Genomic DNA, 60948 nt, shown 5'->3' on the forward strand with positions numbered 1-60948 from the left:
TTGGAAGCGTCACTATATTATGTCCTTTCTTATATTTAATTCGTTTATGTTTGTTATATGTATACAAATAATAAACAAACAAACAAATTGAATTAATATAACACACATACTGCATATTATGAAAGCTGAGACGAATGATATGACAATTTCGCCTGCCATTGGGCGATATTTTGTCTATTTCACTTCACTTGGTCGCATGTTAGCACTACAGGAAATATAGAAAATCTTTAATCCATAATAAGGTACCATTCTTACTTACCAAACTAAGACTAAGGAGGGTAGACTGACAAACATACTGTTTTCATAAAATGTGGTATGACTTTAAGCAGGCGCGTAGTGCATTCGAATTTTCTTGTTTCTTTCCCTTGTATACAATGGGAATTCCCCTTTGGTCATGTTTAATATGGGTAATAGGGTGTTTGCACAGATTATATTATTATTGAAATCTTGTTCTATTTCCTTTCCTATGCATAATACGTAGTAAAAGATCTGTATTGCATACGACCTTCACCCATCTGTTAAAGTTGGATGAAAAGTTTTTTATATAAAAATATGTTGCGATTAAGTTGCCTAAATAACTCATTGCCAAACTATCATTAATGATGTTTAACAATGTTAAATAATAGTTTGGTCAGGAGTAGGCAACCTACTAGTAATATATACTTTAGCAACCTATTTGGATAAAAAATGCTTTCATATATTAAACAGATGGGTGAAGGTCGTCTTTAAAGATCTTAGACTATGATGAACTTATAACAAAAATTAACTTGTATATTCTTACTTTTCAGTGTACACGAAAGCAACCCGAACCTCGGCCGTGGAAACTTTTGATTTTGAAGGTTAATTACATAAGTTTAGTTGATAAGTTACCACTCACGAACATACATACATCAGATAAACTATTTTCTTGAGGCTCATATTGTTTTGTATGGAGTTTGAAATGAAAAAACATTGATTTACGGGTTTTCCTTATAACCATGTATTAAAATTAATGAAATTTAAGAGAAATATTGCATTTATCATTAATTAACTATTAATATTGAAAAGGTAAACTAAGATTGTGTTTTAAAGGGCAATGATTTAAATTTTAATTTACTGATTTGTTACATCGATATTGTATTTATAAGTAAATAAAGAATAGGAATAAAAGGTTTATTTTGTGAACGCTTTGTATTATTTTTAGGTTAATCCCTGTTTGCTAATATCTGTGATCACAAATAATTGGTTCCCATTCCCGTGGGAATAGGGGAATAATAATAATTATATTGCCTATAGCCTGCTCGATAAATGAGCTATCTAACACTGAAAGAATTTTTCAAATCGGTCAAGTAGTTCCTGAGATTAGCGCGTTCATGCAAACAAACTAACTTCTGTTTCATAATATTTAGTAAGTATACATTTACACAAGAGAAGTAAGACCAAGACGATTATAAAGAAAGTTACAATTTACATACCTATATAGATTGTTATCTACCCATTAGGAACTCATATATTGTATAATTACATTATGTACATTAGAATTCAGGATATTATCATGAAGTCTAATGCCATAAGATCTCTTATTTATAATCAGATATATATACGTAACGACCTGTTTAGCTATGGATTTGGTAATAAAAAAAGTATATTGAGGCTTCTGCAAATAGATTCTAATTTAAGATAGTTAAGATACTATTCCTATCCTCCGCTTGGTGGCACCAGCAAAATTTATAGTCTTAAGGATGTGGTAGCCATAACCAAACCTTAGTCATTTTAAAGAAGCCATAACTAGGTACTACCGCCATTTTAAGTTTTGCCACAAAGTAATGGTGGTTCATGGAACAGTACTGTTTTTATTTGAAGGCTAATGCTTAACATCTATATGCTTTGGTTGAAGGATGACTAAATAAAACATGGTAGCAGTACCTACTCTGCAGCATGCACTTGAGATAATTTTGTTATTTCAAACAAGTGTACCACTGTGAACCAAGTGTGAACTGGGTCCTAACTGAAAATCAGTGCTGCATACTTTTTTTTATTGAAAGTATGCGGCAAAATGCTGAGTTGGGGCCTTTTTCTAGGTTGTGCCACATATTACAGGGCATTCTTTAGTGCTCCACTGTTTGAGTGGACGTTAAGCCATAATGTTATAATTTAGATTTAATGTGATATGTGGCATTACTTAAAAATAAAGATCTTTCTTTCTTTCTTTCTTTACCAGTTCCACTAAATATACAACAGACTGAGACAATAATCTTGGCCATCCATGGATTCACCATGGGTCCCAAGTCCATCATGTAGTAAATGAATGCTCCAAAGAGAACCTGAACTGTTATCAAAGTACTCTCAAGAAACTATCTACTACTGTTTTGGAATTACGTATGACTTGGTTTATTTATGCAACTAGAGCAAAACCTTTGCTTTATGAACTGACTGAAGTGAACATGGAAAAGTTAACTGAAGATAACTTCTTTCCACATGGAGTCATACATAGACATTGTTTCATGTAGGATAAGAAATAAGATAACACAGTCTTGTACGCTTACAACAAGAATCACAACATCCTTTTAATTTCAATAAAATATATAATACATAATCATAAAAATCTCTCAAAATATCATCGCAACTTAAAGCTTTTTGATCCCACCCACATTAAGTTTATCGCAGCGGTGGTACGTCTGAGTGTTCGTGTTTGTCTAAGAAGAATACAATGTATATGATAGGCACGAAAACTCCTAGAATAAGCACAACTCCCAATAGATGGAACCACTTAAGTCCAAAGTCGGCACCTTGTGAGGTCAACTGTTTCACCACAACTGCTTCAACTGGCTCTTTCACTTTGTTGGGTAGTAATTGTGTGTCTTCAGATGCTGCTTCAATTTGATCAGTATCTGTATAAGGAATAACAGATGGCGCTAGTGTGCTGTTCAAAACCACAGCATTGCAGTCAATTGCACAATCTCCCTCATTGGAACTATTTGAATTTACAGTTTTAGTCTGAGGTAATCTGTTTTGGACTGGGTTTTGGAGGATATTTTCTAAATTTAAGCTAGTCGAGGTCTGACTTGTGGAAGGTACAGGTTCTGCGGGTCGTGATGTGGGAATTATTTCAGTGAGCACAGAGTATGGTGTAACTGGCACTTTGATTGTCCGTCTTGCAAATATTTCATTGTCCTTATGTATATGGTTGATCCTCTTCAATTCTGAAATCTAATGTAATATTGAATATGTTAACAATTAGAATTCAATTAGTTTTACATATGTTTTAAACATTGAAATACCAAAATTAATTTGAAATTTTATTAATTTGATAAGATAATTTAAGTACACATTAATACCCTGATAAAACCCATTGGATATCTCTTAACATAATAACTGTTATAATTAGAGATGGGCAATGTCATTATTTTGTAACTGACACACATTGATGTTGTGCAGTTGTTGTTGTGCAGTTGGCAACAACATGGTTGTTGGTTACAACATTGGGCTTTGGGCATCAAATCAAATGCCCATGGTGTTGATGTTGCTTGTGACATTCATCATGACAGCAACATAATTATACTGACATACATGCTCCACAACATCATTATAAAAATGGCATCATTAGTTATAATAGGCATCTAGTGACCTAGGTAGCCACAACCTACTGATCATATAAATGGGTTATTCAGTTTGCCTGGTTGTTGCACTCACTGGTTGTGGTTGAGGCAGCCCAGTATACAAGGTCACTTTACTAGTGGGCTTATCATCTAGAGTGTAAGGGCTTTCAAAATGCCTTGGGCCCTCAATACAAGCCTCTGAGCTTGGAAGTAATCTAACATTAAAAAAATATGTCAAGATTTTAATAGGGCCCCATCCATACCCAATAAATTAATACGGACCTCAGATTGTAAAGTTACGCCATTTCAGATTTCTAAACAAATAATAAAACTATTATAACTTTTCATCAATTTTGATATAACAAGCAGCCCTAGTTCCAGTTCTAATAAAGTGCCCTTGTTCTGCTAGTAAGATGTGTATGTGCGCTAGCAAGGTATGCATGCAATATAAATAAACACTCACAGAACAATGAAACCGAAGTGCAATAGCTTGTAACGTGTCTCCTTCTTGAACTTGAGCCTCGATGAAATGGTCCACTGGTTTTATCCTATACAATTGTATTTCACTGTGAGCATCTCTCTCATCGCTAGAGCCGTTCATATTGCTTGTCAAATCATCTCCACTGTGTGAAACCCGCGTCCTGGACAACAACATCCCTAATAAACAACAAGTAAACACAATTGAATAAACAACTACGTGTCCTATTTGAATCTTACCTTTGTTTCATTTTTGTTAATCCTAAAACTATTAATAACTAAAATGTTGGTATAAAATAGTATGATGCTACCTTTGTTATACTGAAACTTGCAAGAATACCACGTATTCAGCGATTAGGAAATACAATAACAGCTGTTGTATTCCGTATCATCTTTTTGACCACAGACACGTCAATGTTTTTGACAGCTCACAACAAAATATTCAATTCAATTTAGTTTCACAGATTCGATTCGAATAGATTTGACGGGCTGACAGTGGATCTGACTTTACAGACAAAAAATATGTTGTACGCAGCCCTTAGACTAACCCAGACCCACAAAATATTTATAAATGAAATAATAAAGTAGTCCGAACTAGGCCTTAAAGGTTGTACAGACTAATTTGGTATTTTAGTCGAGTACGAGCAATTTTTGAGCGGTAAATCCAAAAAATGTTCGTACTCGACTAAAACACTAAATTAGTCTGAACTAGGCCCAAGCGCGTTAATTAACGGAGTTTCCCAGCATGCGATAAAACCGCCGATTTTGGCGACCTCTCTGGCACAGTTGGTAGTTTTGTGATTCTTAATAGGCAGGTCCTATGTTCGATTCCAGCACGGTCCATTCCAGTTTAAGACTTTATAATGGGGTTGGCAACTGTCAAATTGGCGCTAGCATAGCTTTCACCGAAACAATAATACTTTGTGAAGAATAATTGGTAAAATATTTATTTTCAAGATGCCAAAGATATGTGAAGTGCCCCAATGTAAAGAAATCGGCGCCCACCAATTTCCTGCAGGTGTAGAAATTAGAAAAAAGTGGTTAAAAGCCATAAGGCGACCTAACTTTAAGCCTGAAAATAATTCTAGGTTATGTAGACTTCATTTCCTAGAAACGGATTATCAAAATATTAGTAATTATACAGGTATATCTTGATATAATATTTAAATACAGTCCTAAAATCCATGTCAACTCAGTAATTTTAAACACGATTTGCTTGATTGTGGGTACTGTACATCTGCATCGGTATTTGAAAAAAACTGCTGTTCCATCTGTTTCCTTGGACAACAAAAAGTCTATCTGAAGCAGCTAAATGTCGAGAGGAAAGGTTGTTAGCTCGTAACTCTAGAAAATCACTTTTTCAACAGACCGATACTGTTCAACCATTTAAATTTGAGGTCTTGAGACACTCTGAAAATAGTGGTAATCTTACCCAAGAAAATGACATCAGCATTCTCAATATTGCCAATGAAGTATACATAGAGACGGAAGTAACAGAGGAATCCATACGTGAAACCCCAATACAACAGGCAACAGTTGGAGTACAAACAAGTGCGATCCTTAAAATATTTTCTACCGAATTATTGTTAACTGATGATGAGGCAGTCATGTTTTATACTGGCTTAGAATCATATTCTAAATTTCAACTAGTTCTGAGTACTCTTTTACCAATGGCGAATAATTTGAATTATCATTGGAGCAAAGTCATAGGGCTTTCAGTGGAGGAACAGTTTTTAATATTGTTAATAAAGCTCAGACGCAATAAACCTGATTTTGAGCTTGCTAAAATGTTTAATGTGAGCAAAACAGTAGTATCTAATATAATAGTTACATGGGTTAATTTTATATATGATATGTGGTCAATGATTGATATTTGGCCGCAACGTGATTTAGAGGATTATCATATGCCTCAGATTTTTAAAAATGAAAGTAGCAAAACAAGGGTAATTATTGATGCAACAGAGGTTCCTATTGCAAAGCCAAGTAATCCTATATCACAGAAAGCCACATACAGTGCATATAAAAACACAAACACTTTGAAATTTTTAATTGGATCAACACCAGGTGGCCTTCTAGTTTATTGTTCAGATGGGTATGGTGGAGCTACTAGTGACAGGCAAATGATTGAACTCAGCTCATTAATAAAGATTTGTGATGAAGGTGACAGTATTATGGCTGATAGAGGATTTAATGTACAGGACTTGTTTGCCTCTAAAAATATCACAATCAACATACCAACTTTTTTGAAAGGTTGTTCACAGTTGCCTGGTGTTGTTCTAAAGCGGGATCAGAGACTTGCCAGTCAACGGGTACATATTGAAAGGCTAATTGGTTTGACAAAAACTTATAAGATTCTACAAACGCCAATAATCAATTGTAAATAAAAACAAAAAAGCATAGTTACATGTATAGCATCTGTAGTAGGTGTGTTAAATGCTTTGTTTGTTAATAATAATGAAAGAGTCATCACATAATAATTTTATGAACAAATTAGGCAGTTGTAATATAAAACAAAGTTAAATTTAACTGTTATGTAACAATGTTATAGAAATATGTCATTCATATTTAACTGAACTTTTATAGATAGTATAATTGTATGTTTTAAATTACCTTAAATACTATTAAAATAAAAGACTTAAACCTTATTGACTTCTTTTCTTTATTAAATCATACTCATTATATAATAGTTGTTTTAAAATCTCAGCTTTAAAATAATTATAATAAAAATTATCCAATTTATTTAACACTTTATTTAACCAACCAACACTTTACCAATTTATTTAAAGAAATGGTTGTAAACAAAAATTACAACCATTTCTTTATATGTGTACACAATTAAATTACAATATAATTTTTCAGTGCAATACAACTGGCCTTGAATTTGGTAGTAATATGGACTACTCTTTTTTATCACTAATGTTTTATTAATATTATCGTACACTAGATAGGGTACAGTAACAGGTGAAATCATTTTATTCCTACTAGTGTATGGGCATTTAATTTCTATGATGGTCTCATTACCTAGTAGACCATCAGTAGTAGCTCCTAAATAGGGCCTTTCCTTATTTATAAACAGGCCACATGGTTCAATTTTGACATCATACTTTTTTACATATTCCTTTAATGCAACTGACTCATTCAAAATGCCATGAGTTGTTGCCCTTGATTTGAAATTTCTTTTGTTTAAAATTATTTTACTAAAACCTGGCTTTGAGGAGTCTCTTAAATGGCAAACTGTGTAAAACTTGCTTGCAGTAATCCTATATTTTCTCTCTTCATGCCACAATGAAGATTCTTTTTGTCTTGTATTTTTTTCAATATTATTAATAGTAAAATTGGTGACATGTAACAAATTTAACTTTTCCAGCAATTCATCTTCTGGATTTTTGGATGTATATGCATGATCCCATACAATAGCGTAAGGATTTGCTGGTTCAAACAACTGTTTGAAAGGCATTGTCGAATTTGGAAAATTTAAAATAAGGCTACGAAATTTTGTATTGTAATTTTCTTTACAAATATTTTGAACTGGGTAAGGGGTAAATTTTTTAGCTGGCTTCTTTTTTGGTAACTTATGAGCTACTAATGGAGATGCCGTAAAGGGCCCTTTAGGGACATGAAATGTCTGCAGTTGATGTAGCAATATAATCTTGTCCCTAACCATGTGTGCGATACCATGTAAAAGTACACCAACATGCTTGCACTTTGCCTCAACACCACTTCCTGCAGGATATTCACAGTGAGATTATTGTGGAGTTCCATTTTGGTGTAACTTCACATGGACTTCATACTGTAGAGCTTTCATGGTTTTTTTACAGACTCCTTTAATAATTGTGGCGTCACCTACATTTGAAGCTCTCGCAAAGATGAGGTATCTGGACTCATATAATGTTTTAGCTTCATCCAGTTTTTTATTAATACTGTAATAAGATTAAGCAAATATTAGTTGTTGGTTTTCAAGCATAAATATATTAATATCTAGGTAAGTACAAAAAAATACACTACTCACAAGCAAAAGTATTGCCTTATATGCAATTCATTTAGTGGTGGCAACATAGTATTACTATTAATATCCCAATATGTGTTGGCATCAGGAACTTGCATTGAAGGATCATCGTTTTCTGGAATGGCAGTATTCCCAAAATTAAAATTTTGGTCATACAGTTCCAATCTGCAAGAAAAATATTACAAAATTAGACAACCATGAAATTTAGATAGGTACTTAAACAAACCTTAACATACATACATTTTATACATTAACATACACTTTATTCATTTTTAAACAAATATAAGTCAAAACAGAACGCATATTTCTAACAATAACTACTTGGAATCACATATTTCTTTAATAAACTCGTAGTGAAAAGTTTTAAGGTTATACCTTTCAACAAGATCTGCTTTCTTTCCTTTAAGCGATGCACCTCGTTTTTTCAATTCCGCCTTTAGTTCACATATCCGCCATGTCAAATACGTTTGTTTTAAAGCGTCCATCGTAGTAACTTGTTGAAAAAAAAAAGCTCGAAATAAACACAGGAATTCAAAACAACTTTGACAGGTTAAAGCTATGCTAGCGCCATCTGCTAAAAGTTTTTAGCGGCCAACCCCATTGACTCAGGTGTGGTGTGGTGGTATTATTCCCAATATTTTATTTTATAATTTTCTTTTATTGTAGCACTATTTTTTTGTAAAACCATCTACAGTACAAACCTAACTAATAGGATAATATTTTCAGAAGACCATTGACATTAAGATAACGAGTAATGACCTCATTACAAATGTAAATCTACTTACTATATGGAATTGGAAGTAATAAAGAAAAAAAAACATTGCGTTGTTACAATTTTATTAACTTTTAAGTATTTTACACAACACAACAGATTTAGATACGTGAATAGCATGGCCAGAAAAATAAAAAAATACGCCACGCCAAGATGAAAAAATAAAGGATTTTTCTATACTATAGCTTTATTCTTCTGTAGATAAGAGGTAAAAAATTACTCTTTATTGCAAAGGTATTTAATTTCTTCATAAAGCGTCGTAAGGTACAGACTGATAAAAAGTGCTTGGCGCCTCCAATCCAGTTTTTCACACTTCTGGTCAACCTATAAATGGAATGGACCATAAAATACTTTTGATACTGCGCTCGAGGGAGTAGTTACATTAGATCAAATTGATTTTTTGCATGTCAATAATAATTTGCATGTCAATAATAATTTATTTTATGTACAAAAATACATACGAGGCTGACAAATATTGTTATATTATATTTAAAGTTACGGCCAATCATAGGACTTCATTTTTTAATTAAATAAGTCTACCGCTGACATTTGTTTAATTATTTGTGGAATGTGTATGAAGTCAGAGTTAGGCTAGTAGACTGAAAACGCCCGTCAAATTTTATAAACATGCGTTTTCATGATTTGTTTAATATTTTGTTTTGGTTTGTGAATACATTACTTTACTACCTATATTTTAAGTATTAAACTCGGATAATTGCACTATAATTTTGAGAATTTACACTATGACAAGGTTTCTTATTATAAAAAATAAGAAACCTTGTCATAGTGCATAAACTATGAAGAGACTGCTAAAAAGTAAAAAAGTACCAGTTGAGTCCTCAATTCAGGTTTTTTATTTATTTTTGTCCTGGCTATGCAACCGTTACTGTTTGGTTAAATATTTTGTATAAAACAAGTTTTTTGACACACTAGATGGCGCTGTTTCAATTTCTAAGGAATTGAAACAGCGCCATCTAGTGGCACTAGTGCACAACTGTTTCAATTCCATATAAATTAGCGTTTACGTTTACGCGACCGTTACAATAATTATGAAAACATTGACAACTGCCACTAGGCAGTTATGCACTCTGAAATGTAAAAAGTCCGGGATTGGAGGCACCACAAGTACTTTTTATTAGTCTGTGCCGCATACAGACATACTCGTCAAGGGTCCTTTGTTTGCTAGTGGAAGAAATTAGTTTTATTTCCATTTTAGGGCGTGGTTATTTTTGTCAGGTTATCTTACGTACCAACTTTTTCTCTGTCTCTCATAATCGTTCAATCATTAAATCGTGTTTATGTGAAGATATCATCGACCTCCTATTAAAAAGTGGATGCACAATCAGCGACCAAAAACAGCCTCACTCAATGAATCTCAAACACAACTTCTTGGCACTCAATTCAAGTAATCGCATTTACAAATTCAACCTTAAACCATAGATATTAGATTTCTTAAAGTCATCCTTAAAGTTGAATTTCACTGAATTTGGGTTTTAATTGAATAGGTATAATTAATTAATAATAATAATATAGGTAGGTATAATTTTCTTTACCAATAATTCTAAAACTGTCAAAGTAAAAATGGTCAGTTTTAAGTGATATTAGGTAAGATTTATTTAATATTCGTAGTTAAGGCGGCCAACTTTCTGAAAATTGAATGCGGGACTTTTTGTGGATAGATATGGAGTTTAGTCGGTTCAAGATACTTACCTAACAAAATTACATAAAAACAAAAATCAAAACAATTATATCACCTGCGCGCGCGCCTCTCACTCTTACGCCTAATGAGAAAAAGAGAGAAGGTAGGTGCGCGCGTGCGGGTGTTGTGTATGTGTGTGAGGTAGAAAATGGGGGACATGCGGGACGCATCCAACGTTTTACGGGACTATTTTACTAATTATTTCAAAGCGGGATTACATCTAGCATTACGGGACGGTCCCGCAGAATACGGGAAGATTGGCCGCCTTAAGTTAAGTCTCTATCCTCTGTCTCCCACACCCTGCACGGTCATTGACTCAAGTTAAGTGCCTATGACATTTGGAAGAGGTCATTTAATCTGTGATCAAAAACATAGTATTATTTAAATTAAGTTTTTAATAATTTTATTGAAATACATTTTACATCATAAAGTAGATCCGGTGATCATTGTTATTAAAGATAATAAAATTTATCACAGAAAAAAAATTGAAAATTTTATCATTTATTTTCTCAGACCAATTATAGAAGGGCCTGTATCGCACTCATAGTCACGAACAAAATTGTCTGTCATTTTCTGAAGAAAACGAGCTTGATATATCTTATACTAAACTAGAAGTTTATGCCCGTTTTTTACACAATTCAATTACACAAAAAAGTATTTTTACGGAGCTCTTTAACCGACGAACACGATTACAACTATTTAACATCGATATTATAGAGACAGTTTTTATAATCGCATTAGATCGTTGATCATATACTTTGACAGAAAAGTAAAGTCTAGCGAGGCAGGTCCTATACAATAATTGGTCTGAGTTTATTTTATATACAGAGAAAAATTAATTACATAATATATATGTAGTGGAGTATATATTATAACTTAAGACTGGTATTTCATACATCACATTTCTATTTAAAAAATAATTAACTAATAGTATTTTAATGAAATACATAATAAATTTTAAATATAAATTGAATAACATTATGACAACTAAAAAACATACAATTCAGATTTTACAGATGGATACAGTTTAATTCATGACATAAATACAATAATGATTCTTTTAGCTATTGTCCGTGAAAATCCGGGAAAAAAACATTTACTGAACATTTTAGAGCTATAGGGGATGCTCTGGTTTCAAAGTGTACCCCACAAAGCATAAAGAGGGCCCCAGGCTATAGGGCGTTTTCCCTTCGGTTGTCGGTTATTCGCAGATATAATAGTAATATAGATAACAACCAAGCGAATATTTAATTTAACTATAAATCAATTAAAAACTCAGTCATTAGTTTATAATATGCCAGCATACGAAAAACATTTAGTTAAATACAAATTATTTATAATTTAACAATTCATGATTTGTGCCCCAAAAATAAATGTAGTATTACAAAATAATGTCTTCCTTTTAGATTTCGCCTTTTTCTACATATATAAACGAAAAGACGTCAAAATTACTACAAAAATTGATTTTGATAATAATATTAACTAGCGGACGCCCGCGATTTCATCCGCGTGAAACCCTACCTCCCCTAAGTATCCTATGTCCGTCTCCTGGTTCTAAGCTATCTCTCCACCAATTTTCAGCAAAATGGGTCCAGCCGTTCTTGAGTTATAAATGACTTCTTTTATATATATACACGAGTAGATGGTATGGATTTCACGAAATAAAGTATTCTAATGCTCCATTTATTCTTTTAGTGTAGTGAAATAAGTGAGAATTTTTAAATTACTACTATTTACAGGCACGCTGTCATATCGCTCTTAGGGTCGGTGCATACTTGGCGTCTTGGCGAGGTGATTGGTTACTATCAAACTATTTTATTTGAAACTACTGGCATTGAAATATAGTGGAAAATCAATTGTCGCCTAAGCCCTTGTAATTTCTTAGGGTTTAGTTAGTTGCTTGTGCCCGTAGATATGTGTCGACCCTAACAAACAATCATTATAAAATTTTGTTTTTAAATAGGTAATAAATAATAACATAGTTCATGAAATTGAAACCCCAATTCACCTTACTTCCATAAAAATATGTATTATCAATAATTGTGGTACAGAATATATTATAGTTGTATAGTTTACTAATAATATATTGTATAATACATAGTATATAAGATTACTTGGAGTTTTATATAATAGTTTTCTTCAATAATTATCCAAATAATTATTGATTTAAACATAAATAAATAAAAAACTAAATCATAGTATAAAAAAGAATATTTAAAAAATTCCAATACACAGTTATTTTAAACAAAAAATACGTAAATTAATAACCGTTGGAAAATATAATTGTGAGTAATACAAGTAGGTAATTTTGTCTTATAATTTAAACTATCGTGAATGTTATTCAAATTAATTTATTATGAAACACGGCTAAAACTGATGAAATACAACGTCGGAGTATGCCCGACTAATTTCGAATCCATATGAGGTCCATAGTCAGGTCATGAGCTGGTTCTTGCAACGCGCATCGCGCGCGCGCGTTATTGCAACTAGCTCATGACTAAGGGCCCGGTATGGGTTCGAAACTAATCGGGCATACTTTGAGGTTGTACTACGTGAGTTTTAGCCGAATTTCATAATAAATTAAATACTTTATTTAAATAATCATACATATTCTTTGTATAAAGTATGGTAACTTTTATGACTGACTGACTCACTTACTGAAATCACTAAATAACAGGGATGAGTGCTTCTAATTCGTATCTTAGATTATATTTTAATTTAAAGTTATACTTGTATTGGCCGCAACAAAATGTCTGCCAAACACTGCACTACTCCCATAACAAAAATTATGAAAATATTATATAGAAACTGTACAAAACATAGCAGTTGATAAGGTACAATAACTATTCTAAAACAGACCCCTTGTATTAACAACAATTCGAAACAATTACTTACGGCATACAATAAAGTCATCAGAAATCATTGACCTCTTATAATAATAGGACGCACAATCATGTAGGAAATGTCACTTAAAAACTGGCCAATTTTGCTTTGACAGTTTTAGAATTATTGGTAAAGAAAATTATTAAATTAAAGGCCTTTAAATATAGTCCAATATTAGATAAAATCCCAAATTCAGAGCAAATTCAACCTTAAGGATTGAGTTCAAGGTTGAATTTGCAAATGCGATTACTTGAATTGAGTGCCAAGAAGTTGTGTTTGGCACTCATTGAGTGGGGACGTCTTTTGGTCGCTGATTGTGCATCTACTTTTTAATAGGAGATCGATGTCAGAATTACAAAAAAGAAAATAATAAAAATAACGTAACGAGAAACACTTAGAACAAATATTTGTGTTTTAACTAAAGGAAGGCCAGCACAGCAGAAACTAACTGTTAATTTTTCAAGACATATCAACCTGTCACAGATGAATGATAAACGGCTTTCTATGCCACACGCTCGCTCACATATCATTCTAAATTAAAAAAAAACTCATTTAGTTTAACATACAAAATCTAATCGATTCCTTGAGTCAGTTTAGTATTTTAACAAATAACTTAAGTAAAAGTTTTAATTTCTACACAGTTTGTACAGCTTCTATTGAAATCATACAACTTAATATATTACAATAATAAATTTCATAATAAATAAATCACTTAAATCTTAATCTTAAAGGTAGTTAGTGAATTAAAATGTATGGTTTAATATACTGAGATCCTTAAAAATATACCCTAGTCTTCTTTAATTAAGGTTCATAATTTAATGGCAAAATTAATAACTAGGCGTAAAGAAAACAGACGTACACGCAAATTCATATAAAAGAAAAACTACATACAACATAGCGAGTATTTTGTAGGCATTAGATAACATATTACGAGTATACCTAATTATACACGACAAAACAACTATACATTATATTACGATTATCATGGTAAAAACAATAAATAAATTATTTTAACAAGCGTTTTTTTTTTTTCAAAATTATATTATTATAATTTGACTTCATTCGTACAAATATATTTCAATCGGTGTGATTGAATTTCATTGGACATTCATTCCTTATAAAACTAGGTATATTAAGTTGCGTCTGAACCGATATATGTGTATATTTTTAAAACCCAGGTTCCCGGGAAGTCAAATAATTCAAAGTGAAACAAGCCGTATTTTCAAGATATCTTAGGTAAGGCTCTTTTGCTAACAGTACTCGACTTTTTGTTTGTAATGTATTCTGTCGCCGACATTTGTCTTCCTAATCGTCTCGAAATAGTCTCGCGTATTTTAGGCCTACAGATAAAGAGTCAACAAATAAATATAACCTAACAAAAAAAAAGTAATGATAGTGGTAATTCCAAAAATGGTAATTCGGTGTTCAAGAAGGATAAAGTTAACCAATCTTTTTTTACACCGCAACTTCGGAAACCAAAAAACAAATAACATATCTAAATGACTTCAGATCCAATCATTTCTGAAAGCGACCTATACGATTTGTCGATTAGTTTATTTACATCAACAAATAATTTGTCCGTCAAACAAAACAAGTGTTATTGATACACTTACTTTGACGGGGAGGTCTCTTTCGACATCCAAATCTCTAAGTTACAAATTACGAGTTTCCTGCATTCTTATATCCAGATTCTCCCATTTTTTTTAAGGATGGAAGGTACAACGACTTCCTTTTAAAACATATAAAGGTCTACTTTGAGATTCCATTTAACACACTCAAAATAATTTATATTATAACTATAAAACGAATTCGTCATTTTATCAACTAAAAAATAATTTGTCATATTTAATATTTGATTATTCGATACATCATTCGATTTTTTAAGGAATTGAAATCAATTGATTTTAGGCGCCCAAGGCAGACACATACAAATAAACGTCTATACCCACCGTATATAGAAATATAAACAACTTTAAATAGTTAAAAAAACAAAAAAACACGCTTTAGCACACACTAAAAATTCACGTAACTATTTTTTTCGTATTCCTGACAGCAAACCTTTTCATTTGATATCCATATCATGGGGGTGGTTTTCAAACAGCCAGACCGCCACTTTGGGAAGGCCGCCATATTGGATTTGTAATAATGTTTCTTAGCTAGTCACGTATTGTCATCAGAACTCAGAGCGTGTGCAAAATTTCATCCTACACGAAGACCGGGAAGTGGGTCAAATTATGATTTCATTCTTTTACAAGTGAAGCTAATATAAAGCGTATAATGACAGGAAATACAGTATAAAATACCCGAATTATCAGTTCGGACGCAACGTAACTTATCCGACGGTAACATTACAGGTCCCGGAACGCGAAATCTCCTAAACGACTCTAAAAAAACGTCGTTATCCGTATTAGGTAATATAGAAAATTCCCAAATGACATTACAAGACGAAACGGACTTTAACAGTTCATGTATTATCAAACCCTTGAAAATCCCCCGGCCAGTTCTCTCTCCGAGCGACGCGGTCAGATCCCGTGCAAGCGAAAAACGCATCACCCTCAAAAGGATCGGCTTCCCTAGAGAAAATGTTCACAGAGTCCGACTTTTTAATATGCACGGGAGCGTTTTGGGGTTTCGCCCTTAAAGGGGGCAGGTCACCCTCCTCCTCCTCCGCGATCGACGCCGTTCGCCCTCTAGGGGTAGAGATTGTGGTGAAGTCGTCCTCGAACATAGACCGGGGCGACAACGAATCGGAGTCGAATCGGAATCGTGTCGCAGGAGAGTCCCCGTCGCGCGCTCTCGCCGAACTCCCCGATAGGGGGGACGCTGTTGTGTCCTCCGTTTCAAACACGAATCTATATAGGAGGTAAGAATAGTAAAGTTGAAGTTTAGAAGCTACACTAAGGTCTTCGGAAGGTATTTTGTCCAAATCAATAATATGATAGATCAGTAACAGATATGAGATAAATATCAGAAATAAAGAAAAAAACGTTTATTTAAATCTGTGCCACTCATAACACTATTGTAGTGCCTGGTACCTCAACTACTTTAAGTAATATAAGTATCAGCCACTGCATTCTGTAAGGTTACGGCGATGTGACATCACTCATTTCTTGGGAACTACGTTGTTAGTGATATTTTAGAAATAAAGTTCAAACTCTAATAAAATTTGTTGTAGGCAAAAATTACATCAACGAGAATAAAAAAACGGAATATCATTTATCTGAACTTTGTATGAATTTATATGGAAATCTGCTGATGAAGAAACATGTCAGTGTTTCGGCACGCACAAATAAGGCTACAGTTTCCCGAAAAAAAAGCTTCTGACTTACTTAATAGACAAAGACTTGCAGAGACAAAAAAGTTTATTTTTAACAAAACCTATAATATCTATAGACTAATACCATTGACAATACATGGTGCTCGGGAATATTTCCCATAACTCTAGGGTTGTTCTTTAAGGAAAAAGAATTAAAACATATATTTAATGAACATGTGTTCTGAAATGAATATTTTCGGAGTAAAAAATATTTCTTTTGTAACTTACAAAAGTTTCCTAACTATCCTTATCACGACCTGGCCACACTTATTCATTGATAAATATCATGAAGTAGCTTACTAGTGAAGTGCGGAGTGCCACTTGCAATATCTCGTCGATATCGACAGTCTTACCACTAAGATTATGTATTTTAAAATGCAAGATAAAGGCGTGTGTTGCATGGATAGATTTTTTTAACTAGTTAAAAAAAATTAGTTATGCAGTTCGGCTACTTTAAGTGGACTTGTCTTGAAGTTATGGGAAAAACTCCCGAGCACCCTGTATATGTTATAGTTGCAATTTACTAACATTATTAATTATTTACCTGGTTCCGTCCAAAGTGGAGTATGGCGCTCGTTTCTTCACGTTCAAAGAGGGAGAATCTTGAAAGTCGTTATCGAAGGGAGACGTGTGTTCCCTCTCTCGAGGAGAGAAGTCGTTTGAGAACCGATAATCCCGCGGCCTCGTCCTCGGCTCCTCCCTCCGCCTCCGCCTCGCGTCCCGGGAATCGCGGATGCTATCACGCGGGTCCCGGGAATCGCGTCCCGAATCCCGCCCCGAATCTCGCGGATCGCGGGAATCCCTTCCGGATTCTCGTCCTGAGTCCCGCGCGTCTCGGGAATCGCGGCCCGAGTCTCGTGGATCGCGGGAGTCTCTCCCCGAGTCCCGGCCAGAATCTCGCGCCTCGCGAGAATCCCGGGATTCTCTTAACTCTCTTTCAGCTTCCCGTCGTGATGCGACCGTTGCGGACCGTCGCCCCGGCCAACCGAGTGTTGATCCATATCTGTTTACAAAGGTTTCTCTATCTTACTATATAAATGCGAAAGGTCACTCATCACGAAATCTAGAAAACCACTTGACGCATAGAGATGAAATTTGGCAGGGAGGTAGTTTACAATTAGTAGACGTCCGTTAAGAACGGATTATGCAAGAGAACCGGATTAAGGAGGTCTAAGGGCGGACTTAGCCACGGGCGTCCGCTAGTTTCATATATGTTTACTAAGAATTCTCTGATTTATATATAACAAAGATTTATCTGATTCAAATATGTTTAGAAAGATGTCTGGAATTAAACGAATTCATATTAATTTACACTTACTTTTCCACTTTCTTGGGAGGCAAAAATAGTATTTTCCAAATAATTTTTAATACATCTTGTACGCAGAGTAAACTAAATCTGATTGTATATTTGCCATTTAGAAATTCATCAATCATATCAGTTATCTCGACATACGATTTTTTTTATTTGGTACTGTTTAATTTAAACTTAAGCCTTAAGCTAACCTTAGATCTAAAGCTGCGTTAGGGATCTTGTTATAAAAGTAAACTCAATCTAACAAAGAATTTGTGTAATAACTGTTAACTTCATTATGTTTGTAAAAAGTTGATTGGTTAGATTATAAATATTATAATATCCAACAATATTATAATATCCAATATTTGTGATATAATATAAGTGTACCTCCTTTCGTTCGGATCCTCGCCTTGCCTCAGTTCGTTTCTTCGCCTAGTTTCCCTCCATCCGAGAGATCCGTAATTTCTATCTGGAATATTAAAAACATTTGTTTACTATGATTAGCAATTATCTATCTCATTAAGCAAATAATTTACATTATTCATTATAACAATATAGAAGACTAGCTGACGCCGCGCGATTTCACCCGTGTGGTTCCCGTTCCCGTAGGAAATCGGGGATAATATATAGCCTTCCTCGATAAATGGGCTAACACTGAAAGATTTTTTTAAATCAGTCCAGTAGTTCCTGAGATTAGCGCGTTCAATCAATCAATCAAACAAACAAACTCTTCAGCCTTATTATATTAGTAATACGGAAAATGTCAAATCTCTGGCCTAACATTTAATGCATTATTTTCTGAAATCTTTGCAAGACTTCCATAAGTTAAAGTCTATATTCGAGTCGGTCTAACGAAAATAAACCTAAATAGGTCTCAGACTAATTACATAAAGACCTGCCTCGTTGTTACTTTTCTGTCAAACTATATGATCATCGATCTAATGCGATTATAAAAACTGTCTCTATAGTATCGATGTTTCTTAGTTTCGTCGATTAAAGAGATCCGTAAAAATGCCTTTTAGTGTAGTTGATTGGTCTAAAAACGGTCAACAACTTTTAGTTTACTAAATAATAAATAAATAAATAAATTTTTATTAACCAAAAACAGATACAAAAACCAAGTATTTGATTGCCTGTGGTCTCCCCACTAGATTGATCTGTATCGTGGAGACCAGGTAGGTAGGATTTTCTTATGTTTTCTGTTGGACTAGGACTTAAAAATACATTAGAAAAAAGAAAAGTAAAGTAAAACAGTAAGCAGAGACGTTAGATAGGTGTGCATATTTTAGTTATTTCATATTTGCATTGACTAATTCTTCGGTGTCAGTAAAGTTAAACTTTTAAACCAATTTGTTATTGTTAGACTTGCTTGATTTACTGAGAGGTTGCAAAGATTACAGGACCTCACAACAAACTATAAGACATATTACTAAGCTCGTTTTTCACGAAAAATTACAAACTAATTTGTTTGTGGATTTGAGTGAGATACAGTCCTTATGTAATTAGTCTGAGAAATAGGTATATCTTTAAAGTGAAAGGTACCACATCACGAAATATCGAAAACAGCAAGTTGTTGAGGGTACCTATATGGGGGTAGGTTATATTTAGTAGACGTTAGCTAAGAACAGATTTTGCGATATGGTTCCAAAGGTTTAATGGTGGACGAAATCGTTCGTGTTCGCTTTTCATGCATAAAATGTTTAAACTGTAATTACGGGTGTTTTGAATTTTGAATTTTGACAATCAAAAGTGCACAAAATTTTGGAAAACGATAAATGAATCTCACCGTCTCTCCTCCACCGCTGGTCGGGCCATCGCTCGCGCGGGGACGACCGGCCCGACCCACAGCCGTCACTGTAACTATCAATATATTCCTTTTAATACTAGATTTAAAATTGAAATTTTTAATAGCAGGACGAATTGCGATCATTGAATGAACAATGGGGATGATGACTAGGTTTGAATATATTGATTTTTATGATACATTCGGGTAAAAAAGGTCAATGTTAACTAATTTATACATAAATTGTCTGGATATTTGCAAAATAAATGAGATTGTAAAATTTCAAAATCTATTATTTTTTTTTTATCGTAATTAGATGAAAATTCATACAGTTTTAGCTTCCTTACATTAAATGTGAGATTTTTTAATATAAGAACTATAAACATAAACGCACAAATAACAAAGATATTAGTAATTTTGTTTGAATGCACATATATATCTAACGATCATTACATTAAATACGACGTCATTAGTTCGTGCCATTTTGTATGGGGCGTTTTTTAGGGATCCGCGGCAGCGCCGCAAGTCTGACCCTTTAAATCCCTGTAGCTCCGAAAGTAATGATCGCAGATACCCTGTTACTTTTGAAAAATTGCTTTACTATTAGCATACTTTTAATTTATATACAATTTAAAAACTGTCATCATCCCTATTTTTTAATTGTGATACAAGAAAAATGATTATATTGCACTTTACCAGTAAGTGAAGAGTAACTGACTTGACCAGTGGTCTACGCCGTTTCGAATCGAGGTTCATAGGTGCGTCCTGCGGCTGTAGCCAAGTGGCATGTCGATTGTCTTTCTACAAACGCTAACGCTTCGGAAACTAGAAAAATGTATGGGAATGACAGATACGATCGAAAACGATCTAGTTTTCCATCGTATCTGTCATCCGTGAACTGTCGATAGCAAATGTCATTCCTATACATTTTTGAATTTTCAAGCGTTTGCGATCGTGGAAAGAGATTCGACGTGCCACTTGGCTACAGGCCCAGGGCTGTTCTATGAAATATTAAGATATTTAATAACAGTTGGGAAATTAACGATGTCCCACCACCGTGCATCGGAGAGCTCGTCCCGGTCAATATCATTAATGTTTGTTACAGTGTCAAACATTATCACCCAGGATAAACTTTGAATCTCCTTTCCCAAATATAGAGCACTGTAGCGGGCCGTTATACCTAGGCTGGTAACCATAAAGTCACGAATTCTTACAGTCTCGAAAAAAGAATTTATTAAAACTGTGGTAAACGTAATATTAACTCACTCTTCTTCGTCGTAAGAATGCCGTGGTTTTCTATGGCGATCAATGTCTCTATAATCCTTTGATCTATCTCTACTCCTCGTATCTCTATAATCTCTTTCTCTACTATAATTCCTGTCTCTACTCCATGTATCTTTGTCTCTGTCTCGCCTTCGGTCCCGCCTGTCTCTGCTTTCTCTATGGTCCCTGTGATCTCGCTCTTTGCTGACTTCACGCCTGTCTCTACCGCTGCCGGAGTCTCTTCTGTCTCTAGCCGACTCCCTTCCGTCTCTGTTTAAATCTCTATCTCGACTGCCACGTTTGTCTCTAATTTTCTCCTTCTCTCTTCCACTGCCCGAGTCGAGACATTCTCTAGAGCCCGATGAATTGTGTCTGTAACCAATGAGAGTTTTGTAGAATATCACAAACAAAATTGTCATAGTTTTTGCTGTATTAAGGTTAACTAAATTAAGTAAGTAAGCCTTAATACCTCCACGGAAAATTACCTTGAGTCGCGATCTCGGTGTGAAGGAGGTCGCGCCAGCCTTGCGATTGGTGGCTCCTCATCCCACGGTGACACGTCTCGAGACGATGACGATGTTTGTACTGAATTAAAAAGAAACTTAAGTCAGCTTTCTGAATATGGATATACCTACTCCGTTTCTTCGTACATAAACTAACACTAACCAGAAGGTCCCCTATTGTGCGTGCGTCGACGTCTCTGACGCGGTTCCGATTCTCTTGAATCGGACGACCAGCCTTCGGTCCAGCCGAGTCTAGTCAGCCCGCCCACGGCAAGCACTGGACCTAAAATATATAAAATAGGTGTATTATAAAAACTCATATTATGAGACCGTATTATGGATTCACCGTGCGGGTGCCGGGTCCATCGCGTGGTAGAGAGAAAAACTCCGAGCAGAGTCCTGAACTTGTGACTACAGGATTTAGGAAGGAATTCCTTGACGATCGATCAACACTCCCTTCCTCCGCTCCTGTTGTTCTCCCTGCCTAGCCAAATTTGGTAAGATACTATTAGAGCAGCTTTGGATACTAGTTCTAATATAGAACTTCTAAAGAGACCAAGGTCTTTAAGCAAGTTATGGAGAGATTTTACTGGTAATCCTCTCGCACCTACTTCTACGGCGTAAAGACTGACTATTTAGCCATTTTTAGTTAGTTTATAATATTTTTTCACTTTTAGACTGTGGTCCTTTGGAAAGTTAGTCTCCCACGGTACAGTAAGCTCAACAAGTACTATACGCTTAGTTTGTTTGGAAAAAAGGAAAATGTTTGGTCTAGATCTTGAAATAGCAACATTTTTCATGATTTATTCTACTAATTGTTTATTTGAGGTCTATGATTTAATGGCAACTTCAAGCAATCAAACTCACCTTTAGTGTCAGGAGATGATCCACTAGGCACATCGCTTATGGATCCCGCAGATAGCCGCATCGGAGGCTGCAAATCTCGCGCTGGAATAATTTCTACCGGTATCTCTTTTATCTCCTCAACCTTTTTCTCCTCTTCTTTTTCTTTTACACCTGGACTTTTTCTGAATGCGTCTTCGACATTGAAAGAGAGCGAACTGTTGTCGATACAATCAAAGAAATCCGAATTGTCAAAACCATCAGATTTCTCGTCCGATTTCTTTCGTTCTTTCGGCACTTCGGGTGGTATCGATTCAAACTCTTCTTGAGGGGGCTCCGTTATAGTGATTTCACGTAATGCAGCATATTTATCATTTGAGTCTTCTGATTTTGTCTCAGTGACGCCATTATCGCGCGGCGATACGCTTCGTCTCGCCCTTTCTATTTGTAAATTCTTCATAACAGTCTTTATGTCTTCGATTTTTGCGTCTATCGGTTTAGGGCTGACTGAATTCCTGAACATATTGAAGGAATCTATCGTCAATTCGTCTAAGCTTTTCAACGGGCTTTTGTCTAATTCTTTTCGCTCTTCTATCTTTTGTTCTTCAGTTTTAATTAGATTCTCAATTATGGTTAACTCATTATCGTCTTCGAGTTTAGTGTCCGTTTCTATAGGGTCTAATAGTGATTTAGCTTTCAATTCCTGGTCTTGTATTTCTCGGAAAGCTGCGTATTTGTCGTAGGAGGAGTTTGCCTTTTTATCAAAATCGTCGAAATTCGCCACAAAAGTGTCAGTGTTTTCTGTTGGAGCGAAGTTATCTTCAAACTGAGGTTTAAACTCTGTGGTTATTGGCGCTACTGAGAGTGGTTTCTCTGATAATTTAGGCGTCGGTGTTATGGGGGTAATTTTTTTCTCTGGTCGTAACGTTGGATCCACGTGTACATGCTAAAAGAAGGAATGATAAACAGTTTTAGAATTATTTAGCATACTAACGGACTAAGTCAACCTTTGTTCTGATTTATTCAACTTCACCTCATTGGCTAACACAGTTATGCAAGCAACCAATAAACTATAAGCTCTCGGCGACAAACATAATCTGTAACCGCTTATGATAAGACTAATGGACGCCCACTGCTCAAAACTACGCGTGAAATTATGTTATTTACAAATTCCACGTGCAACTTTGGTCTTTTCCGAGATAAAAGTAGCATATGTTCAGCTCCAAGGTCAAATTTATCTCTATACCAATTATTTCATCCAAATCGGTTGAGTACTTTGGCCGTGAAAAGATAACAGACAGACAGACTTACTTTCGCTATTTTACATGTATGGTACAATACTACATTGGTATAACTTACCGCTTTCTCGTTTTCTGTTGCCACGTAGTTTCTGAGGTAACTGGTTAGTTGTGGTAGGGTCATCGATGACAGCGTGGCTGCAGGTACCCGAAGTCTAAAAAATATGGATCATATAAACAAATAGTAGTCTGTCGTTCGTTGAAACGTCACCTGCGACGACGCTTGAATGTGACATGTTATTTAAAACGACGCAACCTAACTTAAAGCTCTAATGGGGCATTAACTTCCTTACCTGGCGGCGAGTTCGTCCATAGTGAGCGTGAGCAGTTGGCAGAGGGTGATGTCGAACCGTTTGGCGGTGGGCAGGGGAGGCGGGGCGGGGGTGAGGTACTCGTCCTCGCTGCTGGTGGTGGCTAGCGACGACTGGCGGGGCTTCATACTGCGATCCGCCTGAAATACACATGAAATAAAATGGGAAACTGTGGCAGCCCTAATGCTTATGCCAACCAAACGATATTTCAGTGCGTTGGTCAATATATTTTAACTTTAGTCATTCGTTGGTCTCTTAACGCAACGGTTCGGTTCCACAGTCCGCTTAGCACGTGATTAACTATATTTCTTAATTGTATCTCGTTTGTTCAATAAACAGTGTCTTAAATTCAAGATTTTATTTTATCCAAATCCTTAGCAATGGCACGCAATAGATATTATAGCTAATAAAGATTAAACTTCTCTCTTTAAATATATAACTAGTCAAGAGTAGAAAATTAATTTAATAACTAAAAATGACGTTTCCTCCATGTGGCGGAGCCTGCAAGCGCAGGCACTTACGGCGACATGGATGGCGACGAATGCGACGATGCAAATACCGGAAGCGACACCGCCCCTGCGTAGGATAGCGACGACGTCGCAGTCCGCACAGACCCTCGGAATTGACATACCCAACCCTTAGGGCGAGACCTCAACCCCGAAGAATACACATTAAATAAAATGTCTCTCTTCTCTTGACTCCTCAAGTCAAGTTTGTAATTAGTTACACGCTTGACTTGAGTAAGATGGTGGATGCAAGTAAACTAATGATTTGAAAGTAAAACTTCTAAATATTGGATAGAAGCAGGCGTTACTTTGCGAAAGTTCTTCATGATTATATAATGATTTATTTATTTTGCTATCCGCGAAACGCCGACGAACCCATGCGACAACGTCACCCAGATCCGACAAAATACTCTATACGTACGTTTCACCCCGAAACCGAAGCATCCTCATATCTTGACTAGTTGCGGATGATAGCAAAATAAATAAATACAATTAAGTATAACTTCTGTTTAACTTGAAAAAAATATTATTAGTAATTAAATAAAAACTCACTAGCGGTTCCTTCTTCCTTGCAGGCTTAGGAAGCGGTGGGGTCTCCGAGCCTTCAGTTTCCTCGTGATCATGCGGCGGCCGTGGCGGGGGCATCATGGTCACGTCGCTAACCTTCTTGGGGGGTAATGGGGGCGGCGGCGAAGAGTTCTCGGGGTTCAGCTTGGATAGGGGTTGAGGGCGTTGCCTTATTGTGCTCGTGTCTGTGTTCTGGGAAGGAAGTTTGGACAGCGTTCATATATCTTTATACGAGCAATTCTTGTATGCAGGGTATTAGTATTAGTTTCAGGGGTGATAAATCGATCTGGCTAGGATTCATTTTCAGAAAATTTACCAAAAGAAAAATACCGATTAAAGCTTGCCCAGGTTGTAAATACTTGAAGTATTCGTTGTAAAGTCAGCGCCAAACAACTAGTACACTCTGAAGTTGCAACATGGCGAACTGCACAATTGCACATATCATAATAAGACCCCAGGTGTACTGGGGTGCGATTTTATTATTCTACACTCCACCAACTTTTCGTCCCTTTGTTAGAATTTGAACTTTATGTATATAGAAGTTGTCATTGAAACGAGCTAAGTTACAGCACTCTAACTTTACAGAATGCAGAAGCTGATTTTGTACGCCTCGTGTTCAGAGTGTACTAGAGTTTGGCTAGATTTATATTTTATATGATTATCTTTATTGGTTGAAACGCGTAACATTGAAATGTATAAGATATCAAACATTAATGAAATAGAGACTTTACAGACAAACGGTTAACAGAATACTTGTATCGTCGACTATAGAACTTTTTAATTTAGTAGTTTGTTCGTTGCGACTGTACATATACGTCGTTACTGATGAAACTGTTTATGTACCGAAGAATAAGTAAATAAATAAACGTGAATTAATCAGCAATAAGATTGCACTTAATTATTGCTCTGTTACCGCAACACCGGTCTAACAATGTGATGGCAATGGATGATGAATTGCATGTTTTTTTGATTATCTCTCACCTGTCGCGCCAGTCGCGGCGACTTGGGCGCCGGCTCCGGAGGCAACGACACTTGTAACGGACCGTTGAACACATTCTTCCCTATATCCAAGCTGGGCTCTGGCTTGTCCTGCATCAGTTCCCTGCTGATCTTGCTCCTCAAGTCCTCCGTTCGCAACGAGCTGATCTTCGGGAACTCCTGCATACTCGTAAAAGGATCGTCCTTGAAAGTGTCCGAGAACGGGTCGGTGTTGTCGAACGGATCGGTCTCCGCGAACGGGTCGGACGTGAAAAAACTAGACGAAAAGCTCGGTTGGGCCGGCTTAGCGATAGCGACCGAGCCCCCCGAGTGGCGGGACAGGGAGGTCATGGTGGTGGGCGGTCCGTAGGCCTCCGGTTTCGGCGGTTCCGGGGGCATGATCTCCGTTAGGAGGGTATGCGACGGTACGAGGTCTTTGAGCACTTTCTTTGGTGGGTTTTTGAGCTCCTGAAAGAAGAGTTTTTTGTCAACGTAAGGTTTACTCCGGCCGGTGCCGAGCGGGTCGAGCTCCGTGAACACGTCGTAGGCGGCGGGCGCGGGCGGCACCTGCAACAGGCATCAGTACACCATCGTATGCCACCACGTGCGCCAAGCCCCAGTGCACCGGAAAGCGCTGCGTTCTCGAGACGTGTCTTTGATTACAGACATTTTACAGATACTATTTTATTAGTAAGTTCCCTTTTAAACTATAACCGCCCGAAGACGAAGCACTTTAGATGGATTAGATTCTAGACTAGGTTTGGATGATCGAACAAAGTCATTAATACATATAGAATAATTATAGAACTATTAATACAAATAGAGATTTGTACCTAAAAGTTAACTTATGTAACGTTGTACGATCATCTTGAATTAGGCTTAAAGCAAGCTATCCACAAACAAATAAATATGGTACAACTTTTATTTTCGATCGAAATTTGATAAATTAATATTGTTCTTTTATATAATTGTTATTTTAGCGAATTATAACTTTGAATTTATAACATTTCAAGAATCCAAATGGCTATTTTTCTAGCATCTATATGAAACCTATTGGTTAATTGCTCAATGAGTTATCTTTTCATGACTAATTAATGTTTGACTGTGACCACACTGCACGTTAAGAGTAAGCCTGACTGGTTTCTATCCGCTATACGAATGGAACGCAAGGCACTTGTCAGTACGTCACTAAAAGATCTAATAATGACGAGACAAAATAATATTGTTGCATTAACTTAATTGTTGCTTTGATAACAGTAACAAATGGATAGTTTAACAAAAAGACATTAACAAGAAGTCGTAGGAAACCGAAAATGTTTGTGAAAAGCTTAGTTATTTGAAAATGTTATGATTTGCTTATGAATATGTTTTCATGCTATCACCACACCAAGAAGACCAAAAAGTATTCAATGTCGAAAAATGTTAATGAAAATATTATCTAGTGTAAAATTAGCCCGCTACCTAGCGTCGAATACGGATGAGCGATGAGATTGGGTGAGTTAGCGTTAAAATATGAGAAATAGTTGGAAGTCATATTGAAAGCATTCAATTACCTGGGCAACAGATATCCTTACAGTAAAATTGGACTTCTGTCAACAGACCACATTTAAATATCATCTGGGAATGTCAACAGAATGATGGTGGAATATATTATTATGTATTTCATACGAATCAAAGATTTTGTCAATTTACAATTCAGTTCAATACATTGACGACCATTACGTTAACGCATACCTTCAATTTTGTACAGAACAGATAATGTATGTAAGAGTAAGTATTTAATAATGTGTTGAATAACTATTAGGAAAGACCTTGCAATTGAATATTATCGAGCCATCATCCTGTAATAATGCTCCTGTGTCGCAGTAAAACGGAGGTTGCTATATTGCTATCACAATATCACGATTTAATGAAAAATATTTATAATAAAAAGCCATAAAGTAAGTAGTAGTGGAGTTTATAGTATATTCTTGTTTTTAACTCTTTAACTTTTATTTAAAGATCCACACCTCATGAGAACACTTAAACAAGATGGTCTTGCGCTGTTTTTTTGTGTCGTTGAGCCGGAATATGAGAGAATGCACCTGTGTTTGTTTCATGAGGAGACTGATCGCTGTTGTCTAAATACGAACGAGGTTACCATCAGGTCACAATACATCATGAGAACACTTAAACAAGATGGTCTTGCGCTGTTTTTTCGTGTCGTTGTGCCGGACTACGAGAGTGAGGAAATAGAGAATGCACCTGTGTTTGCGCACATACTTGTGCACTTTAATATCGCCCGCGTAGATGCACAGTCTGAAGAGAAGACTGGTCGCTGTGGTCTCAATATGGACGAGGACCATCAGGTCACAATACACCACAACTCACACAACTGTTATTAACTTAATTTTTATCTCAAAGCTATGGGACGATTGTCAAAATCGTGTACCTTTTCAAAAAGTAGTATATCTGTGACTGATCAGTATTACAAAATCAACTTCAGTGAAAACCCTTCATTGCCACAGAATCAGCTTTAACGCAATCACATTTCTGGTAATTAAGCTCTTTCTTTGGTTTAGCAAATACCCAAGTTTAACATCTGAGCCTAATTGTTTGATCCTAAATATAAATAATAAAGAGCCCATTCATTCTGAGGTCATCTATGCTATATTTTTTGTTGTAATGCAACAAAAGGGACAGCGATTTAGATTAAATTATCACATTATCTTTTGGTACACATATTTGGTTTGCTGGCACTGATTTAAATAGGTCATATGCTTATGAGGACATTATAATTGGAGAAACATTTTAGTGACAATTATTTGTGTTTTACTCTATTGAGATAAAAAGTGCAATATAACTTACAGGAGGGTCTGCCAAGTCATCGACCAACGTGGCTGGTTTGGGTTCGAAGTCTCCAGCGACGTTGGTGAGGTCGAAGGTCAAGGCTGGCTTGCTGGGACTGAACGGGGCCCGAGTTGGTGCGGATCTCGCTCTAGCTGCCGGTCCGCTGGGCGGCGGCGGGAGTAGACCCTTCTGTTTTTATCATAAGAATAAATGTTTTGTTTTATAAAGTAATATCAATACATATAAATAGAAAATTGAAGTGTCTTCATCATTAATCATCATCTTAAACAACCCACATTCGACTCATTGCTGAGCTCCAATCTCCTCTCAGAATGTGAGGGGTTAGGCCAATAGTCCACCACGCTGGCCCATTGGCAGACTTCACACACGCAGAGAATTGAGAAAATACTCTGGCAGGTTACCTCACAATGTTTTCCTTCACTGTTTGAGACATGTGATTTTTAATTTTTTACACACATAAAGCTTCACTTTAGTTCATTACATTTGCTAGAAAGCTTTTTAAGAATAGTCAGAAAACTTGCACAATTAATTTAATTAGTGGTCGTCGAGCGATTATTATTATCAATGATATTAATTAACCTTCTATCTTCTAAACAGCATCTTATTATAAGCGGCTAAATTTTACATTTGTCGCCAATAGCTTAGATTGCACAACTGTACTAGCCAATGAAGTTGACACATGTAGAGGTAGGGTAGAATAGGGGTAGTGTAAGGTTAGCTAGGAAAAGCCGTGATAGCCCAGTGGATATGACCTCTGCCGGGTTCGAATCCGGTCCGGGGCATGCACCTCCAACTACTCAATTGTGTGCATTTTAAGAAATTAAATATCACGTGTCTCAAACGGTGAAGGAAAATCATCGTGAGGAAACCTGCATACCAGAGAATTTTCTTAATTCTCTACGTGTATGAAGTCTGCCAATCCGCATTGGACCAGTGTGGTGGACTATTGGCCTGATCCCTCTCATCCTGAGAGGAAACTCGAGCTCATCAGTGAGCCGAATATGGGTTGATAATGAAGAAGGTTAGCTAGTTAAAAATAAAAGTCAGCACGACCAACGAGACAATTAATAAATAGATTAAACTACCAGTGAAGGCACGATGAAGGAGTCCCCGAATGGATCAGTGGAGGGCGTGAGGCCTTCGACCTGAGTGAGGCCTCTCCGCAGCGAGCACAGCTCTTGCTCCAAGTCCACTAACTCCGCGACCCCGCCTTCCGCTTTAGCTTCCGGCTTCGTAATCGTCATACTCGCTTCCCCCAGCGTTGGTATACTCTGTGGACAATGGACATACACACAAAATTCAAATACTTGATACAACAATTCATACTTGATACAAAAAGTTTCGACAGAATAGTCTGTATTGTCGCCAGCATTAGGATTTCCTGTAGAGGAAAAGTCCATATTTCGATCAAACGGGTTATAGCCCTCAATAACGGTGTTAGGAAGTCCTTGCAAGACTGCTATGTATAACAGTGGACGTCCAATGATGATGATGATGAAAATCCTACACTAAGGTCTTGTGATTCTTTACACCCAATATTGTGCGGAAGATATTGCTTTAGAAATGAATCGCCTTTGCAAACGATTACGAGTATAAACTTTTAAATCATTTCTTCTTTCTAATATAACAATTCCTCTACTCTTCTATGTCAGATGTCACTTTGGAAGACACTAACCTTAACCACAAAATACATAATAATTAAAGTTACTATATTGTACGTATAGTTTGTCATGCTCTCAAAATTTAAAAATCTCACTAATAGTCATAAAATTATGCATATTACGTTGTCACAGGTGCAGAAACAGACATTTTATTCATCGGAATTTTCATCTTGAAAAAAGTTTTGTCCTCGAAGAATAACAGAAAAACTTTTATATCTATTTCTGGCATAAAATTGGTAACCTTATAGTGTTTTTCAGATAGAACGGGTACGGTGACAGTCGGCTGTACGACGTTCATAATACGTACTACTATCGTGAATCGCGGCAAACTTTAAAGAGTGAAACGAACTATAATTACAATATAATAATATTAAACTAAACAAATTGCTTCAAGGTCACACAAAAAATATATATATATTATAATATTATATTTTGTTACCAATTGCTCATTGCAAATTGCTATTTCAAATGAACACTAACCGTTCGTAGAAAACTTCGAGGAATGAAGGCTTTTCTTTGACAGGCCGGTGTTTGTGTAGTAGCAATTATGTGTGGCATGTCCTGCGGTTACTACGAGTGTTTGGCTTGCGGTGTTTGTTTGTATTGTTGAACGTAAACTTACTATGTTCACGTATGGTATTTTGCATTTAACTGAGATATGCAACAAAATCTATATTTGTGATAAGAATTGTTTTATATCATTGATCATCAATCCTCATTATCAAGACAGACAATTCAGTAGTTACGGCGATAAGGTAAGGGATTGGTCAATTTTTATCTATTTTCTTAAATAACTTAGCAACCATTTATTTTAAAAATATAAAGGAATATATCTGAGATCCTTTTTACAAGATCTTTCATTTAATTTGTCACTCAATGTAGTTAGTTATTTTTCATCTTGCCCCTTCAAGTTCAGATTTTATCTATTCACGCTTCACCTCAGCGTTTTGGGTCTTAGTAATTAATATCTAAAAATCGCAATTTAAGTCCTTTATTTTAGAAGCAAATTTCCTGTGACAGACGGAACCCTATAGCTACCTTTCGGAGCTTACTGTGGCGTGGAAGACAAACATTCCGAAAGACCACAGTATAAAAGTGAATAAATATTAAGACCTAACAATTGAATTAACTAATGTGGCTATGTGGTTAGTTTATACGCCGTAGAAGTGGGTGTGAGAGGGATACCAGAAAAATCTCAAAGACCTCACTAGAACTGCAGCAAGTCCTATATTAGAATGGGTATCTACTCGTAAAGCTGCTCTAATCTTACCAAATTTGGCTAGACAAGGGACAACACAAGCGGAGGAGTGTAGTCGATTTGAAAGGATATCCTTAACCCTACACTCATTGGTCAAAAGTCCAGGACTCTGCTCAGAGATTTCCTCTCAGCCATGCGATGGACTCGCAATCCACCGGTGAAACCATGGCATGCTAAGATATTTGTGACTTGGTCTTGATATTTGTGTGATGATCTAGTAATATGGTATAGTGTTACCTTGGTTGTTTTGGTGTCTGTGATGACGGTGACATGTCGGCTGGTCGGCAAAATCTTGCCCTCTAGCTGTTGTTTGGCCATCTCCACCTCCTTCTTCTTCAGCTCGAACACCACTTGGAACAAATCTCTCATTGCTATAACTACCTGGAAATGGAAAAACATCATTTTACAACATTAAATACGACATAGCCAAAATTTACTGAAATTAAAAAAAAATCTAAAACCTATAAAAATTCTGCACTGATAAATTTTCTGGACAGTCATACTTAAAATACTTTGCAAGCACAGATACTATTACGCATGTAGCTGGCACCATGTTGTATACAAGCTCCTTACTCTTTATGTAACATGGTGTTGCTTCTAAACGGCACATTAAGCTGCACCATTAGGTACTAAGTATTTATTTTACGTACAAGTATGCTGCATCCGTTGTGAGTAGTTCATTTAAATTGCTTATTTTTCTCAGTATGTATAGGTCTCAGATACGCCATGCATTATCGTGAAGACTGAAGACACAAAATCGACTAATAGCAGCGGCATCAAAAATAGCGATCTCTCTGACGTCCCATCGCATCGAAATCGACAAAAGAGTCAATCAATTCAACAAAAAAAGTAGTAGCCACGACTTCATCATATTGTGCGCGATGCTACCTTCTCGTATAGGAGAAAAGCCTGTGCCCTGTAATAGACTTTTGAAATAGGCTTATGATGGTTCTGACTCACTTGACTAGCTGCTTTATCAGTCTTGATGCCGAAGAACCGGTGTCCAGTGTCGGGCGAGCCGAATATGTAGCCGAAGGCGCGTGAGTCCGTCATATCTTGCGCGATGAACGATATCTTGTGCACTGGGTGGTGGTATAGCGAGTCCTGGGAACATACCACCGCAATGTACTGTAGAGTATAAAGTACGAGAGATAACCCGATACTCGAAGATGATTTTAGTGAGGTTTAACTAGCGGGCGGGGAATTCAGTTTTTTACAGATCCCGCGGGAACCATGGAGTTCTGTTTCCGGGATGAAAAGTAACCAAATCACCGCAAAATTGACAAAGTTCCATCCCCTAGTTTATCCCCTTAGGGTTCGAATTGATCAAAATCCTTTCTTAGCGGATGCCTACATCATAACATCTACTTACATGCCATATTTCAGCCCGCTCCGTTCAGTGGTTTGGGCTGTGTGTTGATAGATTACTATGTCAGTCAGTCAGTCAGTCACCTTTGAGTTACCTATATATTTAGATTATTTGACTAAAGAAGCATGTAGGAATACGTCGCAAACCGAAAGAACGCTGCGTCCCACAATCCTGAAGGCAAAGTGCATCTGTGTGCCTATATATGACACTAGCTGACGCCGCGCGGTTTCAACCGCGTGGTTCCCGTTCCCGTAGAAATACGGGGATAATATATAGCCTATAGCCTTCCTCGATAAATGGGCTATCTAACACTGAAAGAATTTTCCAAATCGGACCAGTAGTTCCTGAGATTAGCGCGTTCAATCAAACAAACAAACAAACAAACTCTTCAGCTTTATAATATTAGTATAGATTATAGCTGGAAGACGGATAGATATGGTGGTCTGCACAAGGTTTTCAACTAGGGGAGGCACTATACCGATTGTTTTACCTATACAATTTCGGTATGAGTTCTCAAGGTCGGCAGTGCATGGTTGCGCCTAGTGTATGTAGTGCTCGGCATTGCAGATAGATCGATTTGGACGATATTTCTCATAGAAAGATGATTTTAGAGATCCTGTGTACAATGAAAATAAGATAATCCAAATTAAGGGATTTTTTTTTAAATGCGAGAAATGCTTTGAGAAAAGGTGGGTAATGCCCAAGCTCTACCGTTTTATACCCACTTGGCAGGGAAACCTCGTGCCCCCGTATATGACCTACTACTACAAGAGAATCCATGCATACGTAAGAAGCAGTAAGAAGGTCCCATGCATATAAGAGTAGTCTTTGTGTCGAGCGAATTCTATTAGACATATTCATAAGTGCATGTCGTAGATACACATTCATTTTAAACGGATTATAATTATGTAGCCTAGGATTAATGCGGGAATTATAGTGCAGTCTTCTGCAGTAACTGATTGTATTGTTAATTGTAATAACGTCAAGTCAGGAAAGAACTAGATTCAGAAGGTTTTCTGGCTGTACATTTGCTGTAGGTTCTTTAATCCGCAGCAGTCTATCCAGCCTCTACATTCTGTAAGGTTACATCGATGTAACATCCTTTGTTTCCATGGCAACTTCGTTGTCAGTCACATTTTAAGCGTCGTCTAAACATAAAGTTCAAATTTGAATAGGCAAAAAGTTCGTCGACGAGTGTAAAATAACGAGCGAGCGCCAATGCTCTCTGATATAGATTTGAACCCTAAGGTTAGCATAATAGTGGTGAAAGTGAGGTCCTATCCATGGGTCCCCGCACACGGGAACTATGCTACAGCTACAAAACCACCGACTTATTTTCTGTTCTTTTCATACATTTTAAATGGACTCACCGCACACGGGCGTTGCTGTCAGTGGTCACCACATAACGCCGCTTCCAGGTTTAGGTGTCGGCGTTTGTGGCTGCGGCGCCCACCGACGTCACTGCCCGTGTGCGGCGACATTAAGGCTAGAGTTCTCGGACTTAGAGTGATGTAGGGACTATGGATATTGTAAGCTGTGTGACATCTCCGTGACTGTAGTTCGTTCTATGTGTGTCACGTATGAAAGAAAAGACCTCTACTTTGCTGTCGAAGCTATTCAGATGTTGTGTTTTAAGGTGAAAGCAGACGGATTCGAGCCGCACGCGTCAAACGAGTCGAACGAAACAAATTTTAGAAGTCCCGTGAAACCTCGAAATCTTCTCCGCGCCGATACGTCCGAATCTACGTCCACCTTTCAGACACATATAAAAGTTCGTTTCATTCGATGCGTTCATCTCAGATAAGTGTGCGTTCATCTTTAAAGATCATCTCTTCCATCAACTAGCATCAAGAGCGTACAATTTCATTTATGCATAAAAAGCACTGCCTGCTCCAAAAGTTTCCTGGTATTGAAGAAGGATTTAATCTATTTTTCGTATTTAGTACACCCCACTGGCTAGTAAAGTAGTCCAACTCACCCCAGTCTTGTCATCGCGCAGCCTCAACCCGTCAATAGCCACATGCACCTGTATCCTCTGCTTGTGCTCTCCCGCCGCCCGTATCGCCATCTTCAAGTCCGCCAACGCTTCCTGGCACATCCTATCCCCCCGCGCCTCGGGCACTTCCAGTACACCGATAAGTTTGGCGCGAAACGACACCCCCTCGCCTAGGAAGCGGCCCGGCTCGTTCTTGTCTGCGAGAGGTTCATAAATGACTATAGAATAACACGGTGAGCATGTTCTCAAGCTAAAAGATGAACGGCGTTAGTACTATGAGCATGTAAGATGTGAAAGCATATTTCACTGTGTTCACATTGGATTTTGTGACTAGACTTTTACTGAAAAACGGTAGTTTTAGTCCAGGATCTGGGAAGCATTTTGCAATTGATTACTAGCAAGTGCATTTTCCGTGAGTTGTTTAATTTTGGTGAGCCTCAACTTTTGGGTAGTAACAAAGTAGGAGCGTGATAAAGTACCACGCAATTTGTAGGACAAAGTGGCTGTTAAAAGTTGAGCAACTATTAATTAAGCAACTGTAAAAAAACAGCTGGTTAGAAACAATTTTGATGACCTCGTTATTGATACAAGTTGGGCGAAGGGGAGTTCCTCAAAAATTGTTTTGTTCGTCTTTTTTAGAGAGTAAATGTAAGAAGGATCATGTGGGTTTTCAGCTTAATTTGTCAGTTTGTACACAATCAATTATAGTTGAAAATCAGACCAGAAAGATCAAGACAGATTAAAAGTTGGACAATTGGAACATACATAGTTGAGTCATCACCTATAATCACTCAATAAACTTTGGTATAAATAAAGTAAGACACACACAATGGTCCAGGATACTACGAAGTAAATTTTCCCTGAGTAACTTCATCTTGATGAGGTGATATTTTTACATATGCTTCATTATGAGATAAACAACTTAACAGCCACATTGTCTTACAAATTGCGTGGTACGTTATCACGTTCCTTCGCTCAGAAGTTTTTATTACCTAGTAACCTTGTTAGCTACCAGAAACAAGAATTTTCATACATAAAAAAGTTGAGCGACTTATTAAGATGATGCTACTCACGGAAAATTTACTTGATAGTAATCAATTGTAAAAATGCTCCTCGGATCCTGGATTACCATAATTAGTTTTGCTATGCTGCAGTACTGTCATCTGCCAATCCGCTACCATTGTGAACACAGTCAGATATGTGATATATCCTAAAGTATATCAAATGCTATAAATAACAGCACACATAAACACTCAACAGAAAAAAAAATAACATGTAAAACGTTGAAATTGTGCAAATCATAATGGAAATACAGTGCTAATTTCTAAAAAATCTACTCTAATATAGATAAAGATGAATAAAAGAAAATTTACTAAAACAACTACCCCTGTAACTAAGTGGCCGGACGATTCTCATTCTACGATCGCAAACGCTTCGAAAACTAGAAAAATGTATGGGAATGACATTTGCTATCGACAGGTCACGTGATCAAGATCTGTAGTTCCCATACATTTTTCTAGTTTTCGAAGCGTTAGAGATCATGGAAAGAGAATTAACATGTCACTTGGCTAGATGGGCTGCTCTACTAGGGATGTAATATTTAACTTTTAAATTCTTCATCCGGACGTCGTTTGGCAGGACATTCGACTGGACGCCAAAATAATAAAGGTCTTTGTCTGGATCGCTTCGGATTCGCATTCGAGAGAGTTGGCACCGAACGGCTATTAAATTTTACGATAAATCTAATGGTCATGCTCGACGATTCCGCAGCAATCTTTGTTGTTGAGATCGTGTAAGTTAATTTTACAATGTTTTTACGAACGTAAATTTTTTTTTCATTTCTTTGTCATCACTGAGCATTGAGGGCAGCTAAGAAATTCACTCGTAAACCTCGCAAGTATTCAAGATCTTTGTGAAATGTCATTGATTAGGCAATCGATAAATTTACCAGAACAACAACATCGATGTAGATGTTACCTCTACGAACAGCAATGTATTTAGAATATAAACAAACGTACCAAATAGGCCATTAGAGCAATACAAAATTTCACTGAAACTTCACTTCAAAAACTGGCAAAAGTTTTAATTAAAACTGCATTGTACCTCGGCTGAGCAGAAATTTCGAATCCGCTTTTTTAAGAGTCATTCTCTGCGTTACAATAAACGCGAAACTTGAAAAGAACGTGAGGATGAAGTTGAGTGCAAAATAAAAATGAACTCTGTTGTCCTATTTCGGTCCCTGTTTACGGCATATCACTGGCTGGCTAATTGAATTTCCTGCTTTTAAATTTAGAATCTCCTCGACCGGGGGCCGGTGCCTACGTCCTGGTCATGAAACCCTAGTACCTCAATGAACAAAACCATGGCTATCTTTATAATAAAGCAATGAAAGTAGGGTGTGCCACAATTATAGAGACCAGTGCCTCCAAAGGATACTTAAGATATACATTTATTTTTATAGAATAGCAAAATCTACATAATATCGAACGTAAGACACAATAAATATTCTCGTAGATAGTTAGTTGAACGTACCGTAACGTCTTTACAAGGATTACGCGTGTTGGTACTCCATTTTATTAACTATCAGCAACCTTCACCTTTATAAATTTTAACCATAACTTAATTAATATCAGTCAAATAAATAGTAGTGTTCTATGACATATCTTTGCCAATTTGTAAAAAATATAGGTATTTTGATAACTTGATTTATTGGCCTACATACCAAATGTGGAAAAACAAATTACTAAGCGATAATTGTCCCAAATTGATTAGAACTTAAAAAACCAAATAAATAAGAAAGTAAACTAGTATATTAAAACACGTAACTAAAACCTAAAGTAGCTACGCTCCGTATTGCGTGTTATTTAGTATTTCCACTATCGAACCGTTTATGAACTCCTGGTACGAGGTCGAGCATTATATCAAAAACGGAATACTGCATTCTGATGATAAAGATAACAAATCAGACAATATTCTAGAAACGTTCGTTATAGAACTATCTCACTATACGTGTACTCCTAGCTCAGACTTGTTTAATATATTCTCAAATTCCATACATTTTACTCTAAGCTCTTAAAGCCCAAAAAGCAATATCCATACAAACACCTACAAAGTTACCTCTTCCCTATCAGGTACTGTTTCATATCGATCTGTTGATAGAGTTTATCGTGCATAAAGCCGGTGTTTTTACAGGTTTCCTAAACAGTATCGTTTAACCGTTTAACCCCCATTATTAGATTACACTAACGTGCCTAATATGCCTACGTTTTACAAATATCTACTTACAAGACTGATTAGTAATCTTCTAAACTTGCTGAATTAAAGTTGAACTTTGACCATATTCTTACCGCGATGTAACTTATTAGCAGTCTAACCGATATGCGTTGAAAAACAAAACGAATATGCGTTGGAAAACATCTATTGTAGCCGTTTAAAAATATTGTAATTACCTATGTCTGACGTATTTAAATGAAAACGTACCTAACGACTTCATGGGCTAATGGTCAAAGTACATATTCCAGAGCGATATGAGATCAGTTTATTAAAAAGCATGGATGCCAATTAATTAGTGGGGTTTATTACGCATATACGCTATGTGGTTGTTGTTACAAAAATACACTGTACAGCACATTGTAGCACCACTATCGGGTCTCTGAAATTATAATGGGAACAACATGTGCCGACAAAATTAACTTCTTTTTTGGAAGTTATATGTTTGTTTAAACTAATAGGTACTTGCATTGTCGTCATTGTCCTTTAGCACAAAACTGGCCTTATTTATAAAATTGTGACTTGACTGTTGTTTTGGAAATTTGGCGTGAAAAAGTGACTTTTTTGCACAAGAGACGGTAAAGGTATGAGAAGGCTCCTAAAGTTGAAAAGTTTGAGAACGAAAGCCTGTGATGGCGACACGTTTTAATTTATAATAAGCTAAAAGTCACTGAGTCCTACCATAGGAAAGAAAAGGCCCCTAAAGTTCAAAGGTTTGAGAGCGAAACCCCATAAGTCAATTAGCCCATGCTCCTATCATATACGAGTAGGTAAGTAGTAGTACAGTTTAAGCAATTTATAGTTTGGAAGGAGGAGATGTATGTAGCATCAAGATAACTTTAAGGGTGACCAATGAACGATTGCCATGAAGTTAAGTTTAATGCGACCACAGACACGATATCTCATAATTATTACACAAATGGGAAAAAGCAAAGACGACAGGTCGATTGATGTAGCTATTGGTGTCTTTGCTCTCTTCCACAAACCTGGCTTAATATATCAAAATGGAATTGTGTTTTACTTGGGCACGACGTTATATCTTCTAGCACTAGATATAGGAGAAAGCCTATCCGAAAAGGTGCAATACTCACCTAACGAGAAAGTTCTAAAGTAATATATGAAATAACTTAGAACCTGACCTCGAACTCTAACGTCTGACAGTTATGTATACCTATAACTTAGATATATCTATATCGATTGGATAATACGTATTCTAGTTTTGTAATAGATATGTAATCTTTGTTATTTTAGTTTAGAGTGACAGACAGCATACGCGAATATTTACTGATAATTGATAAACAAAATGATAAGAACAGAACAAAAGGCAATGTCTTTGTCACGATCAGAATTATTATCTTTACGCTCGAGTTGAGATAAATGAACGTTATGTTCTTGTTCTTTGACTTGCTATTTTAAGGATAGATATAGTTTGTCTACTTCGCTAGTCTGATCAGCTTTGCATGTGGTAGTAGGTAAAGTTGACAGTAGATGATTGACACCGCGTTGAAGTATAACAGAAAAAACGCTCTTAAAAACCGGAGTATCCTCAGATGTACAATCCTTAATGTACAAACTAGGTACAATCATATTGTAAATCACAATTTACTATTCAATATTCCATTGTTTCCTATCTCGACTGTTGTCTCAATTTATCTTAAATAACGATACAGAAGATGGTAGCTGGCTTATAGCAATGACAATAGGTAAAGTTATTGAAAATAATTTTAGCGTACGCCATTCTTCTTGGAATGTCTGATAAAGTCTTAACAGTCCCTTAGTCGCTCTTAGTTCTCCATTTTTTGTGATCGTCCATAAAAAGTACTGGTTTCTAAGTATCCAACTAGAATGCTTAATCTTTTGCCAATTAGACCAGATTAGAAAAAAATGTGATAATACGAATCTTATGATGAGTCATGATATGGGTACGAACTCCAAAAAATATTTAGAGTTTAGAGTTATCAGAGTTTATATTGAAACGGAGTGGATCTATGGTCCTCTATACTCGGTAGTGAAGTTAGACGAATTAGACGACTTTTGGTAGAGAAACAATAATATTCGATTGGGCTAATGATGCTCAAACAACGCACGAGATTCATCGAAAACCTATATGTTTAATCCTAATGCGGTTACACCAGGTACGAGTTAGTAGAATATAGTGTTTAAGCAATTATAGATGTTAAAATAAAAACAAATGTGATTTTTAATTATTGTTTTCTGCATTAATAGATTTTAACAAAAATTCCAATATGAATGCACCGTATTAACAATATTTACATGTTTAATATTTTACCATAAAACAATACCGTAGTCTCAGCAAAATATTCGTGCTGTGACTTTGGTGAATGTCATTTTAAAATGACCATAAAATACAATGTTGCCAGTTATTTTTAGCACATTTTTCCATTCCCCCGCTCATTAGTTAGCCCCACATAGTTATAGATATAGCATACAGACTTTGCACGTAAGTAGGTACATAGTTTATAATAGGATCAAAGAGGGATAAAGGGATCGCTGGCGACTGGGCAAGTGTAATGTATGCAGGGAAGCGTGAAATGCAATATGCAGTACTCACCGAACTGCCGAAGGAGGTGCTGGAAATGACACACCTGCATTATTCCGAACAAACCGACTTTAAAGTTAGTTAGTCCCCCCGCCGCACCGCTCCACCGCCGGGGCCCACAACACACCCTCTGTTCAAAACCAGGGTTCACTAATTATGACATGGGAGTAGCAACAGCACGGGCGTTAGTGGTGAGTTACCCTAGCCGGACCATGCATGTTACAACGGAAAAGAACGCAAAATATACAGCTAAGCGAGGGTGCCCTAACGTGCTGGCCGACATTTAGCACTAACTAAACACATGACCGCAATGATATTGAAAAGAGGAAGTCGTGTAAAACTATCACGCATGACACGGAACTCACATTTGCAAGGGCTGGTTTTCTTACGGAGGGTTTGCATTGGAAAGTCAGACGGCAACTTGTGATTGAACATCGGGAGCCCGCCTCAGCGGCCGTCGGATCCCGCTGGAAGGGAAGTACACTGCGCGGTCACTCGCGGCGTATGCATCTGATACGAGTACTAAACAGTCAATGTCGCATGCAATACGCGAGTTCCACTGGGAGATTTATTGATTTTCACGGTGCCATCGCGGCCGGCACCCGAGTTCCGTCGCGGCGGATCGCCTTACATCTCACTGGAAACGCGTTTGCTCGCCAATTAACTAGATAACGGTGGAAGTGTGCAGTGCACGTAGGTACGTTCCACACAGGACGTCCTGACTCGCCCCGCGGGCACATGACACGCACATTTCGCGCACCGCCCGGCGCCCGCCCGCGAGGGGTGTGCGCACACAAGCGCAGAGCTACCCTTAATCAATATTCGCCCCCGATCTCTACTTCGTACAACTTTCGTCATTCCAGTCAATGAAACTGTTACGAAGACCGTATCACGCCTCTGCATAATTTAACACGCGTTACATTTTTAATTTATAATGCTTCACTATTACATAACAATATCACCGATCGACAAAATTCGCAGCACGAAATATGCTCTATTATATTATTTGTAATTTTTATTGGTACATATTAATGTATATTATATCGACGAGGTTTAAGATTTAAAAGTAGTTTATAATTTAATTTAAATTCGTATTAATATAGAATTTAATAATTACGTTTGCAACCAATAAATAAATCAAAAATACGCTCTAGACGACCACAATGTTTGGATAAGTTTACAAGTATAATTTTTCCGCAAGAAGATAAGTAATAGGTACCTACTAAAAATCATACAAAACAGTTTATAAATAAAACATTAAGGAAGCAGGAAGCGATAATATGAACTTTAACACTCCAGATAAGGATATTATCAGAGAACAATCAATCTTTATTTGTATTGACTAAAGACTTTAATGATGAGTATGTATCTAATTACCCTGAACTTAAGTCGTTACTCATTCCTTCTTAATTGTTTACTCTATGAATATCAAATTGTTGTACTATTTTATAGGAAAAATATACGTTTTTTGGCTTAAAACCAATAAAAAGTTGGCACTCTACTCACAATCGCAAAATTTGTTTAAATATTTACTATACACGTAAACAAATATTTTTATAACAGCTCGCCGAGTTAAGTCGTATTTTTATTAATTGAGTTATTCAATTAATGAAAGTAACATACAACATGAATATCAAAATGCAAAATGGAAAACTGAGCCATTTTCCTATTATATTTAGCTTTTATTATTTCCTCAGTGAGTTTACACACACATGAAAATTATTATTAAAAAAAATGTATTTTATTCCTGAAGGTTAATGAATACAATTTATACCAGATAAAGATTTTTTTTACTAATCATATTCTAGCAGTATTTTTTAAGTGTAAGTGTTTTTTAAGTATAAAGTATGGGTATAAGCTACTTAATTTCGTTTTTATTCATATTTGTTTTGGTGTACATGCATTTAAGTCTATAATTTTTAAAACGCAAGTAAATAAAAGTACCTAAATGTAATGGGAATGTATGAGTAATTAATAGTTATCAGAAAATAATAATGTCAAGAGTACATAACCAGATGGGGTTTACCCAACAAATCCTGTGTGATTCATAAATTATTTAGAATTAAAAAATTTCATTACAATATACTTTTATATAAGTTACACAATACTTTTACTTCTCAAGGTTTTGATTACAGTTTTCTTCACAAATTATCGATAGCAATAAATAGATTTTATTTAATTTATCTACTAAACTGGTGAAAAATTAATAATAATTCATTATTACATGCAAATTAGTATTTTTATTTTTACTAAACTGAAAATATTAAAATATAAAAATAAATACTTCACACATTTATTTCATTTTAATTATTTTTAATTTGTCTGAAACTTGAAAATTCAGTGAATACAAAAATACTTGGTGTATATTTTTGTATTCAAATATACATAATATTTATATCACTGGTTAGCAGTAAAATATACAATATACAGTTAAAATACAGTTAAGTTAATGATCTATTTTTGATAATATATCAAATCATTCTAACACATGCATTGTTTAGAAATAATTAACCATTTTTGACTATTACTTATGCAGTGTTTAAGAAATTATTAGTTTAGAAGTAAAATCATGCTGGTTGCTTTTTTATTAAAGGTATTCAAAGGTTCTTGTATGGGAAGTGGCTAAATTATTACTTTTATAATTTGTCAGGACTTTTTATTTGTCTTTGTGCATAATATTTTTCAATCATGCAATAATATTCTGTGTACATAAATCAAAGGAAATTTAGAGATTGCACAGTATTATTAATCATATACATTTTTCCCTGGGACCTATACAAAAAATGTCTTATTATATTATTTTATCACCTAAATATATTCTATCTAATCAGACATTTCTCCGACTTATTTATTTGTTTCTCAGAATTCAGTAAATCATTTTGTAAAATTTCAAAATGGAAAACAGTCAGTCTTTAAAATCCTTTTGTTTCTTCAAAGTTTCATACATAATCGCTTTTTATTGGTAAAAACTTCATTGGTAAGAAAAAAACTATGCACTAAGAATAAAAACAATTTCAGCACACTAGTGTACCTACTTAATGATTAAAATAATACACATTGAATATTTCGGAAATTGATGTATTCCTAAAAGGCAATGAATATGTCTGACTAAGGTCAAAAAACCTAAAAACATAGTTAACCAGTAATAAAAAGACACATTAATAAAGCTTCTGTATGTTTTAATTATAATCATTAAGCTTTGAACTACTTATTGTTTATATATATTTATTTTAATTTGTTTCTGAACTGATGAGTAATTATAATTAAACAGTTAATTGTATTTTATGCAATTAGGTTAAAGAATACATGCATTTTTACAAACAGACATGCACAAAGACTGGCATGCAATTACCTTGGCATGATCACGTTCAAACAAGTGATGCTCTTGAACCCAAACAGTACAAGGTCTTACTTGATAAGTCAAAAAAACAGTACAAAAAATACAAATAAAGACACTATGGTCTAGAGACTCTATAGAAGAATTCAAGTGTTTTTAATAAGAAATTAAATATAAACATTAAATATTATATGGAGTAGTATATATAAGTAAGTTTGTTTTGCGTTATAAAAGATAGTTAGAATACAATTTAATACTCATACATGGTAAATAATTTAGGGCTTTAATTTAAGAATTATAATTTAACAAATACCAAAAGATACTTACATACTTTTACAGCCATAATAACAGATATCGAAGATATTTGAGATCAATTCAATTTAGGATAAATAAAAAAAACTGCATTTGGCTAGGCATAGTCAATATTCGAATAAAATTGGTGTATTTATGAAACCACGAGCAAATAATATAACTGATAAACGTTTTAAGAACAATATGTATTTAATTTATTAACGGGAATCCGAAGTTATTATAATTAATAATAAACAATGAACGCCGATCATCAGTCTCGATAGGAATTTACGAATTATCAAATAATCTCAAGCTGTCAATGTCAACAAATGTCAATTGATAAACCAAAAATTGTAAATTAATGTCATTTCAACAGAAAAACGTTAAAAAACTTGAATTTTACAAGATAAAAACAACAAGAAATTGAAATTAGTTATTTTTTCAATTAGTTGTACGTTATAAAAAGTTATAGTTTATTACAATTAATGCAGTAATTTGGTAAAACTGGTTATAAAGGGAGGCAACTCCGATATCTATTATAGAATTATAGATCAGAGACAATTATGGTTTAACAGTAGTTTCTAAACTTTATGGAAAACGTCAAAGTCAACCGAGCTTTCTATGTTCTTGTCAAAATTCATTTTTTTGACGTTTGTTTTTGTGATTTGAATTTTGAAATTGTTTAGAGTTTAGACTTTATTTTTATTTATTTTTGCTAAAAAAAATGCGTATAAAACATTTTAAGTGCTAAAATGAGTATTACTTTCAGCTATAAAAATCTACGATTAATAGACCATTGTGACTTTATAGCAAATGCTTTTAAAAATGAAAATAGTGAACGTTTACTTTTTACTATTAACAAAAACTTATTTTGTATAAAAAGTATTAGCAAACATGCGTTAGTTAATAAAAAGAGAACACGCGAATGTGATCAAGTTTTACAAGAAGTAAGTACCTATAGTATGGGGCTGGTGAATTTCGTATTGTTTTTACCATGAAGCCATTCTTGAAGTATATCGAGCAATGATATTAAAAACTGTTAAATGTGTTACTAGCGCATAAAAAACAAGGCGCTCAAAAGAGGAAATTTATATACAACTCAATGTTAGCTGTGGTCTAGAATGAACATTACTTAAACAAATAATACCTAAATATTGTCTACAATGTTGAGTTGTGTGTTCATGAAGTGTAAAGACTATGTATGCTTAAATATATAATGGAATGAAAGACAAAATTGTGCATGTATTGCGCTCAGTGTTGTAGCCTATTATTCAGATCACTTTTTGCAGTGATTTTGTAGGGACATAACCAATCTATAGTATAAAATAATCATTGATATCGAAATTAATTATTATTGTCTGTCTCGATAATATAAATGTTGGGAAAACTTGTGAGCAAATCGAGCCTTTTTCAAGTTTTCATGAGAAAATACCCTCTCCTATAGCAAAGGAGGCCTAGCCGCCTAACCCTCTAGGGGGTTTTTAAAATCACTATATACATACTATCCTGTTTAGTTAAACTAAAGGCATTGTAGTAAGTCTCATTAAAACCGGTTCATTAGCTTAGAAGTTCAATACAAGACTAGAATGTTATTGGAAGTTTTTATTATGATATATAAATAGAATGTTTGTTTCAGACAGCTAAAATAAAGAATATGTACAATGAACTATTAACACAACTACCATCAGATGTTATATTAGATGTAAGAGAAAAATATGATTTACTGGAGACATCAGAAGTGAGGGATTTAGCCCAGAAATACTTTGAATCAACAGTATTTGATCACCATGGGTTGAGTGGTGGCAATAATTCTGATGCAGCACTGAAATGTAAGGTCAAGGATGAATATTATCTGATTCCTCAGAATTCCAGGTTTGTCTGTTTATACATGTATCATTAGCCTATGGGGCTCACAGCTTAATAGCCTCTCTGACATACAGTGGTGTAACACCTCCACCTTCCCAACTATGAGCTGGTAATGAGAATTTCTTGCAAGAAACTTAATATTTTCATATACCAACCTAGAATTCAAACTTAGGATCTCAATTATTAACTAATTAATAAAATAACAAGCCATAGTTAAGATGTTGGATTTACCAACAGAAAATGAAGTGTTGGTTGTACCCCCATTAGGTATCCACTAATTAGCAGCTCCCAAGGACAGACATTCTAAGGAACTGTTGGTTACAGGAAAAGGAGTTTTGTTTTTTCTTTTTAAATTATCCCTTTAGTACAATCTCACCTGATGGTAACCGATGATGCTATCTTAGATAGTAGTGGGTAAACTTGTGGAGCCTGATGAAAATCCACCTTCTTTTCATGACCTTGTACTGGAATGAGAAATCTTTTGGTGGTACTTCTTTGTGAGTAGGGTGGTAACAAGCCACAGTCGAAGCCTCTCACCTGCCAAAACTGGATCAATTAAGAAAATCTCAATCGGCCCAGCCAGGGATGAGACCCAGGACCTCTGTATTGTAAATCATTTGTATATTTGTAATATAGTGGTATTTGAAAACCTATGTCATGTGGTGGATGTTGATAGCCTTTGTGATGATGATTGATAAATGGCTATTAACCAATTTAGATAAACCAACAAGATGCATTTTAATTTAAGTTTTATTAATGGATGATATTTTGTATAGAGTTGAGTTTGGCCTTAGAGCAAAACCATGGATTTCCCTTGAGATTTACAAAATTTCATGCAAACACAGACGCGGGCGTCTGCTAGAAAGAAATGGGGAATATGAAACTCAAGCAACATAATTCTTTACTTTTTTCTAGATTCTTCTGTGGTTGTGTGAAAGAGCAATGTGCTAAATTGAATGGCACTAAATATGATATATTGATAGCTGACCCTCCTTGGTGGAATAAATATATCAGAAGATTGAAAGGTGCCAATGATAAATTGAGGTTAGTGTCTTTTTAAATTTAACAAACAGCACCTTTAGATATTTAATATATCTATCTCTCAAAAGATCAAGGAAAAACATTGTGAGGAAACCATCTTAATTCTCTGTGTGTGAAGTCTGCCATTCGGCATAAAAGGTCTAACCCCTTCCATTCTGAGAAGAGACTTGTGCTCAAAAGCGAGCCGAACATGGGTTGTTAATGAACCTTTAGATATTAATCTATCAATTATCAAATGTAAATTAATATTCATTAAAAATTAAATATTCATGTACCTACTAATTTATTTTCAGTTATTCCATGATGTACAATGAAGACATAGCATCAGTACCAGTAAAAGAACTGCTATCAGAAAACTGTCTGGTAGCTGTATGGTGTACAAATGCACCAAGTAACATTAATGCAATAAAAGATCTCATATTTCCCAAATGGGGTGTAGAATATGTGACAACTTGGTATTGGTTAAAGCTGACCATAGATTTTAAACCACTATGTGAGTTTAGCAGTGGGTGTAAGAAGCAGCCATTCGAGAGAGTTCTTATAGGAAAAGTTGGCAATGTGCGTGTGCCCAGTGACTTATTGGTTGCTAGTATTCCCAGTGCATTGCATTCACATAAACCTCCATTATTGGGTAAGTATTTTTGTTTGAATTAAAATAATCTTGTAGGCATTTTATTAGCAGATGTGTCTTGGTTCCCGTTTCCCTAGGGTTACAGGGATAAAATATAGCCTATAACATTTGTCACTCGGGGATGTTTAGCTTCCCAACAGTGAAAGAATTTAACAAATCGGTTCATGAGTTTCAGAGCCTATTCAAAGTAAACACTTATTTATTGAATTTAAAGGCAATGTTGATTGGAATTAGTTTATTGTTTCATTTTAAACGTCGTTTGAGGTTCTGTCATTTGATTTCGCCAGTTGAGACATCTTCTCCTACCTACCTATCTATCTTCATCGCTCCTACTTGGACTGCATTACTGCTTTTCATCATGCGTAATTGTAGCCAAGCGCGAGCCTGTCTTCCATAAAACAATGGTTTTTTTAGTGGCAAAACTATAAATACTAAAATAATCAATCAATTATATTAATTTTTCACAAATTAATGTTCTGACACTCAAAACAGCAACATAACCTACTTGTCTAGAATAATATAGTTTTTCAGAAGTGTATTACAAAAATAAGAAAACCAATGTTGAATAAAAGCTTATGATTCACAATATTTGTCAGGACAACTTAATTAACAAATCAAACTGTTACCAAAATAAGACCCTTGAATGACAGAGAATTACCTTGAGTGAAGTCACGCACTTGTGAACGTTGTGTGTAGGGTTAAAGACGTTTTACATAGTTAACCAACACTCCCCTTTTCCACTCAAGTCACTCTCACCGCCTGTCACAAGTAACCCATAAAGAATTACACAAGAAGTAATGTGGACGGCGAGCGCCTTATATCGCAAGTCGTTCCCTCCAACTGATCGCTACCCCTCTCTGAATCCCTACTCTTTACGAAACAAGTCGCGCAACCTGACATAATATCTGTCTTCTATTTTCTACAATAGGTTTTGATTTTAGATTTATATATTTCAGATCTCCTTACACCCTGCATCGACATAGAGAAGCCAAAGATATTGGAGCTGTTTGCGCGGTACCTCCTCCCCAACACAACCAGTGTGGGCTACGAACCTTTAAAATGGCAACATTTGTCACTGTACGAGGAAATAAGCTGATAATTAAGTACACTTATTTTATTTAATAAATGGCTATTTTATTACATATGGGCTAGAATATTATTTTAAACCATTAAATTGTAGACAAGTAATTGTTAGCTAGTGGTAACTGTAAGTATCAGTGCTGAGCAGGTCTTTTTTTAGAATTCACTGAGCCACATCAGCTCCCTTATAACGCGTGCCGCATACAGTTTGATTTACGCCACATTGCGTGAACAAGCACATGAATAGAAACCTCTGATTGTTTCGAAAGTTTTTGGAACAATTCCGGCAAAGTTCGTCAGGCAAAATTTCCGGAGAGCTGTCGCAATTCCAGCAACTTGGAACCCCAACTATTGGCTCTACCAATTATGTGCCCCGCCCATTTCTTGGCACTTCAGCTTCGCGATTCGTTGAGCTATGTCCGTGACTTTGGTGCTTATGCGGATCTCCTCATTTTCGATTCAATTATGCAGCGATACTTCGGAATGCTGTGATAGCCCAGTGGATATGATCTCTGCCTCCGATTCCGGAGGGTGTGGGTTCGAATCCGGTCCGGGGCATGTTCCTCCAACTTTTCAGTTGTGTGTATTTTAAGAATTAAATATCACGTGTCTCAAACGGTGAAGGAAAACATCGTGAGGAAACCTGCATATAGAGAATTTTCTTAATTCTCTGCGTCTGCCAATCCTCATAGGGACTATTGGCCTAACCCCTCTCATTGTGAGAGGAGACTTGAGCTCAGCAGTGAGCCGAATATGGGTTGATAATGATGAAACTGCGTCGCTTGACGTTACCCAACGTTACGTCGAAGTATAAGATCAACGATCTAACGCGTTTATTAAAACTACTAGTTAAGTATAAATAATAAGAAAGAGCTATAAATAAAATATTTATTAATAGTAAATGGCTATAGGTAAGTGGAATATTCTCGTTTGCTGTTTATCGTTAACTCTTCCCGTTAACAACGATGACCGTAGTTTTGTTCTTTTTGGGGTAACCGTCGGGGTTCATAGTCTGCCATCGCCAGAAGTCTGTGCCTGAAATGAGGAAGAAACGGATTTTTTTATCTTCATTCTGTTTTGACATCTTGCATTTTTATGGGTAATTAGAAAAGTTATCAACTTTATTGAGAAGTAGAAGGAGGTAAGAGTTTTTATTATTATTTTATTTTTATTAGCTGCGCCACCCAAATCTTATAAAAAAATCTCTATGCATCACCTACATTTCGAATATAAAATCCATTTACTTTAGAAATAAAGATTGTAGAATCACAGTCACAGTCTACATCTTAGAAGGATTTGAATGCTCTGGTTTTGTAGTAAAAAAAACTGACGCCCTCGGCCCGTGACTTTAATTCTCTATACTATAAACTCCTTAATTTAGCCCTCCTGCAAAATCCGTTCTTAGCGGACAACTACTATAAACTACTTCCCTGTCAAATTTCCACTTTGTAGGTCAAGCGGATTCGACTTTTCGCTTTTTCGCTCAATCAGTATAGGTTGAAATGTATAATTATTTTACCCGATTAAGTGTTCGTAATGATTACTAAGGGTAGGCAGAGCCATACCCTACCCTACTGAAATGAATCACAGCAAAGCTTAGCGAATAAATTATATTTTCGTCTGCCTACTACTTAATTTAAAATGACACGAAGTGTCACTTTGCGACCAAACGACGTATCTCTTGAAGATAAATAGACAAAAGTCAACACAAAATGTCGCTCTCTTTCATTGCTGTGGCACGAAAGATCTCTTTCGTGCCACAGCAATGAAAGAGAGCGTGGAGTGGACTAGTCCCAGACACATCTGTGTCTGGGACTAGTCCACCGCCATTGGTCGACATTTTATATCAATTTCTCTAGAGATATGTCGTTCGCATTTTAGGCCTAAAGGATTTGTATACTAACACATCTCTTCCACCGAGTATTTAGCGGTCCAGCCCAACTCCTGCTTGGCGAGCGAGGCGTCTGCCCACATGGCCGTGATGTCACCGTTCCGCCTCGCGACGTACTTCACGGGGACCTTGGCCCCGGTGACTCGCTCAAACACCCCCACTAGCTCCTTCACTGATACTCCTTTGCCTGTGCCCAGGTTGAATACCTGAAAAATAATAGTAAATAGTTGACCCTCCGTAATACCTGCTACTTCCTGCTAAAAGAACAAAGCTTTGCAAACAAATGTGGCTATTAGCGACATTTTTGAGCTCCTTTATCTCAAAAACTTCCAAAATAACATTGTTTTGAGATTTCATTAAACCGACGGTTTGTATCAATTAAGACTATCAATAGGGGCCGGAATGTTTTTAATTAGGTATTATATTGAGAAAGACGTTTTTTTTTTAATATTTATGTATGTCTTTTGAATAAATCAACCAAATTGTATGCGTTTGGCAGTTCTTAGCGCAGTTTTTAAGGCCTACATAGGAATTTATGATTCGCACTGATCTAACGAACGATTTTTAAATAATTAAAATGCTTTTTTTTCGAAATTCGGTAACGATATTAAGAACGAATGAACTGAATTCAACTAAATTACCAGCAATCTGGTTTCTTGAGGTTAAGAGATTTTGTGGTTTGCCTTTAGTGGATGTAATACATAATTATGTAGTTTTTACCTTACCTTTAGTCTGACGTGGTTATCGGTGAGCAGTTTGAGTGCAGCGACGTGCCCACTCGCCAGGTCCATCACATGAATGTAATCACGAATGCCTGCAAACAACATAGTAATTTCAAACCATTAGTTTATGCATGTTTGGACTAATGTTTACCTTCATCGCATTGCAGTTTATGATAAGACTAGCGGACGCTTAGACCTCTTTAATCCGGCCCTGTCGTAAAATCCGTTCTTAGCGGAGACTTACTAACTATAGACTGTCAAATTTCATCTTTGTACGTCAAGCGGTTTTCGAGATTTCATGATGAATGACCTCGCATTTATACTTGTATATTAAGATTACCTATTAGATGCAATTGATTTAGATCATCAAGTTTGCAGATAAATTTTCGGATGTAAATGACCTAAGTACCTACTTATTCGAATAATAGCAGACGTATTTTATATTCGAATAGTAAGAATAATATTTCGCTAATAAAAATTACCGAAATAGTGAATAATCTAGTTGCAGAAGAGCTGTTAAAACTAATTTGAGACAAAGATGATTCGAGAAAGATTCTACCGCCGCGCCCTGCTTAATTTTTTCATCCGAGAATTCAGAAACCGTTTCTAGCATACCTACTCTGCGCTGTGTTGATAGTTTTCCCTTCAGCATAGATCAACTATTCATTCATCATCATCATTATCAGCTGATGGACGTCCAATGCTGGACTTGGCCTTGCAAATAACACCAGTATCTCAGTAACCCGCTTGATGTCGTCAATTCACTTAATGGGGTCGATCAACACTGCGCTTTACGATGCGGGGTCGCTGGGATTGATAGCGGAATTTCTTCTACAGGTTGACACTTAATATGAACTATTACTTGGAAAACTACAGTCACCGAGAGGTTATGGGTTCCATTATCGACCGCTAGAAAATTGACGTACCCACTTAATTTCCCTGCCAAAGGTACTCACCAGTTCCATCAGGCGTGTTATAATCGTCACCGAAAATAGTCAGCACGGGTTTCTTCTTGAGCGCCACTTGCGCCATGAAGGGCATGAGGTTCGTGAACTCCTTCGTGGGGTCCTCGCCGATCAGCCCGGAGGGGTGCGCGCCCACCGGGTTGAAGTACCGCAGAGATATTATGTTCCATTTCTGTTAACAACAGAGTGACTAACATTAAAGACTACTTCGTGCCTTTTTATTAATTTTTCAAACTGATGTTTTTTCAATTACTACTAGTACTTGTAAGTATGGTATAGAATTATTTTACACTTCGTCCGCCGTTAATCCCTCTTCGTCCGGCCCTCTCGCAAAATCCATTCTTATCGTATGACTACTAATACTAAACTACTTCTCTGCTGCATTAGATCTTACGTTGAGCGGTTTTCGATATTTCATGATGATGATAACCTTTCGCTTTCAAATGTACCTATAGATTCTTTATTATTTTCTGACATTTATTTCTTTCTATTTTTCTTTCGTGATGGTTTTCTTATCTTTAATTTTTATTGTTCAATTACACTTACTTACCTAAATAACTTTTTATCTCTATACTGCTTTTCCCTCAATAGGGGTTGGTAAATTTAGGTACACTGTTGAAACGTAAAGCGTGGTTTTAACTAAATACTCCTACTTAATGAATAATATTTAATTTAATATATTCCGCGAAGACTTGGCAATTCTTCGTAATGCAAAGTAGATAGGTACATTTCGTGTTGTTTTCCTCACAGATCCGTTTTAAAAATCTTGCATTAAGTACTTCATTTTTATAAAATATTGTATGTAATTTTAAATTAATTAAGCTAGTTTATGAGACAGTATCTGACCTTGCTTTAATATATTGATATACATTTTAAAACTACCTAGATTGATCTTAAAATAAAATGGTTTTGTTATAACAAAACCATTTTATTTTAAGATTTTTTAAAATATCCTTGCCAGTGTAGGTAAAGTTTTGTTTGTATTCACTTTATGCGTTTAACAGAAGGTAATGCACGGCTCCGTATTGCTCTTTGAACAGGAAGACTTACAGTCACAAATACTACAAATATTGTAACGAATTATAATGGCTATACATGTCCCCTGAATCTGATTCACGCAAAAACGAGACTGTCCTTGAACTTAACATGTGTATAAGTAGTCGTACTTTATATATTAGTTTAGTGGGTTACAAGAACCGGTTGCAGAATATCAAGATCACGATCGTATTTGTGTCACCAATGACCGGACACGTGGTCGTTTTGTTGTAATTGTAAATTAGGAAGTAGATGAGTCTACCTAATTGACAAGCGCAGATGCTAGAAGATTAGATAACTATGATTTCATACGATGCGGTACAGATTTGGTATAGAACAAGTTTGACAGGTGCAGTTAATGCAATTGGTAGGTGTTTATTTTATTCATCGCATTAATAGTGGCAGTATTGAATGGCCAATCCAGCGAATCCTTGCGACTTGCTTGATGTCGTCAGTCCACCTGATGGGGGGTCAACACTGCGCTTTTTAGTACGGGCCGCCATTTTAGAGCCTTGGGACCCCAACGTCCATCGGCTCTTCGAACTATGTGCCCTGCCCAGTGCCACTTCAGCTTCTTGAGCTATGTCGGTGACTATATAATACTAGGTACATATAAATACTTAAATAATGTATAAACACACCCAGACACTGGAAAAGACCCGTGCTTTCACACAAACATTTTCCAGTTGTGGGGATCGAAACCACAGCCATGAAATCGGAAATCATAACTACCCTCGCCACGCGGTCGTCGCTTACATAAAATTTTTTTGAAAGTAGTGTAAGAGGTTATCAACTCACCTCATCAGCAATGCTCAAGTCTTTTAACATTTCTTCAATAAAGTACTTGGTTCTTCCATAAACATTTGTAATATTGCCTGTCTGATGGGTCTCCGTGATGGGAAGAGTCTCCGGCTCGCCGTACACCGTGCAAGATGACGAGAACACCATTTGGTAGCAGTTGTGTGATCGCATTACCTGGAAAATTTGTTTCGACGTTAACATCAAACATACTTGATATTCCTGGACCTGGAGTATTAAAGATATTATGACTACGATCAATTATGGGTAGGATCATTTAACTTCTTTACGCATGTTTGACTTGGAGAGTAAGCTGGTGAAAACGTTACGAAAACTGTAATTGGGTGAAGCAAACCGAGGTTAAAAGGGAAACCAAAAGAAGTTTTACTTCAGTTGTGTGGTTTGTAGCACACTCGTTTATTTTGTTGGTTAGTTAATCGTCAAGATATTTCTGGTAATTTAATTTTTGCTTGGTCTCCTTGTTCTCCTCGTGGTCCCATTTCCAGCACAAGGTGTCTGTCTTGGGCAATCTCGTGGTTTAGCCACAGAATGCATATGTTTTAGCTTCGATTTAGTTTAGCAATGTTACAGATATTGAATCTACTGCAGATGCGTGATAAATTGGCGGTAACACTTGTGTGACGTTATATTTTCAAATTTGTGGCTCGGAGTTTCTGTATATGCCTCGTCATGGCTGTTTAAGTCTCACTACCGTACATTAGTACGGGTCGGACATCAATTTTTTTGAAGAGTCCCTAGTGCTTTAGCGTTTTCTGTCGCATAAACCGATGGTTAGGTTCCACCATTTGTACCAATCATTGATTTGACGTCGTTAGTAACACCTGACACTGCAGCAAGTTACGAACAAGTAAAAGTGGTCTTTACCTCCAATAAATTAAGCATGCCGAGTAGGTTGTTCTGGTAGTATAGTAGAGGTTGTTGCATGGATTCTCCGACCGCCTTTAGGGCTGCGAAGTGGATAACACACTCCACCCTATGCTGCAATGATCATATTATAGAAAATTATGCAGGTACTAAGCCTAGGTAATTAGGCACGAGTATATCTAACTATTTACTATAGGAATTAAGAACTTTGTCGTTATCTAGACAATGTGAATTCTATTATACACGTCATTTTAATAACAATTTTAATTATTATTATCATTGAAATCCAATAAATAAGTAATATCTATCTATCGTCATGGTTCACTTTCAAAATGACTAGGTAGATAATGAAGCTTCATAGAATTAAACTTTTCAAAATATGTAATAGTTACTCGTAGATGTTTTCTTTTATCACAATATCACAATGTTACAATATCTTCCAATTTTTATATTATAATCAATAACGATACCTTTGGATTGTCCATGACGACTTCTTTACGGATTACTCATCCGTGCCCTATGAAAAACCCCGTAGGTACCTACTTCTTTGAGATTCTATTTCTTTTTATGTTACTTGAATGTTACCAAGGCATTTCTTGCGTTATTAATTTAACGCTTAAAATGCCTTGCTTTATCCTTTGTAACCTCTAAATAAATAACAAACACCAGTCATGATTGTGAACATTTTAACGTATTTTTTCCTTCATGCATTATCAACCATCTAATAAACAGTGTAATCTTTATAATTTCTATCATATAACCGCTAAATTTCTGAAGGGAAACCGCTAATTGTTTCAAGCGACTTCGATAAATCATCAATCACTTTATCGTATTTTATAAACTGTTACCTTATCAAAGATATCGTTGATTTGTGGTTTGTCTAACAAATCGGCTTTGTAGAACGTGATTTTTTTGCCTGTGATTTCTTCGGCCCTTTGTAGTGCAGGTGCGCCATCTTCATCGCCTACTGCGTTTGCGAAGTTATCTATGGCAACTACTTCGTATCCCGCATCTAGGAGGTCTACCACGCAATGGCTGCTAATGTATCCGGCACCTCCTGTTACCATTATTGTCTTGAATCTCGGCATCTTGACTTTTGTGGTAGTTATATTGTATTCTGAAACAAAATGTAAAAATATGTTAAGAATAAGGTTTGATGCAATCTTTGGTATAGTTAGGCTTTGGATCAAGAGTATTGTGTGTGTGATAGTTATATTAAGTTTTTATTTATCAAGAAATTCTCAAAAGCAACATCTCAGATGAATTGGGTTGTATTAGACTACCTTGCCTTGGAAAGCGCGTAAAGCCGTCCCTAGACATTATGGCACGTCAGTCAGTTGTATACTGCTTTCTCTGGCGACGGTAAATCCGCATTTTTGTAGATGGTCGTTAGATTGTACATTAAAAAAAGTCATGACTATAAATGCTAGCATTTACTAGGAAGCTCAACTATAAACAAAAACATGAATGGGACAATGTGCAATTATATTCTATTTGGCATAACCCTGACTGTGACTTTGAATTTGTAAACTGACAATACGACAGTCGACAATATTAAGAGGAAACCACTGTTAGACTCACATCATTGCACTGATTTAATTATATTAAGGAAAATCCTCAGCCAATCTGGATGTACTTGTTAAGTACTGTCAAGTTTTTTGTTTCTCCTTGTTTATTAATATCCCTGTCGTTACCTATATTTTCTTTAAGACCAAAAGTTTAAGTAGGTATATTTATATTGAACAAACATTACCGACTAATTGATATTTCTACTACGGAAGACTTTAATTACAAGACCTTCACAAGATGATGTTTAATTAAATGCGATCGTGACCATTTTCGTTTTTTCGGGTTATTAAGTTTAAGTTAAAAAAAGCTTAATCTTTTTGAATAGATGATAATAGTTACTTACTATAAATAAATTCATATTCTTTTGAAAAAACTATTTAACTAGTTTATTGTTTAGAGCTTTTTGATTTGCAAAGTAAGCTAAATGTCTAGATTTAAATACATAAGTGTAAGCTTCCGTTTAATTTTAAAGTTGCTATTTTAAATGTTTATAAAAATTCCTCAAGAACAATATTAACTAATTCTGAAGAGTTGCCTTCTTCCTCGAATGCATCTTAATTTAAAATACCGTAATTGTGACCCTACTTCACTATTGATTCGTTGAATCTAATTTACAATGTATAAAACTACCGTAAGCCTTAAGGTAGCTAAGTGAATGAATTCCTCAAAGCGCTAACTGCTTCAAGTACATCATCAAGGATCTTACGAAATTATTTCACAAGTTGACAGAGGTTTTGTTCTATAAACATCTCAGTCTCTAGGTATAACATTAAAACTATCAAGAGATTCTAGAATATCTGCGAGTAGGTGCTTTGAATTATTTCCTTACTACGTATCTTTGTTATTATTTTCCAATCTCCTACTTAATTTAATAAATTCCTTACCTGTATTATTTATTTAGGTGTACCTGTATTCATATGTAGGTATGTTATTATCTGGTAATTAATAACGCAATGACGATAAATTTTTAAATTGGTGTATGCTTAACTTAACTTTATTTCTTTTAGTTCTAGTTCAAAGCTATTCCTGGGAGTTGATTGATTAATAAAGTCTCATTTTGCAGTTGGATTTTGAATACTAACTTCTACATTTTCTATTCTACCATTTGATTATTCCTTATTTGATTTGTGAGTCACAAATCCATAACTTCATTATAAAAAATAAGCCTCACGTCTAAGATAAAAGTAATTACAGCTAATCGTGATGTGAATGAGTGTTCCATGATATCATCAACCATTTTCCATTGCCGTAATAACGCCTTCTGCAGATGTTCATAACGAGTTCATAAAGAAAAAAAAACAAGCATCCGTTGAGGGCTAACAACCTAAGCCATCACAAAACAAATACAACTGAAGGATGTATATAAGCCTCCGTAATTAATATATTCACGTTTTAAAACCACTTAACTGCTTGCTTTATTGACTATGATTGCAACTTTTATTTTACGCCTTTATCGAGTCTACGAAACAGTAATTTAAATTATGTATGTATCTATTGCCTACGTGAGGAACGTATGTTAATTTTTCGCAGATATCGAAGTAATTCAGTTACTTTTATATCATTATTATGTATTTTAATTGCAATAAAGTAAAATTTTTTACACAATTGTTAGGTTTTCTTGAGCTAAACTATAGTATATTTCTTTAAATGCTGCCTTGTTTAAAGACTAGTTAAAAATTTTCTTGTGCTTTGTTATATCTTGTTATTTTTGTGCGTTTGCTACATCTTTCATTTATGTACCTAACCTAGCACCTAAGTACTTGATTGATTTTAATCTAATTTCTTAACTGCTAAGCAGCTATTGAATCTTTTAGTATTTAATTATAATACTCATGAAATGCATCGATAACTTATTGATTTCTAATAAATGCTTCTAATTGAAATAGAAACAAGATAGAGTTTTCTTTGAAATTACTCGCTGTGCCATCGATTTTATCAATTCTTATACTAATCACACTGTCAAATTCGCGTATCTTTTGCGCAAAATCAGTAGTATCTCCATTTTAAGTAGGTGTATCATTGAATTTGGAATTAGGTTATTTGAAAACAAGATTCCACTTAATGATATTTTGTTTAAGGCATTGATATTTATTTGAATTGATTTCGATTTCATATTTTTCTTATTTATTTTTACATCCTCTTCGATAGCGCAGTAATATTTTAGTAAAATGTGTTGCTATTCATAGATATTTATATCGTGGTTAGTTTTGGAAATTTATGTACGTATGGCACTTGTATTAATCTACTGTAGGTACTCCTTGAGAATCTTCTGCTTCATTTTTGTACTTAATTAATACAAGCATATTGTTTTTAATTAAGTTACTACATAGTAAGAATATTTTCAGATTTCTTTGTCGAATGAATTTGAAAAGATTTATTCTGTCCTTGCTTAATTATTAGCTTACTTATTTAATTACCTATAAATTACTTACACATCAAGACTAAAGTACGAATATATTCAGAAAAGAATTAAAATTTAAGACACCATTTGCTTACAGTTCGGAGAATCTATCATTCATACGTTTTCTACTGAGTGGTTCTTTATTTAGCGGTTTAGAATTGTAGATTATTATTCCATGGGAGAGTGAAACCTTACTTTCAGATAGGTACTTATAACATACTAACAATAAGTACTAAGGGTTAGTGAACCCTTGAAGGTGTTATGCGAGGCAAATACTAACTACAAACTAATAGGCATTTTATATTATTGTTAGTTTATCTTAAAAAAATACTCAAAAACGAAAAAACTAATTCTTATAAATTTTATGAGTAATTATAACTTATAGATAAGGTACTCGTATGTATTAAGGATATTATTATATATCTACCGAGGATGGACTATCACGCGTGTATATACGAGTACTAATATTATAAACAGGTAAAGTTTGTAGTGTTGTAGGGGGTAATCCCTGGATATACATAACCGATTTTGAAAATTCTTTTCCCGCTAGAAAGCCACGTTGTGAATGAAACAGCTATATAATTATTATCCTCGTATTTTCGAATGAACGGGAACTATGCGGGTGAAACCGCGGCTTGTTGGCTGGCATATAATAAATTACTTTATAGGTATCATTATCAGAATCGATTAGTCCAAACGAATGTAGGTATTTCAGAAATCGAAGATGTATTTAACAGAAAAAAGCGAATTAGTTAAAATAATTAATTTCGATACAAATTCGCAAACACCAATCAAACGTATCATCAAACAAAACTTTCGACCGTATTAATGTTCACTTTCACACACACCGTTATACAAATAACTTACCGCTTACCGCGATCCCGTGTCTAGTCTACACTCTGTTCACAGGCACTATTGTTTTGTTTTGAATGAAGACGAGCGTCTGAGATGGCGGCGCGGGCGCATCTGACGAGTCTGTCGCCGGTCGCGTCCGGTCGATCGCGCTCATAACGTATTGCAATCGGATTATAATCACACCGTTGAAGCGAAAGTTACATAAAACCTCCTGCAAATTCCATTCGCCCATTCCAAAATTTAAAAAGGTGGGTACATAGCTATCTGGAATATTACGGAAAAGTCAGGGACACGCAAGTTGTTCAGTGATAGTCTATATAACTGACGTAATTTGAAAAATTATGGAAAAGGACAAGTTTCTCTGACTTTTTCCAGCTTTCTATAATGGCTGCGCGGGCTCAACTGAGTCTGTCGCCGGTCGCGTCCGGTCGATCGCCGTCATAACGTATTGCAATCGGATTATAATCACACCGTTGAAGCGAAAGTTACACAAAAACGCGCTGCAAATTCCATTCGCCCATTGCAAAAAAAACCTAGATG

The 60948-nt window shown here is 35.7% G+C and overlaps 6 protein-coding genes across 23 annotated transcripts in view; 2 read left to right on the forward strand and 4 right to left on the reverse strand.

Moving 5' to 3' along the window:
* The window catches only part of LOC112058008 (heterogeneous nuclear ribonucleoprotein K), a 59067-nt gene extending 57903 nt beyond the window's left edge, over positions 1-1164 (forward strand). For all 3 annotated transcript variants that reach the window (XM_024098653.2, XM_024098655.2, XM_024098654.2), the window contains exon 12: positions 789-1164. In XM_024098653.2, coding sequence (XP_023954421.1) covers positions 789-831 — 43 coding nt within the window. In that variant the 3' untranslated portion in view covers positions 832-1164. The remainder of the gene's footprint in view (positions 1-788) is intronic.
* Positions 1165-2513: 1349 nt separating this feature from the next.
* Positions 2514-4517, reverse strand: LOC112058024 (lysM and putative peptidoglycan-binding domain-containing protein 3). 4 transcript variants are annotated; one of them, XM_024098682.2, is made up of 3 exons: positions 4367-4517; positions 4042-4235; positions 2514-3189 (listed from the first exon to the last, which is right to left on the reverse strand). In XM_024098682.2, the coding sequence occupies exons 2-3, from the start codon at positions 4231-4233 to the stop codon at positions 2638-2640; spliced, it is 744 nt and encodes a 247-aa protein (XP_023954450.2). In that variant the 5' UTR covers positions 4234-4235; positions 4367-4517; the 3' UTR covers positions 2514-2637. The 4 variants fall into 4 exon arrangements, with proteins under 4 accessions (XP_023954450.2, XP_023954454.2, XP_023954451.2 ...); XM_024098686.2 differs by having other exon boundaries at positions 4042-4219; positions 4367-4513; XM_024098683.2 differs by having other exon boundaries at positions 4296-4475.
* Positions 4518-7576: 3059 nt separating this feature from the next.
* LOC128199203 (uncharacterized) lies at positions 7577-8644 on the reverse strand. The gene is made up of 3 exons (XM_052887646.1): positions 8437-8644; positions 8065-8226; positions 7577-7975 (listed from the first exon to the last, which is right to left on the reverse strand). The coding sequence occupies exons 1-3, from the start codon at positions 8544-8546 to the stop codon at positions 7801-7803; spliced, it is 447 nt and encodes a 148-aa protein (XP_052743606.1). The 5' UTR covers positions 8547-8644; the 3' UTR covers positions 7577-7800.
* Positions 8645-10907: 2263 nt separating this feature from the next.
* On the reverse strand, positions 10908-44981 carry LOC112058009 (protein disabled). Of its 12 annotated transcripts, none has more exons than XM_024098661.2 (19): positions 44706-44981; positions 41054-41171; positions 35194-35429; positions 32807-32950; positions 32084-32227; positions 30013-30198; positions 28925-29095; positions 26081-26644; positions 25085-25291; positions 24009-24166; positions 23777-23870; positions 22442-23363; positions 21738-21857; positions 21557-21656; positions 21075-21443; positions 19812-19885; positions 18413-18494; positions 17276-17734; positions 10908-16267 (listed from the first exon to the last, which is right to left on the reverse strand). In XM_024098661.2, exons 2-19 carry the CDS (start codon positions 41091-41093, stop codon positions 15880-15882), a joined length of 4458 nt encoding a protein of 1485 aa, XP_023954429.2. In that variant the 5' UTR covers positions 41094-41171; positions 44706-44981; the 3' UTR covers positions 10908-15879. The 12 variants fall into 12 exon arrangements, with proteins under 12 accessions (XP_023954429.2, XP_052743608.1, XP_052743607.1 ...); XM_052887648.1 differs by lacking the exon at positions 41054-41171 and adding an exon at positions 41407-41508 and having other exon boundaries at positions 35194-35408; XM_052887647.1 differs by lacking the exon at positions 41054-41171 and adding an exon at positions 41407-41524 and having other exon boundaries at positions 35194-35408.
* Positions 44982-45337: 356 nt separating this feature from the next.
* LOC112058026 (DNA N6-methyl methyltransferase) lies at positions 45338-49349 on the forward strand. The gene is made up of 5 exons (XM_024098687.2): positions 45338-45616; positions 46306-46541; positions 47451-47579; positions 47870-48207; positions 49164-49349. The coding sequence occupies exons 1-5, from the start codon at positions 45422-45424 to the stop codon at positions 49301-49303; spliced, it is 1038 nt and encodes a 345-aa protein (XP_023954455.2). The 5' UTR covers positions 45338-45421; the 3' UTR covers positions 49304-49349.
* Positions 49350-50161: 812 nt separating this feature from the next.
* LOC112058011 (UDP-glucose 4-epimerase) lies at positions 50162-60579 on the reverse strand. Of its 2 annotated transcripts, none has more exons than XM_024098667.2 (8): positions 60421-60579; positions 56432-56700; positions 55584-55697; positions 54699-54875; positions 52857-53037; positions 51904-51992; positions 51192-51384; positions 50162-50322 (listed from the first exon to the last, which is right to left on the reverse strand). In XM_024098667.2, the coding sequence occupies exons 2-8, from the start codon at positions 56669-56671 to the stop codon at positions 50231-50233; spliced, it is 1086 nt and encodes a 361-aa protein (XP_023954435.2). In that variant the 5' UTR covers positions 56672-56700; positions 60421-60579; the 3' UTR covers positions 50162-50230. The 2 variants fall into 2 exon arrangements, with proteins under 2 accessions (XP_023954435.2, XP_023954436.2); XM_024098668.2 differs by having other exon boundaries at positions 60428-60559.
* Between the last annotated feature and the right edge of the window lie 369 nt (positions 60580-60948).

This window comes from Bicyclus anynana, chromosome 20, assembly GCF_947172395.1.
Source record: "Bicyclus anynana chromosome 20, ilBicAnyn1.1, whole genome shotgun sequence".
NCBI lineage: Eukaryota > Metazoa > Arthropoda > Insecta > Lepidoptera > Nymphalidae > Bicyclus > Bicyclus anynana.

Excerpts from the sequence above, each read along its gene's own strand:
- LOC112058024 (XM_024098682.2), bottom strand. The coding sequence starts at position 4,233 with ATGTTGTTGTCCAGGACGCGGGTTTCACACAGTGGAGATGATTTGACA. Across the intron at positions 3,190-4,041 it reads CACTTCGGTTTCATTGTTCT|ATTTCAGAATTGAAGAGGAT; the intron begins GTGAGTGTTTAT and ends ATATTACATTAG.
- LOC128199203 (XM_052887646.1), bottom strand. The coding sequence starts at position 8,546 with ATGGACGCTTTAAAACAAACGTATTTGACATGGCGGATATGTGAACTA. Across the intron at positions 8,227-8,436 it reads AAAGCAGATCTTGTTGAAAG|ATTGGAACTGTATGACCAAA; the intron begins GTATAACCTTAA and ends TTTTTCTTGCAG. Across the intron at positions 7,976-8,064 it reads ATAAGGCAATACTTTTGCTT|TATTAATAAAAAACTGGATG; the intron begins GTGAGTAGTGTA and ends ATCTTATTACAG.
- LOC112058009 (XM_052887648.1), bottom strand. The coding sequence starts at position 41,476 with ATGTTCAATCACAAGTTGCCGTCTGACTTTCCAATGCAAACCCTCCGT. Across the intron at positions 32,951-35,193 it reads TGCGCGATGACAAGACTGGG|GACTCGCTATACCACCACCC; the intron begins GTGAGTTGGACT and ends GTATGTTCCCAG. Across the intron at positions 25,292-26,080 it reads CGCCGCGACTGGCGCGACAG|AACACAGACACGAGCACAAT; the intron begins GTGAGAGATAAT and ends CTTCCTTCCCAG.
- LOC112058026 (XM_024098687.2), top strand. The coding sequence starts at position 45,422 with ATGAGTATTACTTTCAGCTATAAAAATCTACGATTAATAGACCATTGT. Across the intron at positions 45,617-46,305 it reads GTGATCAAGTTTTACAAGAA|ACAGCTAAAATAAAGAATAT; the intron begins GTAAGTACCTAT and ends TGTTTGTTTCAG. Across the intron at positions 46,542-47,450 it reads CTGATTCCTCAGAATTCCAG|ATTCTTCTGTGGTTGTGTGA; the intron begins GTTTGTCTGTTT and ends ACTTTTTTCTAG.
- LOC112058011 (XM_024098667.2), bottom strand. The coding sequence starts at position 56,671 with ATGCCGAGATTCAAGACAATAATGGTAACAGGAGGTGCCGGATACATT. Across the intron at positions 51,993-52,856 it reads TAACACGCCTGATGGAACTG|GCATTCGTGATTACATTCAT; the intron begins GTGAGTACCTTT and ends TGTTGTTTGCAG. Across the intron at positions 50,323-51,191 it reads ATACTCGGTGGAAGAGATGT|GCACAGACTTCTGGCGATGG; the intron begins GTTAGTATACAA and ends TCCTCATTTCAG.